The following is a 70,156-nucleotide window of genomic DNA, read 5'->3' as shown; positions in this document are numbered from 1 at the left end:
TCCACTATTCTCTATCCTGGGCCTCATGGAACCATACCACGCGGTAAGCGTTCAGATCGTCTCGCCACTGCTGTCCTAGGCCGCCCACGGCGACGTCGTCCGTCCGCTGGCTCCCATTGTGTGGAGACTTTTGCCCGGCAGTCACTATCCATATTTTGACTTGGCGAAATCAAAATTTGACTGCAAGAATAGCCAGTGGTTGAGGTCACCACGCCAAACCCAATGTACGACGTGTTCCAAGTTCGATCCCCGCGGAAGACAAGCGTCTGTGATCGAATGCTTGTCCTGAGTCTGGGTGTCTGGTTTTTTTTTTAGTCCTGGAGTTGATTATAAAAAAAACTTAAGCGAAATATTTGACCACGGATTTACCATTGTTATTAAACCCATTTAAAAATAACTTAAGAACAAAAATGTTTATTTATTTTAAGGATAATAAGGCCTGTATATTTTTATAAATGTTGTTTATAAATCTTGTGGCATAATATTATGGCGATGTTAAAAGTCAATGACTATAGTGATTTGTTCATTATTGTTTTGAACAATTCATAATTGTGAGGTTAATTGATGAGCGATGTGAAGGAAAATTATCGGGGAACTGTTAAAGGTATATAAATAAACGGCCACGAGAGAGACAGCCTCGTGATGCTAAAGGTTCTGTACAAATATGATGAAGGACAATTAAAATCTTGTAAAAGTTTTTTTCGTAGCTTGTTTTGGATCCCACTGCTGGGCTTTGGACCAATTTCTCTCCTTTTCTTTTCCAGATCTCTCTATTTTTGCAATTCTGACTGCGAGTAAACAGCGAGCAACTATAAGAGTCAGTAATGTAACGTTTTAAAAATGATTTTGTTTGATACGTCGAACTCTTAGTAATAGGGTCTACCTTTAGGTACGGAACTCTAAAGTCTAAAGAACCAGTGCAGTAGGAGTCGGATTTATTACATAAATATATATTCCTAATATGGATTACCCTAAAATACTTATTTTATTATTTTCAGTGAGTACTTGTTATTATACCGGCAAAAGAATACATCACCTATAAAAATTTCATCTATCGCTGTTCACATACTGCCGGGTAACAGACAGACAGACTTTCGTATATACAATGTATAGATAAATCAATTTTTATAATAACCATCGTGAGACTGATTCATTATTAAATGATGTAACGGTTTACTCACGCGTATTTATCGGGGTAGTTCGACTCGCGATCCCGCCGCGTCTGCTCATGATTAACGACTCCGGTTGGGTCCGAAACTAGTCGGGCACTCCCGATAAATACGCGTGAATAAACCGTTACATCGTTTAATAATGAATCAATTTTTACGTGAACTCAACATGGTTGACTGAAGGTTCATCAGCCGGACGCGAAGCTTACGACACAAGGAAGCTAGAACACCGGCGGACATATCCACTTATAATTATGTATAATTAAAACATGTTTCGAAACAAGTTGCAATATAAATGCGAGCACAAGCCTTGCTTTAAACCTTGCAATATTATTGATTGACTATTAGGAATTTTTGAACGGAAGCCCTCGAAGTTGAATATTTTTCCCCGTTTTTGCCACATTTTCTATTGTATCTTCGCTCCTATTAGTTGCAGCGTGATGTTATATAGCCTAAAACCTTTCTAGATGAATGGTCTATTCATCTATTAAACCCAAAAATATTTTTTCAATTTGAACCAGTAGTTCCTGAGATTAGCGCTTTCAAAGAAACAAACAAACAAACTCTTCAGCTTTATATATTAGTATATATATATATATATATATATATATATATATATATATATATATAGTAGGGATGGGCCGAAATTCGTTTTACATTCGGTTTAACCGAACTTCGGCAGCTTGAACCGAACTTCGTCATTCGGCCGAATTTCGGTTAAAATGCCGAATATTCTGCACTAAATATACTTGCACTATCATTATAGAAATTAATGAAAAAACGTATGTGTAGTAATAGTGAAATAAAATAAGCCTAATATACTCAGTCATTTATTTGAATAAGATATTTTTTATTACTTATCGGAGCTCGTGGCTAAGCTATAACCACATAAGTGATTCGATCACAGGTTAAGCTATGCTTGACGCGGTTGGTCCGTAGATGGGTGACCATCTTTGTCATAACGAGTTCCTCCGTGTTTCGGAAGGCACGTTAAATTGTGGGTCAGGCTGTTATTCCTACATCTTTGACAGTCGTTACAGGTAGTCAGAAGCTTGAAAAAGTCTGACAGCCAGTCTAACCAAAGGGTATCGTGTTGCCCAGGTAACTAGGTTAAGGAGGTCAGATAGGCAGTCGCTCCTTGTAAAACACTGGAACTTAGCTGAAACCGATTGGACTGGAAGCCGACCCTAACATAGTTGGGAAAAGGCTAGGCCAATGATGAAAATGATTTTTTATTACTAATCGTGATAAACAAAAATCTTTAATTAATTTTCTAATTACCTGTCTCAAAAATATTTGGTTACTTAATCAAACAAATCGGATTAGGCGAGTGAACAGGTTTTTGTAATTGAGCAAATTGTCTATCATGTTTCACGCGAATGTGGTTAGTGAGAGCAGAAGTAGACGCTTTACGGCCACAACGAACCACATATGACACATTGCACTTTGTTTTGGTCGTCTGTTTCTTTATAAAATGTCCAAACACTTGATTTTTTTCTTCCAGTCATTTTCAAAACAAAGTAACAAACAAATAATGCTAAAATTTGTCAATCAAACCAACAAAAATCACGTAAAAACAATTAATTTAATTTGCGAAATGTAAATAATAGCACGTGGCAAGATGGTGACGTCTTTACAAATGACTAGCTTGCTAACGGCCCCGCGGGGAAGTGCAGAGTACGGGCGAGGTACATCTAGCAATATTTGCAGCAAGTGCGTAAACAAGTCACAACACGAAAAAGCTCGGCGAAATTGAACCGAAGTTCGGCCGAAGTTCGGCCGAATTTTTCATTTTTACCGAATGTTCGGCCGAAGTTCGTATTCGGTTTAAACCACATTCGGCCCATCCCTAATATATAGATAATGGGTTCCGTAGCTAAAAGGTACATGCGGAATCCTATAACTGAGATGCTCTTGTCAAGGCTCTAATTCTGCTTTTAACAATGGCCGATGAATGAATGTAAATTTGTTTAAAAAGTTGAAAAACACACGTTTTTAAATATCACTCAATTCAAATGTTATCAAAATCGGTCCAGCCGTGTTTATAGCTCTAAACTGCATTGTCATCGGGCTTGAAGCTACCCTGAAAATTTCAGCCTGCTAGCTTATCGGGAAGTACCTCAAAATTGAGTTGCAAAAATCCAAACGGAACGATGAACAAAAAAGAAAAGTGAGCGTATAAAAACGTGGGAAAAAGTACGAACTCCTTCATGACCTAATCCCTCTCGCACTTGGCGTATTATCTATACTTCTATACTAATATATAAAGCTGAAGAGTTTGTTTGTTTTATTGTTTGAACGCGCTAATCTCAGGAACTACGGGTCCAAATTGAAAAATTATTTTTGTGTTCAATAGACCATTCATCGAGGAAGGCCTTAGGCTATAAACCATCACGCTGCGACTAATAGGAGCGAAGATACAAAATCTGAAAAAAACATTGCAGGTATAAATCATAACTTATATCCTCTACCCACGGGGACGAAGTCGCCGGCAACAGCTAGTAATGTTATAATTATAACGCTATTAGCCCTATAAAAGCATAATTTGAATCATCATTTGAGAAACTACGTCATAATTCACTTGCGGTTTTTTAAGGGATTTGAGATCAGATCTTATCTTTCAAATTGCTATAGCAGTTAGCACGCTTATTCTATAGCTATTCATGAAAACCACTAACGCATTAGAAAGAGCCAGGTTTAAAAATCCCTACTATAATATTATAAATGCGAAAGTAACTCTGTCTGTCTGTTACGCTTTCACGTCTCAACCACTGAACTGATTTTAATGAAATTTGGTACAGAGATAGAGTTGACCTTGAGAATGAACATAGGATAGTTTTTATCCCGGACTTTTGAAGAGTTCTCTTGGAAACGCGATATAACCGACCTCGACGAGGGGGGAAAAGCTAGTATATAAGAATTTATAATGTATATCTGTATCTGTAATTCTACTGCACGTGTGTGTATTACAGAATGCCTCCTAAACGGATGGGCCGATTTGACTGTTTTTGGGACGTATATAAGAGTATAGGACATATAGCATCACGCTATGATTAATAGGGGCAGAGCAGTAATGAACTATATTACAAATCAGGGCAAAGATGTGTGCACTTAAAAAAACGATTAATTCTTATTCATATTATAACTTAAGCAAAAAAATAATGCAACCTCATCATGATTTTTCATTTCATCATATGCTTGCTAATTAAAAAGCTTATATGCCAAATTTTACCTTAAACGTACGTCTATAAGCTATAATTTAGCTTGCAAGATGTTACAACATTTAAACAAGTTTAATATGTTAAAAAGATTTTTTTTAGTTTAAGAGGAACATAGACTTGATGAGTTACGTGGTTCAAAAGCGGTGCTTCTATTACCACCTTCCAGCTTACATTGTCACGTAAACTAATAGTTTGTGACGTCACTTACCAGGACGCCTTTTACTGGAAAGTGATGGTTTTAGCCCCTACTACCGAACAAAGTGCTTCTTATCATCCTCACTTTTTAATAAATAAATAAATAATAAATGCGGACAACATCACATACATTGTTCTGAACCCAAAGTAAGTCGCTAAAGCACTTGTGTTATGGAATTCAGTTACAACGAAGGTACCACAAACACCCAGACCCGAGACAATGTAGAAAATGTTAATCGACCGGGGATCGAAACCTAGTTAGCGACACCTTGAAACCGGTGCGTACTCCATTCGACCACGGAGGACCACTAACGTGATAAAATGAAAATGACGTAATCAATATTTTTTCGAAATCTGACTGACGGACTATACAGGTTCATATTATTACATTTAGTCAAATACCCTATGAACGTTTGCAAAATAATTTAAAAATCCTCACTTACATGACTAGAAACTTGAAAAAGGTTTCATAACTTAATATCTAACTAAACATCTACTGAGGCTCAAAAATTAAAAAGCGTGAAGATAATAACCATGCACATACAAAGGTCTTTCGACCTTAATTCCATGAGAATTGAGGTTATTATCGCTTGTGAGGTCTTGCCATAACTTTCTCAATTACATAAGTTTGAGATTCATTCACTATTTAAGTAGGACACTGGTTTGATTCGAATGACATATAGATATAATATAATGTATTTTTAATTAAAAGTCCAAATGAAATGTTTTTTGCAATCTATACTAATATATAAATCTGGAGAGTTTGTTTGTTTGAACGCGCTAATCTCAGGAACAAATTGCATGAACTACTGGTCCAAATTGAAATATTATTTTTGTGTTAAATAGACCATTTATAGAGGAAGGTCATAGGCTATACACCATCACGCTGCGACTAATAGGAGCGAAGATAAAATATAAAATGTGGAAAAAACAGGGAAAATTATAAATGGGTGTCTTTGTGCATTTGAGTTGAATGTTTGCGACACCCCTGCGATATAATGATTGAATTCCTTAAACTCATTTCTAACGAATATTTTTAACTATGAATCACACATATAGTTAAAGCAATTAGTTAGTTACGTCGTCATCGTTAACGTATGAGCTCATTAGATAAGCATACAGTAAAGTCTTACTATGTGATACTGACAACTTGTCTAAGCAAAGGATATCGTGTTGCCCAGGTAACTGGGTTGAGGAGGTCAGATAGGCAGCCGCTCCTTGTAAAACACTGGTACTTAGCTGAAACCGGTTAGACTGGAATCCGACCCCAACATAGTTGGGAAAAGGCTAGGCCGACGATATGATACTGTGTTACCCAGTAACATGTGTTGTGTTGTCAGATAGACACTCGCTCTGTAACATTCGACTGGCCTGTTGGTGACCCTGACAGCTGTATCAGAAGTCGTGGGTTCGATTCCCACCCAGGACAAATGTTTTTGTAATGAGGGTGACCATTGTTTATATTATGTATTTATTTACAAATATGCGAGTATGTTTAACAAGTTGTCTAGTACTCATAATACAGGCTTTGATTAGTTTGAGACTCGATGGCGTGATGTTAGTTGGGAATCGAATCTACAACCTCCGGTTCAACAATTACGATCACTAACCACTAGACCATCAGAAAATTCAAACTAGATTATAGCTGTGTAAAACGCACATGAATTCAAAAAGACTTTGGTGCGAGGATTGCAACCTACAACCCTTGACAGTCCAACAGTCTTACCACTAGGCTATCCTTAATATCATAAGTCTTCCTTTCATCTCGCTGTTAGGTGTTAGGTTAGATTATAATTTAACTATAAGTTGCCCGCGGACTCGCCCGCTGCAAATCGAAAGTGATACTGAGCGTGAGCTATCCTATATGATAATCCTTTTTTAAACTATCTGTGTACCAAGTTTCGTCTAAATCCGTTCAGTAGTTTTTGCGTGAAAATGTAACGAAACAACCATACATGCAAACTTTCGCGTTTATAATGTGAACTAGCTTTTCGCCCGCGTCGAGGTCCGTTATATCGCGTTTCCAAGAGAACTCTTCAAAAATCTGGGATAAAACTATCCTATGTTCTTTCTCAAGGTCAACTCTATCTATGTACCAAATTTCATTAAAATCAGTTCAGGGGTTTAGACGTGAAAGCGTAACAGACAGACAGACAGACAGAGTTACTTTCGCATTTATAATATTAAGTAAGGATAGGATTTCAAGACGACTTTTGCATAAATAACTCCTAATTAACACTTAATTGCCAACATTTAATGACAAACTTAATTACATGTTTGATAGGGTTCATTCTATAGCAGTAATTCTCAAGGTCATATTTAAGTGACTTGGCTGGTAATTGTAAAAAAAAATAGCTTATTTATATCCATGTCGTAAATACTCTATAATAACTATAAATTATTTTAATTATTATTATTACTTATATTAGAGTACCGCAGTTAAAGGGTAAAACGTGTCCCTATTATTAATTTCTAGCTGACCCAGCAAACGTTGTTTTGTATAATAAATTATTTCGTCCCAAAAAAAAAAATGCCTATTGGTATGAAAAATAGATGTTGGTCGATTCTCAGACCTACTGAATACGCATATTAAATTTGGTAAAAATCGGTTAAGCCGTTTCGGAGGAGCACGGTAACTAACATCGTGACACGGGAATTTTATATATTAGAAGAAAGATAAGGTGCAATAGTTTTGTTCACGCTTATTTATCGGTATCGCCCGACTAGTTTCGGACCCAACAGGAGTCCTTAATCATGAGCTATCGTGGGTCGAACTGGGACCCTATTGATGACTCCGCAAATTACATCCGTCCGAAGTTCAAAGTTAAGAATATTTAATTTCTAGGTTAGCAGTTAACGAGAGAAAAATAACTATTAAGAAAATAACTTAATCATTGCATAATTATATACTAAGTCACAATAAATTAAACTTGTACTGTTGTAACATATTATTTATAATTTTTATAAGTCTATGTTGACACAAAGACACCCAGACTCAAGACAAGCATTCGTGGATCACACAAATGCTTGTCATTTGCGGGGATCGAAACCGCGACATGTCGCGCTCAATGTTTTTGGAGTGTTTACCTCGCTTTACTAACTAACTTCAAAAAGACATTGAAAAAAAGTTTAATTTTGTCCATTGTAACGCGCCACGTGTTATAAAGGACTCTATACACCGTGATTTTTTATTCGTCTTACAAAAGCAGCCCAGCTCATGTATCCAATGACTAGAACACGTTCATGATAAAAAAAAATAGGTATTTATGAAATTTGAATAAATTTAAAATGCAATTTTTATTCAATATTATGATGCAATTCGTAGTTTTAGAAACACAGCTCTGTTGCGAGCGCGGTCCGAGCCTTGTAACAATGGTGAGGGGCGCGGGCGGCGGCGTTTTTATCATTTTTGACAGGATTTTTCAGATTTCTCATGTTTCATTTTTCTTCGTACCTATTATCTTAGTTGATGATAAAAATATAATAATCGCGCCTAGGGGTATTTTATGACGTATACATGAACCGGGCTACTTTTGTAAGACGACTAAAAAATCACCGTGTGTATATGATTAACCCAGTTCGAGTCCTGCCGGGGCAGCGGGATTGTCCGAAGGGGTTACCGTGGCGCCGGTACACGAAGGGCAGAGGAAGGAACATGGGTGGGTTTTAGTCAGTAGGAGTCTGACACTCCCTTCTGCTCAACTCAAAGTGGAAGGAGTCATTTGATGGTTTCCCATCCGAAAAATAATGTTTCTAGTGCTATCTGAGCTAATTTTTTTATTGGAAATATCATGCATTTGGCAACGCTTTCTGCGTATTAAATAATAATCATATAACTACATCATTATTACGTGATAGAATTACATTTCTAAGGCGATGATTGCGCATATTTTGCAAACGATTCGCTATTTCTCGTTACTTAATATCGTTGTTAATAGTTTTTATATATTGACCTTTGGAAGCAGTATTATCTGTCGGCCATCTTTAAACCAGTCTTCCTCAGTTCACCTTGGTAATAATGTATTAATAGGTAATCAACGGTCAATTATTATAAACTGGCTGTTGCCGGTGGCTTCGCTCGCGACATATCGAAAATGATCCCACGGGGACATAAAATCGAAAAAAAACTATCCTATGTGTTAATCCAGGTTATAAACTATCTGTGTACCAAATTTCGTCCATATTCGTCGAGTGGTTTTTGCGTGAAAGAGTAACAAAAATCCATCTATATTTACAAACTTTCGCGTTTATAATATTTGTAGGACTTATTGAACACGTAGTTTTACTTGCATTTTCCTAGTTTAAGGCCGAATTAAAAGTACAGAATCGCATTATGTTAAAGTTATATCTAATGTAGTTGGACAGCCAAGTCAAAGGTCACAGGTTTGAATCGCATGCACCAATACAGTCGTATCAACACGCTTATTAAAAACTAATTATCACTTGCTAAGAAGGAAAACATCGGGAGGCGCGACACACCTGAGAATGTTTCATGGGTGTGTTGCGTCACGTCAGAGGACTACGGGCGGGTTACACTCTGACACCAGGGCCCCAATTCTGCTAAATTACAATGGCCGATGAATGAATGAAATGTGGCTTAAAATGACAATTTTCGTATTCTCTTAACCATTTTTCGTACACAATGATTGGAAATTCAGTGAGCCACAGTACACTCAAGGTCAATACAATTAATTTCCAATTATTGTGTTGGCATAATGCTTAAGAGAATATCAATAATCTCAAATTAAATCCAATTGATATTCATTGTTAATAGCAGAATTGGGCCCAGGTTGTACATCAACCATACGATAAGAATTCACAATTATTAAAAATATATTAAAAAATCATTATAACCCTTCTTATGTTGTTAACTGTACGATCTGACGAATATTACATACACAATAACATATATTATCAATTGCTTACAGGTGCGCGTACGCAGACTCACAGCGCTCTTGCCACCAGAGCGCCAGTTGAATCGCGACCACCGCGCGGGGCGGACGTATCGACAAACAATACATGGATATATAATAGTGCAGTGGAGTGAAGCATGAGTGTGTGTTGAGTGGTGCGAACGAAAAAAAAATATTCGTAAAAGATTTTTTTTTTTGGGTTTTTTTTTTGTAGAAAAAATGCAGGGCCGTGATAAGTTATGTGCGAAGCTGACGAGTGCGTTTCTGAGGAAGTGGTGTGAGTATTTGTTATTATTTTTTTTAATATGAGATGTGAAATGTTTTTTTTTTAAGATCATGGATAGAATATAGAATGGAACATCGTTTCTTAGTTCAGGCCTTTTGAAACTTTTTCTAACTTGTATACGTAACACATTAATGATATTCTCTTAAGTTTCTGTACACAAAGGGTAAGAACGGTCAGATTCACAGTTTTTCATCCGTCTGTCAGCAGGCTATATCTCACAAACCGTCATAGCCCTGCTATAAGCTAAATTTAAAAAAAAATGTTATCCCACACATTTATCATAAACACAGCCTGACAGACGGACGGATAGATTGTCAAAAAATGTTTTAGTTTTAAGTATTAAAACCATTTCGTTACGGAACTCTAAAAAGGTTTGAAGCAAAAACAACACATATTAATGAACTTATATTTAATTAACCTTCGATTATATTGAGATGGCTTTGAAAAACCTGTTCATATTTTTCCTTGGGTTTGCTTTTGAGATTCATTAGGTACATAACCATTCAAAAGGACAAGGCAGTTGAAATTTTGACCTTCTAACAACTGGAACAATTATGATAAAACTTTGGTTTGAGAATAGCTTACAACATGGATATATAAATAGGCTGTTTGCAAAATCATTTTCTCATTTAGAGATTATTGTATATGTTTTAAATTAAAAATGAAACTTAGATAATTTAAATTGTGAAATAGTTTATACATTTTTAGTTATTTAAAATTTGTGATTTTTTTTAAAGTATTCTCAAATTAATTAAATATATTCAAGTATTTAAATATTTATCCTTTATATAATTTCAACCACGCTAGCTCACTTCAGATGATCACAAATCCAATATTTGGTATCCAGGTTTCATCACGATATTTTCCTTTACCGTTTTTCACTGGTATATTAAAATTGAAAATAAAAAACATAACTTTGAAAAAGCCACATTGCTACATACCTTGGGGTCAAACCTGCACCTCATGCATACAACTCCATATATTGACGGCAAGGCCACAGCGACTTGTATAATTACACTAGCTGTTGCCCGCGACTTCGTCCGCGTGGTTAGAAGATATAAGTTAGGATTTTTTGAACGGAAGCCCTCGAAGATGAATAATTTTCCCTGTTTTTTCCACATTTTCCATTGTATCTTCGCTCCTATTAGTCGCAGCGTGATGGTATATAGCCTAATACCTTCCTAGATGAAATGCTATTCAACAAAAAAATAATATACAATTTGAACCAGTGGTTCCTGTGATTAGCGCGTTCAAACAAACAAACTCTTCTATATTAGTATAATTAGTATAATCTTCAGCTTTATATATTAGTATAATAATATAGATATTAGTATAGATGGTATAGATTAATTAACCCTTAATTAAATGTATGAGAGTTGTTTGTGTGGAATCTTTTTGCCGCCAACATTCCTTCCTGGTAGTTTTTCTTTAATATATAACTTCCTGATATAAACTATACACGTTATGTATAAGTTTACAACGCTCACGATTCTTACTTGAAAACCAGTCAAGTGCGAAACTGAATCGCGGTGATGAGGGTTCTGTACAAATAGGGTAAAGAAAAATCTAAAAAAAATGGTGACCCATTAAACTGATGAAGGTGCAAAGCGTAGCTTAACATCGATGTTTATTTTAAATGTTAATATTTCAACTGTTATGACTGCTTATGAGATACTTACCTTAGTGATAGACGCATGGACTGACGGACGTATAGCTCAGCCTCAGTAATAGGGTTTCTTTCTAATTATTTGGTTACGGAACCCTGTATAGTGACAGCTTCGGTAATGGCGCCCCACCGTGGGGCAGCTCACAAGCGTGGTGATCAATGCTCGTTCTCTGTATGAGAGGCCTGCAGTGGGACAGTTACAAGTTTACATAAATAATTTATGTTGTTCAATAAACTATAAATCAAGCCAATGTTACAAATAAACAGAAACAAGTTTTTGACAAAAACAACTCGTATGTGAGTTGGTATACGCAAAAAAATATACAAGGCAAGCTTCTTACAAAACAAAAAAATAAGCTAAGATATTATCTCAAATATTATCCTTCTTAGAAGTCGATAAAAACATGTGTATGTTATTTTTAGAGTTACGTAGCCAAAGGCAAAAACCGGAACTCTGACATCAAGGCTTTGCTATTCGGCATTCTGTCACCAGGCTGAATCTCATGAACTGCGATAGATAGGCAGTTGAAATTTTCATACATTATCTGTTGACGCTAAAAAACTTATAATAAAACTAAATATATATTTTTTTATAATAGCACTAGCTGACCCAGCAAACATTGTTTTGCCGAACATTTTTTTTTTCTAGTTGTATGTATTTTTAGTGCCACATTATACTGCATGGATGTTTTTTCCTCTCGATCAAAAACGTATTATTTGCAAGAATATGCTAATATATAAAATTCCCGTGTCACGATGTTAGTTACCGTACTCCTCCGAAACGGCTTTACCGATTTTTACCAAATTTTATATGCGTGTTCAGTAGGTCTGAGAATCGGCTAACATCTATTTTTCATACCCCTAAGTGGTAAGGGTTGCTCACACTAAAAAATATATTTTATTTTTCGAACTTAACTTTTTTATATATATTTAATAATTCATTAGGCAAAACAACGTTTGCTGGATCAGCTAGTGTTGTATAAGTATTCTTGCATTTATGTTAACAAAAAAAAAATACAACGATAAACTGATTTAAAGTTAAGTCAGACAGTGTTTTACAAGGAGCGACTGCCTATCTGACCTCCTCAACCCAGTTACCTGGGCAACACGATACTCTTTGGTTAGGCTAGTTGTCAGACTTTCCCGCTTCTGACTACCTGTAACGTCTGTCAAAGATGTAGGAATAACAGCCGGGACCCACAATTTAACGTGCTTCCGAAACACGGAGGAACTCGTTATGACAAAGATGGTCACCCATCTACGGACCGACCGTGTCAAGCGTAGCTTAACCTGTGATCGATAAACTTGTGGAGTTATAGCTTAACCAGGAGCTTCCCTAAGAGTGGTTACGATCTATAGCTATCTATTATAAGTAACTAGCTGTTGCCCGCAACTTTGTCCGCGTGGTTAGAAGATATAAGTTATGATTTATACCTGCCCTGTTTTTTCCACACTTTCCATTGTATCTTCGCTCTTATTAGTCGCAGCGTGATGGTATATAGCCTAAAACCTTCCTCGATAAATGGTCTATTCAACACAAAATTTTCAATTTGAATCAGTAGTTCCTGAGATTAGCGCGTTCAAACAAACTCTTCAGCTTTATATATTAGTATAGATATAGATTAAAATCCATGCATGTGAAACATCGGTTTTAAAATCTTGTATAATATAAGGAAAATTAATTTAATTAATGGATATTCAATCGAGGAAGATTATCTAATTACAGTTAATTCATTGTTCGGCCTTCTAGATTCGGTTCAATTAGAAATGAATTAACTAACATTTAGTTATTTAGTTTAATCTATTCGGTTAATTGATTGTGTGTGGGTGGAGTTTTATTTATGTTGGTTAGTTTGGGTAGAGGTTAATGCCCACTTGCCCAGCTGTGGGATGTTTATAGGCGGGTGTTATTATACAGTTAGTTGTTAAACATTTAGGAAGTTTTTTTTTCTGAAGTGATTGACAAATGATAATGATATTCTATAACTTAATACATGTTTTCAGACATTCGGTTACTCTGTCCCCATTTTCACACCCCCAGAACGTTTAACTGGCTCGACCGATTTTTATCAAACTTGTCTGAGAACATTCTCACATAATTCAACCTCTAACACATAATAAACTAAATTGAAATCGCTCAATCCGTTCGGTAGCTATAATTACACAGACAGAGAGAAGGGCATCTCCAACCAAAACACTCCCATTTTGTGTCCGGGGTTAAGAGTTGTCACAAAATCTGTAATTCCCATTTAAAAGTTCTGAGGTAAGAGACAGACGAATTAAGACCTCCACCTGAGTATACCGCCAAATGAATAGATCACAGGTCATCAAGTTTCATAATCTATTATTAAATGTTTCTAATATTGGTCAAATGCAAGTCGGAATCGCGAAGCTGAGGGTTTCGTACAAATAAGCGGCAGAAAACAAATTGGTTGAGTGAATATTAAATTGTGGGTTTTATTTGTCAAGAAAGAGGATAGAAATTTTAGTATTTTTTAGTAATTATTGTTATAGCAGCAATGTCCGTCTGTCTATCCGTCTGCCAACATGTATTTCTGTCATGATCTGTAAAAAATTTTTGCTTTCACGGTTCCTAAGATACATCCTGGTGACAGAAGGACTCACAGCGGACAGACAGCGGTACGTCATTAATAGGATTTAATATTTACCTTTTAGATAGAGAACCCAAAAACTAATCTACGTAACTTGTTTTGACACTTAAGAAACAAAACTCGTTTCTGATAATTATTTAATTAACATTGTGTGTATAAAAGTCACAAAATGTATTAAACAACAGGCTGAACTGGTTTCTTGTGACATTAGGACGAATCAAGGATAAGGCACATATTTATATGTATATATTAGCTGTTGCCCGCGACTTCGTCCCCGTGGTTAGAAGATATAAGTTATGATTTATACCTGCCCTGTTTTTTTTCATATTTTCCATTGTATCTTCGCTCCTATTAGTCGCAGCGTGATGGTTTATAGCCTAAAGCCTTCCTCGATGAATGGTCTATTAAACACAAGCGACTATTTCAATTTGGACCAGTAGTTCCTAAGATTAGCGCGTTCAAACAAACAAACTCTTCAGCTTTATATATTAGTATATATTACTATTATTACTAGCTGTTTCCCGCGGTTCCGATTTCGTGGTTATTTTACAGTTTTTGTTTGTCTTTGCCGCAATATTTACATATTTTCTCTCCATTTAAACCTTCCCTGGACTGCAACGAATATTTCAAGACTTAAATTAGCAAAATCGGTTCAGTCGTTCTTGAGTTTTAGCGAGACTAATGAACAGTACCTAATATAATTCATTTTTATATGGAAGCAGATGCTACTAGCTGTTGTTGATTCTTCAACATCTTTATTGTACAACAATTAATGGCCAATAAAGAATTATATTCTATTATATTCTACACAAATGGATATAAATTTTAAGATTTTATTTAATTGTGAGGCGACAAATAGTTACGGGTACCATACAGCCAACACATTTTTGTTTTACGTTTAATTTGGTTAGAAACCAAACAACCTTAATTTTAAGGGTTCCATAACCAAAGAGAATGAATGGAACCCTAAAGCTAAGGTATCTCCATAGTCGCAATGATGTCATTTTCGCGAATTTGTTGTTCTTTAGCCTTTTTTGTACAAACCCCTCTGTGTTGCGTGCTTTGACTCGCATTGAATGTCTTTTAAACAGAAAAAAGAAAACATCGAAAAAGACTGTTTTTAAAATATCTAAAATTGACTTTAGAGGACTCTGTTTAGACATCTTTTTTTCACCTATGTATTTTTGTTTTATCAAAATCGGTCCAGCCGTTTTTATACTTGTAAATTGCATTGTCATCGGGTTTGAAGCTACCCTGAAAATTTCAGCCCACTAGCTTATCGGGAAGTGCCTTCAAATTGAATTGCGAAAATCCAACTGGAACGATAAACAAACAAACAAGAAGAGCGAGTGTATAAAAACGTGGCAAAAATGTTATTTTTTTTTATTGTTTTATACACATATATTGCTACAGAACCCTTGATAAGCGAGTCCGACTTACACTCGGCCAGTGATCACCACATTCAGCGGACCGTCACTTACAAATGAATGAAAGCAATTTTATTATTCGTATATTTAATGCTTTTATATTTTGTGTAGGCGTTCAGTTCGTTAATATAAACAATTTAAGCAACATTTACTTTTATAATATTATTGTGGAAATTGCTTATTTTATAACAATAGGAACTATGAAGTTTATACTACTGATTTTTGCCATGGATTGTATAAATAACTAGTTAACCCAGCAAACGTTGTTTTGCCGATTTTTTTTTCTAGTTGTATTTATTTTTAATGCCACATTATAAAGAAAATAAAAACAAACAATTTCGCCAAAAAAATAAAATAATTTTTTTTAGTGTGAGCAACCCTTATCCCTTAGGGGTATGAAAAATAGATGTTGTTCCATTCTCAGACCTACCCAATATGTATACAAAATTTCATAGAAATCGGTAAAGCCGTTTCGGAGGAGTACGGTAACTAACATCGTGACCCCGTGTCCAATTTTATATATTAGAAGATGATGCTGATAGTAACGAGTAGTTTAAGGAATTTGATATTTTTGGATAGATTTTCTTTTTTTTTCACAAGTTGTGTAGGTGTGTCGAAGGCATAACTCCAGCGGTAGACTGGGGCAGGACTTAGAGGGGGGGGGTGTTCTCCGGGAGTAGATTTTAATAGTCTGAACTAATGACCTAGAGAGGTTTTGCCAACTATGTTGTGGTCGGCTTCCAGTCTAACCGGATTCAGCTAAGTACTAGTGTTTTACAAAGAGCGACTGCCTATCTGACCTCCTCAATGCAGTTACCTGGGCAACACGATACCTCTTAGTAAGGCTTCTTACTATAGTGGCTGTAAAATACGTTCAAATGTCAACCGAGACCCACAATATGGATCTTCCAAAAATTTCGGAACTCGTTACTATGCTATTCATAAATCTCCACCTATCCATCGCCCGACCTCGCCAAACGTCGCTTAACCCGTGATCGCTAGACTTGTGCGACTGTTACTCAGCCACGAGCGACTCTCATGAGTTATAAACTAGGCACATAACATAAATTTCATCACGGATACTGAGGTGAAAACTGCGCGTGCGCAGCGCGTGGTCATTTGCTATGCTGCGCGCGTAACAATTCACTATCTCAGTATTTTATACTCGCCAGTATTGGTTTAGCGTTTTGTCTTTGAAACCTATTTCTCTAAATAATGTACAATGTTTTTTTTATTTAAAAATATTCGACAACTTTCACACAACGCCATCTAGTCTCAAACTGAGCAAAGCTTGTATTATGAGTACTAAACAATTGATCATCATCATCATCATCATCAGCGTATCGCAGTCCACTGCTGGACATAGGCCTCTCCAAGTGCACGCCACTGAGATCGATTTTCGGCTTCTCGCATCCAGCTCTTGCCAGCCGTCTTGGGCAAGTCATCACTCCACCGTGCCTGAGGACAATTGATAAATATACATGATTAAATTTTTTGTAATGCATGCATATATTAGATAAATTACACTCAAACACAGAACAAATGATCGTACCTACTTATCGTACAAAAATTCCTCCTGGGTTTGAACCCACGATCTCCGATATACCAGTCAAGGCCACTAACTACTAGATCACTGACGGTTAAGGTAAACATCGTGAGGAAACCTAGATTCAAAATATTGGAATTTGATAACGGTCGCTATGACATAACGTTATGATCAATACACAAATCTTGTTTATATGCACATTCGAGAATTGTCTATTTACGTTAACGATTGCATAAATAGACTAACATGGTAGAACAGAGCGACAGAAATCTCATCGGAATCGGTCCATCCGTTTCAAAGATTAACCGGAACAAACACTCGAAGAAAAATTTCAAAATCCCTTCAAGGTCATGCAAATAGCTTTAAAAAAATATGTTGTCATTGCAAACAGACGTTTTTTGATAGTTTTAATTTAAATTCAAGGGTACCCATTATAGTTTTAAAATAAATAAGGGCTGAGAGCCTTCTAGTTTCTTAACTGAGCGTTTATTTATGTAAAATACCTATTTGTTGTGTTAACCTTGGATGTCGAAAGCATTACCACTCATTGTACAGTCGGTTACTTAAATATTGCCAAGTTTTAATAATTATGGTCAAGTGTTGACGTTCTAATAGTGTGACAGCCTTGTGGTGTGATTGCTGGATTGTCATGTCAAAGGTCGTAAGTTCGAATCGAAGAAATAATAGCCAGAAAGGATGGGGTCTAAATAGTGCATCAGACAAGTTTCCGTAAAATAATGATAACGTGTTTTTCATTTAAACACATCATTTAAAAGTAAGGGAGATTAAAAGCACCTAGGATGCTGAAATTTATGGTAGTGGGGGCTAGTGACGTCACTTGCTAGTAAAAAGCGTACTGGTAAGTGACGTCACAAGAGATTTGTAATCACTGTTTCCCATTATTTTTTTGTTTACGAGATAAAAGAAAAATACGTATCCAATATATTTTAGAGATCTGTCTGACGGATAAAATAGATTGTTTTTTTGTCAAATACCCTTTTTTATTTATTTATTAAAAATCTCCCTTACTTCTATCATTACAGGAATTTAAAATCCTAATGCGATAGTGCGGTCTCTTTATACAATACTTGAAAACTTACTTATTATATATAGGTACACTAAATATGTGTTTAAAAAAGAGGAGGTAGGGTATCGCACAAATAGATCACCGAGTATCTATGCTACTGCATTGCGTTTGAATTGCAAGAGAAGCAAGTTAGAATTGCGACCTCATATCGACTAAGGCTGCGTTTCCACTGCTGATGTGCGAGGATGCGCAGCGAGGGATGTGTTTGTAAAGAACCAATAGAGTCGCTTCATTCACCTCGCCTCGATCAGCACAGCTCAGGTGGAAACGGCTCAGCGGACATCCTCGCACGACACCTCTCCATGGCACATTTCAAGTGGAAACTGCTTACTAGTCGATTCGACCAAAACGGGTGAATCGACTACTTTCAATTTTGAATATTTTTAGGGACAGATTCGCCCGAGAAAAATTCAACAGCCGTCGAATCCGGTACAACGAAATTTTATAAAGATAAGATTATATACTATGTGTTTATTTGCATGAGACATGTGTTAAACATTTTTTTATGTGGTGACAATAAGCATCAACATGTTCTGCCCCGTTGGCGTACAAATTTGGCATTTAGTAAAATTAATTAACTACTAATTTTATTTTATAATTACATACCTAAATACTATTGCTGTACTTAGTTTTTTTAAGGTTTCATTGTAGTTATCGCTACAAAAACTCGATACAGGTCTAAACCATCCAAGATTTAAAACGTTACATAATTATTCTCTCTCAACGTAAAGTGGAGATATTGAATAATACAAAATGATTTTATTATTACACGGTTGGATGGATGTTATAATAATATTCTCTTATTCATTGAGATGTTATCATATTTAACGGCTGTAAAAGCAAAAGTTTTTAAATTTACGTTTCAGTGATGTTAAATCTCATAGGTGGACGTTGAAATGCTAAGTGGTAACGGTAGCTAATTGTAATTTATTTGAAAATTAAAAATGGTTATTTATAGCAGATTATTTACTTTAGTAGCTGATTTGATTTCGATGATTTGCTATAAACAATCCAAGGGTCCAAAATGGACATGCACAGCCAAGAGGAGCTCGTGGCTGTGCTATAACCGCATAAGTGATTCGATCACAGGTTAAGCTATGCTTGACGCGGTTGGTAGATGGGTGACCAACTTTGTCATAGCGAGTTCCTCCGTGTTTCGGAAGGCACGTTAAATTGTGGGTCCCGGCTGTTATTCCTACATCTTTGACAGTCGTTACAGGTAGTCAGAAGCTTGAAAAAGTGTGACAGCCAGTCTAACCAAGGGGTGTCGTGTTGCCCAGGTAACTGGGTTGAGGAGGTCAGATAGGCAGTCGCTCCTTGTAAAACACAGGTACTCAGCTGAAACCGGTTGGACTGGAAGCCGACCCCAACATAGTTGGGAAAAGGCTAGGCCGATGATGAATCCAAGGGTCCGAAATCAAACGAATACAGAAAAATCGTACAAATCGGCCCAGCCGTTAGTAGAAATGAGAATATCACGGAATTGATTTGGTCAAATCAAATCAATTCAGTGATATTCTCACGCACATATTCGCACGTATAAAAAAATATGTTGATTATTAATCACAGCGGGTTGATATATCCTGTAGACTTCCTCAATAAAGACGCAATCTAAGACTGTAAGAGTTTTTCAAATCGGACCATTAGTTCTTGAATTTAGCGCGTTCAAAAAAACATATATACCTACTATACACTTATTTTTGGCTTTATCATTTAATATATTATATTTAATATCAATTGAACTATATTTGCACGATATTCATCGCTTTGTCTTATTTTACCTTAATGCTCAACCAATCAGATGTAGAGTAGGCCTACCGAAACGAAATCCATGATTATTTTTAAGTTAACAAAAACTCGGGTCAATTTTTTAACCTTAAGTTAAGAAAAAATTGTAAAAACAAAGTTAAAGAAATCTTATTTGAGTCATGGTCAAGATGATTTAAAAGTTCAATGTCTTTATTACCAGAGCCCCGATTCTGCTATTTTACAATGGCCGATGAATGAATGGCAATTGGATTAAATTTGAAATTATTCCTATTCTCTTAAGCATTTTGAAAATACAATAATTTGATGTTAATTGTATTGACTTTGAGTGTACCGTCCCGTACTGAATTTACAATTATTGTGTAGAAAAATGCTGAAGAGAATACGGAACTTGTAATTTTAGCCAAATTTCATTCGTTCATCGGCCCGGCCGTTGTAAATAGCAGAATTTTGGTCGGTAAGGTCTATGGAAAAGAGAGAGTGATACACTGCAGATAAAGCCGTCTCGTTCCCACTTTGACTGGCCTGTTGGTCTAGTGGTTAGTGGCCCTGACTGCCATACCGTAGGTCGTGAGTTCGATCCTCACCCTGGACAGATGTTTGTGTGAGGAGAAGAATAATTTTGTTTTGTGTCTGGATGTAATCTATACTTCTATACTAATCTATATCTATACTAATATATAAAGCTGAAGAGTTTGTTTGTTTGATTGTTTGTGTGTTTGTTTGAACGCGCTAATCTCAGGAATTACTGGTCCAAATTAAAAAAATATTTTTGTGTTGAATAGACCATTCATCGAGGAAGGCTTTAAACCATCACGCTGCGACTAATAGGAGCGAAGAAGCGTTATTTTTGAAAAGGTGTGTGATTTAGAAATGTAACTTGTAAGTTTATCAGTTGCCCCGTACTCATAATGCAAGCTTTGCTTAATTTGAGACTAGATACATGGCGTTGTGGAAACTAAAGTACCTAAGTGCTTGTAACAGTCATGCATCATCATCATCTCACCCTATAGCAGTCCACTGCGGGACATAGGCCTCCCCAATTGCACGCCATCGAGATCTATCTTCGGCTGCTCGCATCCAGCGTCGTGTATCGTCGTCGGCTTTAATTTATAATCTTTTAAATAAATAAATGCGGACAACATCACATACATTGTTCTGAACCCAAAGTAAGTTGCTAAAGCACTTGTGTTATGGAATTCAGATACAACGAAGGTACCACAAACACCCAGACCCGAGACAATCCAGAAATGTGAATTTTTACATCGGCCCGACCGGGGATCGAACTCGAGACCTCAGAGCTAGCGACACCTTGAAACCGGTGCGTACGCCACTCGACCACGGAGGTCGTCATTTATAATCTTTGTTTACAACCGTTATCAGAGTGATCTTAATCATTGTTTTGCGATAACTGCTTTTTAACTGCTTATTGTTTGATTAATTCACTGAATGTGTACGTTTTCAAAACAATAATATATCTGTTTTGTTTTGTCTGCAAGAAGTTATCGATGTACGGATTAAATTAAGAAGGAAAATTGTGATTAACAAGCTAAGATAAACAAAAAAAAATTAAAAAAAATGAGATTAATTTTTTGATTTGGAATCAAAGTACTCAAAAAGAGGCAATAGGGATGACGACTGGGTATGAAAAGAAAACATCTACTTAGTCCCTCAGTTAGATAATTGAAAAGTATGAGACAATTTTTTTTCCTTTTTCTGATAAACTTAAATTAATAAAGATAAACTGGTTTAAAGTGTAGGATAAGGGCTTGTGACTTAACAATATCGTAAACAATCAACACATATAAATAAGTAGAGTTTATTTTTATCGGAGAGATGCAGGTTCGATCCCAAAGCAGGCAAGGTACCAATGTTGCTTTTTCGGTTTTACTTTCTCAATTATTCTAAGACACCACTGACAAACGGTGAAGGAAAATATCGTGAGGAAATCTGGACTCCAAAAACTGGATGCTAGCATGATGATAAACGCTCAAACCTTCTTTCTAAACGCCTATGCCCAGCCGTGGGACGTTTATAAGCTGGTAAATCATCACGCTATGACTCTAAAGAGTTAAGTAGTATAGTTCTTGTGCAATGTTTCCTAGTAAGCTAAACGCTCCGTATTTTTGCACTCTGTAACTGACCGCTATTGCGTAGCCTATGTTTAACAATGGCGGGGGTACTGTTTATTTGTGTGTTCCGTATACTATATCAAACACAATAAAAAACCTCGGAAACTTAGCTTTAATCCTTACTAATATTATAAATGTGAATGTACGGATGTTTGGATGTTTGTTACTCAATCACGCAAAAACGGCTGAACGGATTTGGATGAAATTTGGCATGCATATAGCCATTGACATGGAAAAGAACGTAGGCTACTTTTTATCCCGATTTTTGAAATAGTTCCCGAGGGAAAATTTAATAGGTGTGTAAAAGATATATGATTACTAAGGGGATGTATTTCAATGGAAACGGCTACCACCGAACGCTGTAAACTGAAGTCCACGCAGACGGAGTCGCGGGCAACAACTAGTAAAAAACTAGATTGAAATCGCTCAATCTGTTTGGGAGCTGCGATGCCAAAGACAGACAAACGAGTTCAAATTCTACGGAATTGTTTTGTTTTGTTACAGAGCTCCTATTAGCTTCTAGCTACAGCAAAATCAGCCTCATGTCATCATAATATTACATTGTCACACAATATACATAAACGTGCAAAATGTCATCTCAATCGGAAACCGGGAAGTGGGTCTTTAACTTGCAAGATTTGATTACAGACAAAGGGACAGGTGAAACTAAATATTTGGGAAAATTAAAAAAAAACCATTTGATGAATTCAAATGTCGCTTCTATCTGGCATGTTGCACATTTTTAAATGTATTTTAGTTAAATATATAGCGCTTTATCCTGTCCACAACAGCAAAAATAATATGCCACAACTTTCACACAACGCCATCTAATCTCAAACTAAGCTAAGCTTTTATTATGAGTAGGTACTAGACCACTGATAAACATACTTGTATATTTCTAAATACATAATATAGGTAAATTACACCCAGACACAGAACAAAATGATCGTGCTCATCACACAAACATTTTTCCTGAGTGGGAATTGTACCCACAACCTCCGATATAGCAGTCGGTCACTAAATAATCTTGCCATCCGGGCCGATGATGGAAGTTCCTGTCCTGTCCTGGTTTGTCGCAATAAGCTCATAAATAGCAATAAACTTGATCCAAATTCTCTTGGATCTTCTTCTTAGCGTATGGTTGATGTACAACCTGGTGTCAGAGTGTAACCCGCCCGTAGTCCTCTGACGTGACGCAACACACACTTGAAACATTCTCAGGCGTGTCTTCCTCCTTCCTTTTGTATAAAAATGTTCTTAAATCAATTTTGATGATTGTTTGGGTTCTGTAGGCAAAGAGAAAAAACGGAACTTGTTTTGTCCATCCGTCTGTCACCAAGTAGTAATCTCATGATAGCTAAGCAGTTGAAATGTTCACACACAGATTGGATGTATTTCGCTTATAACAACAAATACTAAATATGAACATTGGGGTTAAGCAACGATTGGTATGGACATAAATATGATTGATGACTAGCAACCTGACCTGAAAATTTGCACGTTTATTATTTTAGCAACCACAGTATCATGTGTCTGACTCCGCATTTAACTAGTATTTTTATTAGTCCTATCTAAGTAACATTTCATCTTAAAAAAATAGATTAAAAAATCTAAATACCACTACACAATAAACACACACTCACTTTTTAAATGTCACTCCATTCAAATTTTATCAAAATCGGTCCAGCGTTTTTATAGTCGTAAATTGCAATATCATCGGGTTTGAAGCTACCCTAAAAATTTCAGCCTGCTAGCTTATCGGGAAGTGCCTCAAAATTGAATTACAAAAATCCAACCGGAACGACAAATAAACAAGAAAGTGAGTGTATATATGCCACATATTGTTGTAAAGATAATTTTGTTTAAGGAGAATGTTTACAGTAACATTTCGACCATATTTAAAAAATCCCCTTGATTTTAATTATGAACCTTTAAAAAGGTCGACTAATTTCTTTGACACTTTCATTCGGATGTCTTTAGCTGTCTGTTTGTCTGTCTTCCTGTCTTTAATGTCCGCCATTATAGTTCAAGGTAGGCATAAAACTTGTACACCTTTGACACTGATCTTTTAATAATAATAAATGTCAAATTTGATTGACTTTTATTGTCATTTCGAAAAGTGCCTCGAAAGAAGTTCCGTATGTTTTTTTTTTCGTTTTAATCGGAAATATAAACTTTGCGGATCGGGGTGTGGATTTGTATGTAAAGGTGTGCAGGATCGATCTTTTTTATTTAAAAAAAAAGTCGTATTTGTTAGTCTTATCAGCGTAAATGGTTTCTAATTTTTCATGTCATTTGATTCGTTTATTTTTAGTGTGCCGTATCTAGAAGGTTACGGATTTATTTTATGGGTGATAAATTTTAATTGCTACCTATTTGTACGGAACCCTTATTTATCGTGACACTGACTCTCACTGGAACGATTTTTTTTAAACATATCCTCATTGTCATCGTCACAACAATCTGACCTTCTTATTAAATAACATTCAGCACTAAAATTTCACATTTTTGCGCGCACGAAATGTAAACACGGGTTTCCGTGCTCCCGCGCATACGAAACGGATCTCTGAAAAAAAAAACACAACGGTAGCGTAAAATGTAACGAATCGACGGGCGCGCCGCCAGTCACTCTTGCGCATTCGAACCGCGAGATGCCGCGCTGAGCCAATCGGGAGCGATTCCAAATTTGAGAATTTTGTTTAAAATTTCTATTGTTTTTCTTATTTGAACAATGGCTGTCCGAACGATAGGACGCATGGTCGACTATGTAAAGTCAAATAGAAAAATAAGTGAGTGTTTTTCGTGATTTCTTAAAGTGTTTTTTTTATGTGATTTCTGTGGTTTTAGTTGAAGTGAAAATTTAACTATTAGCCTTCGGATCAAAGGCGCGGATTAGGAAATTCAGTTTTTATACTTTAACCAATTCCGTTTGCAATTAACTTCGGTTTGCTTAACTCGTGGTTAACTGACCTAGTTAACTTACATGCTTCAATATTAACAGTTAAAATTACGTTAATATTACACACAACGTTAACGCTTTTGGTATAGGAACCTTCCAAAAAATTAAACCAAAACAATTTTAACCGTAAACCACTTGGGTATTTTTTTTTGGGAAATTTGTGGGTTTTTCTAATAAAATTGGATATTTAGCCAAGTTAACTGTTTTAATCTTTAAGTTAGTAGCTTCCAACCGATTATCAGCAGGTTTATAAAAAGAAATACTGGTTTCAGACCGGCCTGCGGTACAGTTATTTTTAGTAGTACCAGTTTTAGATGGTTTCGTATTTAAGTAAGCTAACTTAAATATAAAGTTTTTTAAATATTTGAGAGAAAGGCTGGAGAAAAAATGTCACTTTATTTCACGACCACTCAAGTGTCATAATGTCTAACACTTTAATTTCACCGACACTTAAACTGGTAATAAATAGATTTTCAAACGACTTATAGTTACTATCGTATCTCTCTGTTAAAATGTTACGCCTATATGACTAAATAGCTGTATCAATTTTGATAAAACATTGAACCATTAATATAATCCAAAATAAAATACACTTATTACACTATTTCCCGCTTGCCAAAACTTCAGGTTTAAAAACAAATTATCATTTAAACCAATCAATCAATTAACTTAGCCCATCATTGTCCACTGCTGGGCATAGGCCTCTCCCAAGTTGCCACAACACCCGGTCCTTCCGTATCCAGTATCGAGTGCTCACACAATAATATATATTTGAAAAAGGTCTAATTATTCAAGATGGATAGCCAAGTTGAAACTTTTGAACAACATTATCTAAAGACAGCACCCTGTATATCCCACCCTTCACCGCTTCTTGAGTGTGGTTTGGGGAAATACGAGGCATAAAATTTCATAGAAGGTACGCAGCCTCTCCTTTAAACCGACTTTAAAAAGATGGAGGTTTTCAATTCGTTTGTATTTTGTTACCTTAAAACTTCGGATCGGATGAACCGATTTTGTTAATTATTTTTGTCACTTAACGTGAAATAGCTGTCATTTGGTCATAGAAAATCATCAAGTTTGGATCCGTAGTGTTTATTTAATTTTGTAAACGGTTGTATGTTTGTTGTTATAACAGACGAGCTGTTGCCCGCGACTTCGTCCCCGTGGTTAGAAGATATAAGTTATGATTTAGATCTACCCCGTTTTTTCCACATTTTCCATTGTATCTTCGCTCCTATTAGTCGCAGCGTGATGGTTTATAGACTAAAACCTTCCTCGATTAATGATCTATTGAACACAAAAAGAATTTTTCAATTTGAATTAGTAGTTCCTGTGATTAGCGCGTTCAAACAAACAAACAAACTCTTCAGTTTTATATATTAGTATAGATTTCGTATTTACATAACATTTTTTGTTACAACTCAAAAAGTCTTCATATATTCGCGCGGTTTTGGTACGACTCTCTTGTATTATAATAGTATTAAATGAGTACTGTATTATATAAATATGAAACACGAAAGTTGGAGAAACATTACATGTACGCAACATCGTACTATCCTACTAATATCATAAACGCGAAAGTTTATATGTATAGACGTTTGTTCCTCTTTCACGCAAAAACCACTGAACGGATTTAGACGAAACTTGGTACACAGATAGTTTATAACCAGGATTAACACTTAGGATAGCTTTTATCCCGATTTTATGTTTCCGGTGAAGGAGTGTATTAGTCTATTTTGCTTTTCAAAAAACCTTTGTGTTTTGGTGTAAATCAATAAGCAAAGAGGTTGAGTGAATAATGTACTGTTTGCTGTCAATTTTTTTCTTAATCATGTGGTGAGGAAGGCTTTGAGCATGGATATGGATGGATATAGGGGAAGAGCACGACCAAAGTAACGATGGATGGATTTTGTGAAAGACGATATGGCTGCAAAGAGTGTTGCTTGTGAGATGACGGCCGATAGGAAGGTATGGAAGAAGATGACATGTTGCGCCGATTCCGAATAATAATTGGGATAAGGGCAGGGGAATGGTGATGATGATAATAGTTGCGAATTTTTTTTTAAACGTATTACGATCTGGCTGGATAATTTGAAACATCCGTTGAAAATTACAACAATTGCTGCGGATGCTGTGACAAATCTATTAAATGGACGATGATTTTGGTTTTGAACTATTAGTTTTCTTTTATTATAAAAAAGGTGAGTCAGTTTGGTTTCCAAAAACAATATGGTACCCATGACCGTCTATCAGTCACTCTATTACCAGACGTTTGTATCTCATGAACCCTGGTAGCTATCTACAGTTGAAATTTTCATAGATAATTTATTTTGAGGTAAAGTTGTTACTTATTGCGATCATGAGTTTGGTGAGTGCTTTCTTTTCATAAGATTATTTTTCTTTATCTATTTGTACGGAACCCAAAGTGTCGCGAATCTGACTCACACTTACGACTTTTCTTCTATCAAAACTATTTTAGAAAATGCGATCAAATCTGTACAATCACCCTATTTTTTTTTGTATTTACACAAATACCTTAATGACCAATCAATGATTTTCAAAGTTAATTTAACAAAATAACTAGATTATACCTTAACCAGTAAAGTCTAACCTAGTTAACAGTTTCCGCTTTAACTGGCGGCAAAAGTAAAAGGCGGCCACTCCACCAGTGACCCAGCCGGCCGTGAATCCTAACCACAATGTTTTTGTTAATAACTTAATAAAATTTACGTATTACGTAAAAATTATTTAGAACGTTAATGTAAAAAGCCCGACTACGGGAAAATCTTTCATAAAAAAAAAAAAAAACGACTCCCGCATTAAGGAATTTAATCCTTGTGTCGCGGGGGATTCACAAACATACACGTCACATGCACAAAGACACCCAGACACAGATCACACAAATGTTTGTCCTACGCGGGGATCGAACTCACGACACGTCACTCACACTGGGTTTGGCGTGGTGACCTCAACCGTTCGGTAAATATTTTTCATCGAAAAAAAGACATTTTAAAAGCACTTTATTTTCTCAAGATAGATGTTTCAATAGTGAAGTTATCTTGAATATCCATTTCTTTATATACAAAACGACAATTGTATGGAAAAATATATAATTCTGTGTATTTCCGATGACGCGGTTACTAAGAAATATACACGTGCTTTGATTTACGATATTTCTTTGAAAATAAACCGCGGTATCAACAAACAATGTCAATAGAGTGAGCTGTTGGCCTAGTGGTTAGTGGCCCTGACTGCTATACCGGACGGCGTGAGTTCGTATCCCGCTCAGGACAAATGTTTGTGTATGAGCACGATTATTTGTAATAAATAAGTATGCTTATCAGTAGTCTAGTATTCATAATCATACTAATATTTTTGATGCTAATACATGTGAGTGTGTTTATATGTGTGTACATTTGTTACCTCAAACGGCTGAACCGATTTCGATGAATTTTGGTATGAAAGTAGCTGACACCTTGGATTAACATATAGACTGCTTTTAGCCAACTGCGTAAAGGGAGAGTTGTGATTTTGCATTTATAACCGACATACAAGCGCGTACCGCGAAACGGCTAGTAGTAATTTAATTGTTTAATATGAAATACTATACATATACTAACATCACTTTCCCTCTTACCAACCTAAACTAATGTAAAAAGCTGAATAGTTTGTTTGTTTGTTTGAACGCGCTTATCTCAGGAACTACTGATTAAAATTGAAAAATGTTGTGTTAAATAGACCATTCATCGAGGAAGGTTTTAGGCTATACACCATCACGCTGCGACTAATAGGAGCGAATACAATGGAAAATGTCCATTAAGAAAATCCTAATTATTATATCTTCTAACCACGCGGACGAAGTCGCGGGCAACCGCTAGTCTTTCATAAGAAAGAAAAAGATGAAAAAGAGACACATTATACTTTTTAATTTAGCAAAAGCCTAGTTTTATTTACGGCGTTATAAATACATACTATTAAGATAATTTCACTTTGTTTATGCAACATATAATTAACACAATTCTAAATATATATATATTAATTGTGTGATTTTAATTATTTTATTGTGTAACTGTGATGAAATCTTTTAATTTAACTTTATTTATATTGTACGTTTTTGTTCTTGTTTTATTCGCGCGGATGTTGGTTATAACGGCAGAAACATTACTCTCCTTTTTGCTTAGTCGGGTAAAAAGTACCCTAAGCAATATTACAGGCTATCGTCTATCTTTGTACCAAAATTTTGTCAAAATCTGTTTGACCATATTTCAAAATCGAATTTTATAGATTACTGGGTTTTCACCCGCGTCAATGTCGGTTATGTCGCGTTTCCAAGAGAACTCTTCAAAAGTCCGGGATAAAAACTATCCTATGTTGTTTCTCAAGGTCAACTCTATCTCTGTACTAAATTTCATTAGCATCAGTTCAGTGGTTTAGACGTGAAAGCGTAACAGACAGACAGGCAAACAGACAGGGAGACAGAGTTACTTTCGCATTTATAATATTTGTAGGGATCTATTGTTAAAAAATGTAAAAAAAAGTTATAAATTCGTTCAGTTTCAAGTTTTATCAAAATAGGTTTAGTAATTTTTGAGATGGGCAATTTTATTTGAAGTCGATTGCCCTTGTTATAATATTACTAAATGACAATGGTGTTTTAGTTTCAAAAGCGTTAATTTAATATTACTGACCATCCTCTGACCCCAATCTGATGAAAAGCAACAAAAAAACAAAAGAAATCACTTTGACGGTCACTATAACAATGTCAGTGCGATTGTCCATTCAATGCACAATATATAAATTATACAATAAGCCTTATGACGAAAAGAATAGAGTTTATTTTTCTAATTTGATTAGTAAGTGGAGTTATGGTCTTTTTGTAAAGGATTTTTGCGTGATTGACAGATTTAGTTTAGAGAAGGACGGTCTGTAGTATGGTGGTTAGAGAGCAGTATTGCCGAGCCAAAGGTCTCAAGTTCGATCCCCAAGGCAGGTAGGCATGTATCGATTGATCTTTTACTTTTTTTCTAAGTGACTTTCGTTTTGTTACTTAAATGATAGAACGGTTTACTCACGCGTATTTATTGGAATTGCCTGACTGGTTTCAGATTAAATCGGAGCCCTTAATCATGAGCTAAGTCGAATATCAATTGGGTCTGAAACTAGTCAAGTCCTAGCAGTTTACTTAAGTAGTCAGTCATTGAAGTACGTTAATCTAATTGTCTATGTTTTTCTATGAACCTTATTTTTGACCATAGACAACGCAATTTATCCTCTTTCTCACAGCATCAGTCGTCATTGTGTTGCGTTTCGCACGCAATGATGAGAATCGGAAGTGGTTACGAATAGCTACGGGACCCAAGATGACATGTCGAGACCGACAGACTTGTTATAGATATAAACATAAACATGTAACTAGAAAAATGAAAATTTGATTGTTTTTTTTTTGAAGTAAAACTTCTTTAAGCGCGACTAGGAGGTAAAATGATAATGCAACGGAAGTCCGTTACGGCAATATGGCGTCGCGTTTTAAACAACGCCATCTAGTGTCAAACTAAGCAAAACTTGTATTATGAGTACTAGACGACTGATGGACACATTTATATTTCTAAATATACTTAAATTAGATAAAATCTAGACTAAAACAAATGATCGTGGTCATCACACAAAAAAATAGTTTTGGTCTAAGAGCCCGTGGACCCCAGACCTATGTTATTTTATAAAAGCTAAAAGATTGTCAGCGGATGCTCCCAACATAGGTAAGAACAATGGTCGATTATGGAGTTTGGGTCATGGTGGCTTTGGTAGATAGACGGTACTCAAAGTGCCAAAAAATTAATCTAAAGTGAAAAGTGCCTGGCTAATGAGACAACATCATCTACCTATTACCGAAGTATTATATTCTTACCTATGTAGGTGGCATCCGCTGACAAAGTTTCAGTTTTTATAAAATAACGTAGGTCTGGCGTCCACGGGCTCTTACTCTATTCTGGGTGGGAACGCAGCGAAGAGTCGTGCGATCTTAATACGAAAAATACGCGTGCTTTAACTGTTATTTTTATTAATTATAAATCAAATATAATTTTAGTGAGTGGCAGTTTTGTGAAACAGAAATCTGTCGTGATTTGATTGTAGGTATGTAACTTTACAGACCATACTACTATGACTGTTCGTCTATCACTGGTGTGTATCTAATGAACCATGATAGTTAGTCTCTTGAAATTTTCAAGTTTTCAATTCAATAGAACGGAACTCTTAGTGCAAAACCGACTGGATTTACTTTTCAATGGCTTTAATTAAATTCTTATGCCCTCTTATATTAAACAAATCTGTTATCCGTATTTGTGAATTATTTGAATTATTATACATTTTCTAAATTTGAAGCAAATTATTATGTATTCAGATCGGCAGCATCTAACTGACGTAACCAAATGATAATGTTGCCATTATTAAAAATGAATTTGACAGTTTCACTTCTTTTTTGTTGCGACATTTGTCTGTGGTTTTGACATTTGTCTATGACTCTCTGTTTAGTGTTGTATTATTGGGCGTAGAGAAAGTAGTTTTTAATAATAATGTTATAATCGTTTTCCTAATATAACATAGGTGTAATAGATTTCATAAGGCGGATTCCTAATTGCTTATAGAAGGGCTTGCGTAACTAGTTTAAAAGTTGGCGCGACTGTCGCGTATCCCATCATTGAGCTCTCCAGTTGGGTCCGAAACTAGTCGGGCGATCTAGACAAATACGCGTGAATAAACCCTTCTTAAATATAATTTAAGTATGATTTAAAAAGCTTTATATGAACACTAGTTCTAATTAAAAACCGATGCAGTCCATTTTAAAATATTTCAATTTCGCAAGTATAACTAATCATGAATTTACGTAACGTTGCATCGTATGCGCTTCTAACCTTATAATATTAATTAGTAGACCGAGGTTGCATCTACAATTTCGACTGCGAAAAATATTTAATACTAGCTTTTCGCCCGCGGCTTCGCCCGCGTCGAGGTCGGTTATATCGCGTTTCCAAGAGAACTCTTCAAAAGTCCGGGATAAAAACTATCCTATGTTCTTTCTCAAGGTCAACTCTATCTCTGTACCAAATTTCATTAAAATCAGTTCAGTGGTTAAGACGTGAAAGCGTAACAGACAGACAGACAGAGTTACTTTCGCATTTATAATATTAGTAGTGATAATAGTTGCTTAGAGCAATGATAACCTAGTTGTATAACCATTGGACTTTCAAGAGAATGGTCGTAAGATCGAATCCACGACTATGTATTTTCTAATGTGCGCATTACGAAGTAACTATCAGTTTAAACTCTGACACCAGGCTGTACTTCGACCATACGATAAGAAGATAGAAACTGCTTATTTTGTCTTCTGAAGCGCACAAAATCTTAGAAAAACTGTTTTTCATTTTCTTAATTATTCTAACTTAGCATGAAAGAAAACATCATCATCATTGGCCTAGCCTTTTCCCAACTATGTTGGGGTCGGCTACCAGTCCAACCGGTTTCAGCTAAGTGCCAGTGTTTTACAAGGAGCGACTGCCTATCTGACCTCCTCAACCCAGTTACCTGGGCAACACGATACCCCTTGGTTAGACTGGCTGTCAGACTTTTTCAAGCGTCTGACTACCTGTAACGACTGTCAAAGATGTAGGAATAACAGCCGGGACCCCACAATTTAACGTGCCTTCCGAAACACGGAGGAACTCGTTATGACAAAGATGGTCACCCATCTACGGACCACCCGCGTCAAGCATAGCTTAACCTGTGATCGAATCACTTATGCGGTTATAGCTTAGCCACGAGCTCCTCTCGATGAAAGGATGATCTCCTTAGGATGAAAGAAAACATCATGAGGAAATATGGACCAAATATTGTAATCAGAAATCGTCAGCAGTGGGACGTATATAACTATTACCTAATAAAAGCTTTGAACACAATCTACCTGTCACCCAGTTATTCTTGTTCGCCACGCGTATTGACTTGCAAACTTGTTTAGTACTCACCTAGTCTAGCTTAGGACCTAGCTCGAAATCTAGGGCATTCATTACGATCCATTCACTGGTAAATACTAGATCTAGGGTTGGCACATTAATGATGTTTGTAGAAAATATATTTTGATACGAATATTTATATCACAGTCATCAAGTTTTTGCTAGTTTGATTTGTCTTGACGAGTATTTTGATCTTGAAGAAAGAATATTATATTATATCAAGGAATAAAATGCAACCCTATTACTGAAGTTCCGCTGCCTATCCGTCTGTCCGTCTGTCTGTCACCAGGCTGTATCTCTTGAACCGAGATAACTGCTAGCAAGATAGTTGAAATTTTTAGACATGATTTGTTACAGCTATAACAACAATCGAAGTTCAGTAACCTTTGGTAAGGTCATTTATTTGATGGGTGATTTTTTTTTATTTAACACACCTTCAGCACTTGTCTGGATTTTTCTCTATTTTGTAATTTTTTGACTATAATATTTATATTTTTATCAAAATGCTGCCAACCCTACGCGAATAAGTGGCGTGCCGTAAAAGGCGTTGCGTCAACTTGGTAACTAGGAGTTGTTTTAATAGTGTTCTGTGGGTCAGGAGAACTTTGTAAATTAGTCTAATTTATAGATATTTTTATGAATACGATATCAAAATTCTGCTCAGCAAGTTTTTATTTCAAATAAGCGATTTGGAGGCATTTTTGAAACGTTTCAGTTATGACTGCGCGGATCAAAACGTCAAGATACTTTTTCATGATTTTTGGTATCTTACTGTATCTTTTTGAAATTATTTTTATATTGTTTTGATCAATAGTAGTGTTTTTTTGTTATGTTTTTTTAAAGTACCTACGTATTTTTTTATTTACCTATTTGGATTTCGTCCTTTATCAACATATCTTTAATAAGGGTTCCATATCTACCATTATCTTTGTCTATTAAAACGGTAAAAGTAAATGTCTTTTGTATGAGATACCCCTTGAATATTTAATTTATTCTGTTTTTTTAGAATTTGTTGTTATAGCAGCAATAATCTAACTATCCCATTCATGAGATTCAGACTGATGGAAGACTGACTGACAGTGGAGCCCTATTCACAGGGTCCCGTTTTCACCTTTTAACTATGTAATCCAACCCAAAAACAACTTCTTAGTTTTTAATCAAATATCTTGTTAAATAACCATACATTTAAACAAACTTAAAAACTGACATTATTTTGACGTAACAAAGTAACCATTTTATTTATTTGTTTTGCAAAGATATCACGTAGGTGTGAATCACAGATGATTCCGCGAATGCCTGTTAGTGCCTTTTAATAATATGCTAAATATACTTAACAGCGTATAAAATCAACAGCTTCGTCATCGCCATCAGATATCTACAATAAGTAATATTATAAATGCGAAAGTACACATGTGTGTATGTTTGTTATGTCTTGACGCCTAAACGGCAGGGCCCCAATTCTGCTATTTACAATGGCCGATGAAAGATGAAATTGGATAAAATTATCACTATTCGTAATATTCTAAGCATTTTACTAACACAATAATTTGAATTTCAGTATGGGGCGGAACACTCACGGTCAATAGAATGAATTTCCAATTCTTGTATAGGCAAAATGCTTAAGAGAATAGTTTCAAATTTAATCCAAATGCCATTCATCAATCGGCAAACTTTGTAGAGAAACTCCTACCTTGGATGAACATATTTTCGCAACTGCGTTATGGTAATGTTTTTGCAGCTTAATTCGACATCTGTTCTAGCAGAGCCACGAGAAAGAGCTAGTTTAGATGTAATCATTCTTGTGCATATAAAATTAACGAATTCCAAACGGCACTGGAAATGAATCGTGGTGTAAAACAGTTTGAATTTTCGTTGCCGCTGTTGGAAAAAAAATTAACTTAATTAGTAGTTAAGCAATAGTTGGTACCTACTGTCATAAGTTTGGTGGATTTTACCATTTCTATTAATTATTATTTTTATTCTATTTGTATAGATCTCCCAGCATTGAGAGTCCGAATGGCACTTTACCAGTTTTTGATATACGCGATAAAAAGAAATAATGCTTTGCAATCTTTTTTGGAAATCTCTGTATTGGACTAATTCGATTTTTACATCAAACCCTCTATTATGAGAAACTGCGCAAACCGCATGAATTCCTATAAACTGGACGTTTACGAAACATCTAAAAGTGGTTGTCTCAACAATTTGAATTAGTATCAACACCGCTCGCCAAGATGGCGGCTGTTTACAAAACATGGCGGCCAGGTGTCATTTCCTTGCGACGGTTTCTATGTTGTTGATTGTAACCGATACCTGTTGTTGGCAGATATTACTGTTTTCCCGTTTAATTCTCGAAAGGAACGATTGTTGCGTAGTTTTCGGTTTAGTGAATGATATTTATACTTCTAAGTAGTTTTCGATTAAGCTATATTGGCTGGTTCTAACCAAATGAGGTTTGATTTTCTGCCTATAATTGTCCCACTGCTCGTCATACCTTTGGCCTCTTCCCATATAGGGAAGGTTTGAGCATTGATCAAGCTAGCTGACTAGCTTTTAGTTTGTTAAATATTTCAGATTTCAATATTTAGAATACAGATTTCCTAACGATGTTGTTGTCAATGCTGTTTTACAATTTAAAAACTTTGAAAAAGTGTCTTTAGTACCTATTTGCCTGCCTTCACACATTACTCAATTTCCTGATTCTTAGCTTTACTGAGGAACTTCAAACAACAAAAATATTTATTTTTTGTCTCAACATAATGCTAATCCAAGACCCCGTAGTACGCAAGTCATACTGTCAACCGCTAAACCAAAGGTGTCATTCAAACATACCGACACGTTTTAAAATCAACAAAAAAAACGGTTGCTTGGCAACGCACATTATTCAAAGATGGCGTCAACCTTGACAGGCCAAAGGTATTTTTTACTAAAATGCATGAACGGCAAAAAGAGTAAACGATTGATTTATGCTAAATACCTATCAAATATTTTATTAAACAAAGAGAAAAAATAAGGAAAATTAAACGTAATCGTTAGTCATATTTTTAAGGTTTTATAAACTTGCAATGTGTGAGTCTTTTTTGAATACTAAATTAGAAAATATGGACTCCAAATTGAGATTATATTTTGCATGTTTATGTAGGTTCAATAAGGGTATAATTTTAAGGTACTTTTGCCTGGGGGTCTGATGAGAGGGAGAGCTTTAGAAATGACTAAATGAATCACCAATAGACAAGTTACATCAACATGTCTTGTGCTAACGCTGACGAATCCCTCAAATGTATTGAACTGACAAGTCAAAATCACGTCACTTGTCGAAGCGGAATGTCATTCACATACATTTGAAGTTGTCTATTCTAATGGGATATAACATTGTTTTGGCACGCAGGTCGGCTTGATTAATTAATCGTCTCTTATTGATTAAAAATTGTATGGTTAAATTGTTATATAGACCCCTTTTTTGTTATTTTTAACAAAAAATATCATTCATACATGATTTCTATTTAGGTTTTCATTTCCCGTTTTCTGTCTGTATGTGTCGCCACAGACCGCCCGCGCCGTCTATAATCAAAACTTGCAAGTTAAAGCCGATTTTTCTCACCAGAGAGATGATATTTTGGGACCGTTTACCTAGACTCATTCTCTATTTGAAATAAAATCTTTCGATTTCGATTTTGAGTACTTACTTACGGCCGCTTTCTATATTCGATCTCAATCCCTAATTTACGGATCGAGATTGACATTTGAATCCATTTACAACTTTTAGTGTTTCTATAACCGATCCATGGATCGTTTTCTCGATCTTTTTCTTCAATCTATCTTTGGGAGGGCGGATCGAGATTTTAGATTGGTATTTGTACGAAAGTGACAGTTATGCGTTTTCTATAACCAATCTCTGGTTTTGACAAATCGATTTTTGGCCTTTTTTGATCTATAATTGCGATCCCCAATTTTTTACGGATTGTACTGAGAAATCTGTTAAAATGGAAATATTTTCAAGTGATAGTGATAGCGATCTTGAAGTATTAGCTCAGCTATCGGACTGGGATAGTAGTGACAGCGAAGTAGAACAAACTCTGTCCTTAAAATTTGTAATTGTGATTGTGATGTAGGTATCGAGTGGTTGTTCTGTACTTTACTTGTAAACGGGGGTCAAGGATTTAAGCTGAAGACCAGCGCTCAGTAATTCTTTTGGATTGCTAAGCATAAGCTGACGCTTAAACTTTTTTGTGTACTAAGTACACTTTTACCAATATCTATAATACTGGAATCAATAGATAACGATTATAATATTCTCGTTTTGATTTATTTATTTAAAACCATGAGTATCATTACAGGGTTTACACTAATGCGACAGCTAAGAACTTAAACTAAACAAAAATTGCAACACATTACATTATTAAAACATATAAACACGTCAGTCTGCTTTTGAAGAAGTTGGTGGTGTGGAGAGCTCTTGTAAGGTGCTTTGGGATTCTCGCTGTAGGAACTATCAGTAGGTGCGGGTTTCGCCGCCGCCACACGTAGCGGTCCGGTACACACACTCAAGCGCTGCAATACTTCCGGGTGATTCTCCACTCCACGAAGCACCTTCACCAAGTAGACGACCAGTGCAAATTCCCATCTCATATACAGTTGATTATTGCCAACCATGCCCAGAACAAACAGAGTGAGATCCATGAGTAGGTAGAACGGATACACCCCATACAGTTTCTTGTACAGATGGCGCGTGAACTTATTCTGAACGCGCTCGAATATTACCGCTGTATTCTATTCAATAACAGACACAGACAGAGAGACATCGGAAAAACAAACAACAAAAAAACTTGCGATTTTAAAATGTTAATGTCAAACTGACTGACAACTTTTCGATTGACTGACGTTCCGTTGCTCATCAATAAACGTTTATTGTCGTTTATGCTTTTTCTAATCTTCAGGTAGAATTACAGTATTTTACCGCTACGACTTCTCCATCTTTTATTTTTGTATTTTGTGCAATTTCTAGTGATTATACATAAAATAGATAAGCTTTAAGAAAAAAAGCCACCATTTTAATCATTAATAATCGCTGAAGTACTTTTTCTGCACATGCGTAAAACAAGACGTTTAGCAGGGCGATCTATCCGTTTTTTTTCGATGGATTTCGAGACGAGATCGATTAATGAAATGCAGATTCAAGCTCAATCGAGGGATTGAGAAAAATCTGGATTGATTTGAATCTTAGATTCGAGATCGAATATAGAAAGCGGCCGTTAGAGCCCAAAACAAAAAACTACTATTAAAGTTTGTTAATAAAACAGTTTTTTTTTAAGGAAGTCTTCAGTTTCAATTCTTTTAAACGTAGACAATCTTAAGAAAAACGTTAGTTAGCTTAGTACTGTATGATAAAAACATGCTTTATCTAAGAGATATTCAAAGTACATGAGCAAGCAATCCGTGTATCTGTACAGTCTATCATAGTGCCACTTTTAACATCTTATACAATATCGCATAAACGTTACGAAACCCACTAAGTCGGTCACTTTCTAATCACCTGCAATATTCTAAGTTTGGCCGTGATAGACTCACTACATAAATCCTATTTATATTATAAACGCGAAAGTTTGTATGCATGGATGTTTGTTCCTCTTCCACGCAAAAACTACTGAACGGATTTAGACGAAACTTGGTAAACAGATAGTTTATAACTAGGATTAACACATATCCACATAGGATAGTTTTTATTCAGATTTTAGGATCCCGTGTGATCTCGGGCAACAGCTAGAATCTTTATATAGCTTCGGCAATAGTTTTGACTGTATTTTTTTAGGGGTTCCGTACCCATAGAGTCAATACGGAACCCTAAGACTAAGGCACCGCTGTCTTACCGTCCTTCAGTCCTTCCTATGAACCGTGAAAACTAGTTAGTCGTAATGGTCTCAGATTAGGTATTTCTGTTGTTGCCATACCAAAAAAATGTAAAAAAGTCGATACTAAGCAGCGTTAGTTAACTGTCGTAAATTTGTGGGTATTTTCAAGCTATTTGTCACCTAAGTTGCGTCATCACCATAACTTAAAGCAATATTAATATGGTTGTGCGAACGTGACAGCGCAATAAACGGCGGAGAGTGACATCCCTCTTTCACACCTGACTAGTAAGGAATTTAATCCGTGTGTCGAGGGGTATCACAAAAATACATAGTTGGGAAAAGGCTAGGCCGATGATATTATGTCTGGTTCTGATGATGTACTGCTTCCAGGGTTCGTGCTCGCCTCCGCGGTGGTGCTGCTGCTGCTCGGGATCGTCTGTGCCATATTCTTCGGAGCATGGGTCCGCATGTTCATCGACCATGTAAGTACCATTTGTCTATTCAAATATTTTAGAAAACATCATTCCCCTGTCCTTATCTCAATAAAATTATGGTGTTGCGTTGGCAACTAGTCGTAAAAATTGAGTTCTTGTATTTAAATTAAAAGAAATATATATTTAATTAGTTTTTATTGACAATTGCTGCTATAGTTTTGCTAAGCTATCTTAAATATAGTAAGTATATAAGTTAAGTATCTAGCAGGTCTTAGTGGACTGGTAAAAAAATCGGTTTAAAAAGTTTTCATAATTCTCTTAGGCCCGATTTTTCAATCGTCAGATAACTTTTATCTGAGGAATAAATATTATGGCCTATGGCCATTTGACATATTCTCTATACAAAAGCTGTCAAAAGATCAAAGATATTCGTCGAATAAAAGTTATCTGGCGATTGAAAAATCGGCCCTTAGAAATACAAAAAGCAAAAATTCTTATTTAATCTAAGACACGCCACGAAAAATGGTGAAGGAAAATATCGTGATTCATGAGTAAACCTGGATTCCAAACATTGGAATTTGAAGTCACAGATCTAGATCGAGTTCGTGTGGTGAAGAATATATAAGAGGCCTTTGCCCACTGCTTGCATTGAGACGTATATAGGCTGGTATGGTTATTTCCAAAGAGCGATTATCGATCTGACCTTCTCAACCCAGTTACATCCGACACGATACGCTAGTCTAGTTTGATAGACTTGTATCTTCTAACTGTCAAAGATGTATAAACAACGGCCAGGAGCCACATTGTAACCTGCCTTCTAAAAAACGAATGAACTCATTATGACATAGATGGTCACCCATCCTCATATAAACCATCTCAAGCGTCGCACACCCTGTGATCCTTCAAGACGTGCGTGCTTTACTCAACGATGAACGTTTCAAGTGAAGGTACTTGAGTGCAGGATTTTTTTTTTACTAAATATTCAAGCCACATGCACAAAGTCACCCAGACTAACCCAAGCATACGTGGATCACACCCAAACGCTTTTAGTAATCGTAGCTTCTAGCATCTTTATCACAGTGGTAACTTACGTGGTCTCAAAGAAAGTGAAAATATTCATTTATTTAAAATTCTCAAACAAAACATCTTCTCACAGTAATTTCACACAAAACCAGTATTATTTTTACATGATATACGAAACGAAAAACTTCTAAAAAGACCTACATTTATACACGGTGATTTTTTAGTCGTCTTACAAAAGGAGCCCAGTTCATATATCCGACGTAAAATACCCCTAGGCGCGATTATTATTATTTTTATCATCAACTAAGATAATAAGTGCGAAGAAATGTTAAACAAGAGAAATCTGAAAATACTCTTAAAAATGTGTAAAAATGCCGCCGCCCGCGCCCCTCGCCATTGTTACAAGGCTCGGACCGCGCTCGCAACAGAGCTGTGTTTCTAAAAAACTACGAATTGCATCATAATATTGAATAAAAATTGCATTTTAAATTTATTGAAATCTCGTAAATACCATTTTTTTTATCATGAACGTGTTCTAGTCCTTAGATAATAGATACATGAACTGGGCTGCTTTTGTAAGACGACTAAAAAATCACGGTGTATAAGAGAATTATCTGTGCTATTAAGCCTTAGGAACATGTAATTTTACCCGTCGAATACGTTTTCGACATATTATCACATACTTGATGACTCATACAATATCACACAACTTAGTACGCATTATGTATGACGTTGCATGAGACTGCGCACGCGCAAGTCACGCGCTTTCCATTTTGCATTTAACTTGGACTTTATTTGTTAATGTATATTGTAATTTTGGCTCTATCTAGCGTTAAGCATCTCTTAAACGTTGACTGGCCTGTTGGTCTAGTGTTTAGTGGCCCTGACTGCTATACCGGAGGTCGTGGGTTCTATTCCCACCCAGAACATTTTTTTGTGTAATGACTACGATCATTTGTTCTGTGTCTGGGTGTAATTTATCTATATTATTTATTTATTTATTATTGTACACACAACAAAGATAGAGTAAAACACATATAAAAATAAAATACTTCAGACACAAAGGTACTGCTTATTTCTTTAAAAAAATCTTCCAGCAGACCTGCGACAGGAGATAAGAAAAAGAAACAGACACAGTGTATAGACAAATGTATGACGACTAGCTGTTGCCCGCGACTTCGTCCGCGTGGTTAGAAGATATAAATTAGGAATTGTTAAATGGAAGCCCTCGAAGATGAATATTTTTTACCGTTTTTGCCACAGTCTCTGCTCAGCTTTATAATGATAGTATGGATTATTTTGTGACGACGCTGATGCTGATGACTGCGGCTTCGCTCGTCTGACTGTCACCAGACGAGCGAAGCCGCGGTCATCAGCTAGTTGTGTATAAAGCTCATAGTTACCTAATCTTCATATCGACAAGCCTCACAATAGAGCTATATCGGTCAAGGCGCTACACAGTCGCACGGTGTTGCAACATCGCATAACTCGAGACAATGCACGTTAATACACTCGTATACCGTTAGCTTGTATTGATACGGGTATTATACTTCATAATAAATAAATAATAATATTAAACATATTGTGTTTGTGATTGTAACAATGTAGGTTTGTAGTACGAGTGATGATTCGTTTGTGAGCTGCCCCACGGTGGGGCGCCATTACCGAAGCTGTTAATAACACCAGCCTGTAACTGTCCCACTGCAGGCCTCTCATACAGAGAACGAGCATTGATCACCACGCTTGTGAGCTGCCCCACGGTGGGGCGCCATTACCGAAGCTGTTAATAACACCGACCTGTAACTGTCCCACTGCAGGCCTCTCATACAGAGAACGAGCATTGATCACCACGCTTGTGAGCTGCCCCACGGTGGGGCGCCATTACCGAAGCTGTTAATAACACCGACCTGTAACTGTCCCACTGCAGGCCTCTCATACAGAAAACGAGCATTGATCACCACGCTTGTGAGCTGCCCCACGGTGGGGCGCCATTACCGAAGCTGTTAATAACACCGACCTGTAACTGTCCCACTGCAGGCCTCTCATACAGAAAACGAGCATTGATCACCACGCTTGTGAGCTGCCCCACGGTGGGGCGCCATTACCGAAGCTGTTAATAACACCGACCTGTAACTGTCCCACTGCCGGTGCGTGTTGAAATGCTATGCATGCCCGCGCACCTACTAAATACGGGGACGCTGTACGGTGGTTAAGGTTTAGTCAGTAAGAGTCTGACACTACCCACTTCCTCCCCCGAGGAGGTGGGTGTCCATGAGGATTCCCCCGCCTAACCAAAAAAAAAAAAAGGCCTCTCATACAGAGAACGAGCATTTTCACCAGAGATTCTATAAATTTGACGTATCCTTATGTCTGTGGCACCATAGGTATCTCCCGAAATGATTGAGTTATTTCGATTTTCTTTGATTCGTGTTATAAAGCTGAATTATGTGCAAGTATTCTTAGACATGTTTAAAAAAAAACAAGCCATTCAAAAGTTGTGGGGGAGAAAGTACCTATCTACCGTCGGGACTAGTTTCGGACCCAAGCGGAGTCCTTAATCATGAGCTGACGCGGCATCGCCAACGGGGCAGCTAGGGGCGGTCGTCCCAAACTAATTTTTGAAATAATCCTGCTCACTTATACACTTTGATCTGAGCCAAAAGGCCGAGAAGCGATCGTGCTGACTTATAAAGAGCTTCTGAAGTATCTCAAAACACATCCTTCATACGCATCCCTAATGAAGCAACATCCTGCGTGCTATGGATGTGTCAACACAACTCAACATACATCCTGACACACTCGTATTGCTCAGTGAAGCGTTGTGAAGGTTACGCAACAGACGGTGTAAAACTAAGGGCCTTCGGACGCGAGGCGACTAAAGCCTCCGATGTAAGACAACTTTTTGACTAAGTGGTTAGCAGGCTTGACTGCTGTATCAGAGTAACCTTCTAAGTCTAAGAAAATAGGCTTTTAATTTTTATTATTATTCAATTCAATATTTTTTACTTTTTTCCAAAACTTTTAATTGACTTTTTTATCCCTACTAATATTATAAATGCGAAAGTAACTCTGTCTGTCTGTTACGCTTTCACGTCTAAACCACTGAACTGATTTTAATGAAATTTGGTACAGAGATAGAGTTGACCTTGAGGATGAACATAGGATAGTTTTTATCCCGGACTTTTAAAGATTTCTCTTGGAAACGCGATATAACCGACATCGACGCGGGCGAAGCCGCGGGCGAAAAGCTAGTAATAGATTATTACTACGTATAATGTCAAAATCGAAAAATATTAATATTTAAAACCCGTATAGCCGTAACGGACTTCCGTAGCATTGTTGTCCCGTTACCAGAATAACTTCGTAAATGACTTGGCAAAGGAAAGAAGCATCAGGATTAAATGAACGTACATCAACTCCTAGGACATCCTCAGACACGGTGGAGTGATCATCTGCTCAAGATGGCAGGAGCTGGATGCGAGGAGATGAAGATAGATCTCGATGGCGTGTGATTGGGGAGGCCTATGTCCAGCAGTGGACGAATATGGGCTAATGATGATGATAATGATGACATCAACGCCCAAAAAAATATCTCCCAGATCCCTTAAAATCACCTACTACGCTCTAAAATTTGAAGTTATTATTATTATATCGACATTTCCAAATGTATGAGCCCATACAAACATATAATTTCATGGTAATAGCGTGTTCGTGCGCGTCGAATGTACTCCCACGGTTCAATAACGTAACTGTACGTTTAAAGGCGGGTTCAGACATACAGACAGAATTTACGCGTATGTAGTACGTATCTATATACCTAACATATTCTTTCTATAAGCCATGATAAACCAAGATTGAAATCATAGTTGAAAATTCCCGATACACTTAATTTATGATATGTTATTTAATTCTACCAAACGAGCGACATTCATTCGAAAGTTATGATGCCACAAAATCCACATATAACCGTCAAACGTATAAAACCCGGCGGGAAAATTCATTTTGTAAGTCCTTTTTTTAGTAAGGCGGGGTAATCTTCATGGACCATGGACCCACTCTTTCGTGGGAGGAAATGAGTTGTGTCACATTCTTACTGATTAAACCTGAACCGCCGTGCTACATCACGCTTCTGTGTCGGTGTATGGATGCATTGCAATCCTTCATAAAAACGTTCTATATGTTCTGGCCTTCATTTAAGAATAAACCTTATTTCATTTTTATGAACAACTCCCACACATAGGACCTTTGTAATTTTGTAATTCTGAGTCTAAGTGGTCCAGACAAACTTTCCTGTATCACGTAAATAATACTACACGAGAATCGAACTCGCGATACGTCGTGCGCAGTCGGTATAAAGTGGTGACCTTTACGAATGCTATTTAATGTAACATCTTTTTTTGATCAACTCTCTATTTTCATTCTGTCTCATTGTCTGAGCTCGTCTTTAAGTTAGCGAAGGCTGTCACTAAGCTTGTAACATGATCAATGTCTTGTTTTTGCTCATATTTAACTGTAAATAACAAATTGTGTAATCAAAAACTTATTGTATATTTATACAGTAGATTTAGTCATAAATAATTTTCAAATTATTGCGTTACACGTTGGTCTAGTGGTAAGTGGCCCTGACTTATACTGGAGGTCGTAGGTTTGATTTCCATCCAGGCATCTTCGATCAAACGTAAGACCTTCTGACGAATGTGCTAATGAAACAGCAAACTCTAAATCGAAATCAGTTCATCCATTCGAGAGCTATGTTGTCATAGATGTACATACAAAACACAGACGCGTCTGCCTTATAACAACCCTCGGTTTTTGCGCCGACAGGTTATGTTAGAAACCACTCACGCACTAAAGAATTTTATCGTTGTGTATTACATATCAAAAATACCCAGTCTCAGAAAAAAAACATTCAAGAATCACACAAAAGCTTGTCCTACCCGAGAATCAAACAAAACGACACATCGCGATCAGCCTTCCGACTACACCACTCGGCTATCCATGCAGTCACTCTTCTACAGCCAAAAATGTACCTCTAATTTCCCTTATCCCATTAACTCTGTTTCCATCTTCCACAGGAGCTGGTCCTCCGACCAGGGTCCATGACCTTCGAGTGGTGGGCCCGACCCCCCGTGAGGCCCTTCGTCAGGGTCTACGTGTACAACGTAACGAATGCCGACGAGTTCCTCAACAATGGGTCCAAACCTATTCTGGATGAACTGGGTCCTTATGTCTACTCGTAAGTATTCGACCTTTTTGTTGTACTAGCTGTTGCCCGCGAGTCTGTCTGCGTGGAGTGTATAGTTCAAGTTTCAGTGAAAATGATAGACATAGAAGCTGACGCGAAACGTGATCTGATCTTTTGTATTGCGCAAAATACTCATTACGCAAGAACTAAGCTTTTCATTATGAATTCTCTCAACTTAAACTTTTCCTAACTATGTTGGGGTCGGCTTCCAGGCTAACTGGATGCAGCTACGTACCAATGTTTTACAAGGAGCGACTGCCTATCTGACCTCCTCGACCTAGTTATCTGAGCAACATGATACCCCTTGGTAAGACTGGTTGTCAGACTTTCAAGCTTCTGACTACCTGTAACGACTGTCAAAGGTGTGATAAATAACAGCCGGGACCCACAATTTAACGTGCCTTTCGAAACACAGAGGAACTCCTTATGACATAAATGATCCCTCGCCCGTACCAAGTGTAGCTTAGCCTGTGATCGATCAACTTGTGCAATTATAGCTAAGCAACCTCCTTTAATTATACTTAATTGTACTTCTTTCTCTTTCTCTCTATCAGGGAAGAATGGGAGAAAGTCAACATAACAGACAACGAGAACGGAACCCTGTCCTTCCATTACAAAAGAACGTACACCTTCCAACCAGACATGAGCAAGGGAATGGACGATGACGTCGTCGTGGTGCCCAACATACCCATGCTGGTGAGTAGAACTCATGTATTTAAAAAAAAACGACTCGCAGTAGAGATTTAATCCATGTGTCGCGGGAGGTTTTAACATACAAAGCACATGCACAAAGACACCCAGACTCAGGACAAGCATTCGTGGATCACACAAATGCTGGTCCCACGCGGGGATCGAATCCGCGACACGTCGCGCGCAATGGGTTTGGTGTGGTAACCTCAACCGCTCGCCTATCCGCACGGATGGCCAGAATAGGTCACCATGCGAATGCCACTGAGAGCGATGTGTCGCGGTTTCGATCAGCGTGTAGGACAAGCGTTTGTGTGATCCACTAATGTTTAGTCCGAGCATGCATATTCTCATAGTAACTATCGTGAGACTGATTCATTATTAAGTGACGTAACGGTTTACTCACGCGTATTTATCGCGGTAGCCTGACTAGTTTCAGACCCAACCGGAGCCCTTAATGAGCTGACGCGCTGGGATCGCGAGTCGATCGCTAGTCGGGCACTCCCGATAAATACGCGTGAGTAAACCGTTACATCATTTTATAACGAGCATGCATAGTTTCTATGTATCGATTTCTATGCTAGAGGTGTAAGTTCGATCCCAACGCAAGCAAGTAGCATAGTATTTATTACCTAATTATGTCAATTAACCATCGCTGTGTTATGTTATACGTAATTTCTTAATTTATTCTAAGACACCACTGACAAGCGATCAAGTAAAATATTTTGCTTTTTTTCTGGATGGGAAATTATTAAACGGCTTCACCCACCTCGTGTTGAACTTAAAGGAGTGTCGGACTTTTACTGATTAAAACCTACCCATGTTTCTTACTGTGCTTTTTGTGTACCGGGGCCACAGTGACCTTTTCGTTCAATCTAGCCTGACCTAGATTCCAAATATTGGAATTTAAAATATATCTCCCCTATATGGAAAGAGGCCTATGCCCAACAGTGGGACAATTACACATTGCTCTTATTTCAAAATACACTGACTTTAAAATGTTTTTTGTACATTCAGAATAAGTAGTTTTTTTTCTTAACTTCCTCGGTATAATGAGGAAAATAATAAATTTAAACTTGCTGGCGTGTAGGTACATACCTAAAAGCACAGTCGTCTTAAGGACACCAACTTTAAACGCGGAAACTCTTGTGTAAATATTTTCTATATAAGTATCCGGTATGTTAAACCAAGTACCTACAGACAGACTGTGGACATTTTATTCTACTCTAACTTTTGCTTGCGGCTTCGCCCTCTTATGTCGGTGATATCTGCAAAAACAGCCTATGTGTTAATCGAAAGTATCAGCTACATCCACACCTGATTTCATCGAAATCGGTTCAGTCGTTTAAGCGTGAAGAAGTAACAAACATACACACTTATAAACAAATACTCATGTACTTTCGCATTTGTAACATTAGTTCGATTTGTTCGACGAAGAAAGTTCTATTTTATAATAGTTTTTTTTTACATTTTTCCTATGTTTTGTGACTTTTGCTGTTTTTGAGTAGATATTTTTAAGGTTTCTAACAACTGGTAAGAACAGAAAACTTAGACTCCATTGTCTGTACATCATTGGTCTAGTGATGGAAACATCGAAGTTAGCTACAAAACCGTAAATATAGTTATAAGGAGCCTATTTAAAAATTAAAATTAACTTCATAATATAACTTAAGTTAATATCTTGAGTTTTTCCATTACTATCTGTTGACAAAATGGCCGCTGTCAGGGGTCAAAGTATTTTCCACAAGGTCCTTTTATATGATTAATACTAAAGGTATTTTCTTTGTTTCATTTTGATGTAGGAAGACTTTATTTATTATCTTTGCTAATGTAATATTATAAAGATGTATAGTTTATTTGCATGTTCCTTTGTTTGAACGCGCTAATCTCATTAACTACTATGCCCCGTTCCGCTATTTACAATAAATGCGGACAACATCACATACATTGTTCTGAACCCAAAGTAAGTTGCTGAAGCACTTGTGTTATGGAATTCAGATACAACGAAGGTACCACAAACACCCAGACCCGAGACAATGTAGAAATGTGAATTTTTACATTGACCCGACCGGGGATCGAACCCAGGACCTCAGAGCTAGCGACACCTTGAAACCGGTGTGTACACCACTCGACCACGGAGGTCGTCAATGGCCGATGAATTAATGCAAATTGGTTTAAAATGACACTGTTCGTATTTTTCTAAGCATTCGTCAACAACAATTGGAAATTCAGTACAGGGTGTAACACTCACGGTCAAAACGGTTTTCAAAAAATAAATCGAAAATGTTTGGTAGAATACGAATAGTGTGAAATTTAATCCGATTGCCTTTAATTGAATCATCCGCCATTGGAAATAACGGAATTGGGGCCCAAGTCCGATTTCAAGAATTATTGCCAAGAACAGGGCCGGATGTAGGGGCCCAGAGGCCACGAGGCAACAAAGGAGTGAGGGTCGCTCTTAGTGTCGATAATGTGGGCTTCTAAAAAAACGGGAGTGCTGGGACCCTTCTCATAGTGGGAACCTAGGCACTGGCCAAGAAGCGAAGCGCCTACAATAGCTATATTTCTAGCTATTTTAGGCAGAAACATTGTATGATATCTATTTTCGTATGTCCTTCGTAACAACAAGATTTCTTCAAAACATACTTAGTTATTATTTTGCATCACGAGAAGTAAATTGCCAAGTTATTAACTAAGATTAAAGGTCAAAACATATATATGTTGCGTCACGCGACCGATTTGAAAACTAGGTAATAATTTTACTGTAATTTTGAGTTTAACACGATATGTGTGAGTAGTCGACCCGTAGCGACTTGTATTTATTTTGGGTTCATAAATTGTCTATGATAACTCACAAATAAGGTGTATTTTTGTTTGTCAAAAAACCACCTTATACCTATCTACTAATAGAATTAATTCGTATGGCAAAATAACGTTTGCTGGAACAGCTATAAGCTACTATAGATTAAGTCTTGTTTCAAAAGGCCTGTAGAAAAAACTAAGTTTAACACTTCAAAAGTCGCATTTATAAGTGTCTGCATACAAATCTATCGCGACCGTCACTTTACACAGCGTAACATAAATATGTTTCAAAACTAATAGACGTTATAATTGTGATGAATTGGTATTATTAACTTAGTTTTTTAAACTTGCTTGTTTTTGAAATTGTCTAGTCATTACCGTTTAGTGATACTTAAAGTTTTTCTCAGAAATACCTATGCTCATTTTGTTTTAAAACGAGTTTTTAGTAATATTAAGGAAATCGTGGTAAAGTACAATACAAGTTACAATAGGAAAAATACTTTTATAATAGAAAAATAATTGTTTTAGCTTGCCTTGCTAATATAAGGAGTCCAAAGTAGTCCAACTCGCTGGGGTTGTAACCTCCTTCCAGGTCCAGCATCAGATCAGCTCCATGTCATCATAATATTACATTGTCACACAATATACATAAACATGCAAAATTTCATCTCAATCGGAAACCGGGAAGTGGGTCTCTAACTTGCGAGATTTGATTACAGACAAAGGGACAGGTGGAACTAAATGAAATGCTTGGAAATGGAAAAAATAAGCGTAATATCAGACAAACAATAAATACTTAACTTTAGAAAGTAAAAATCATCGCTCAAATGCAACATTACTCAACTCGCGAACACCTTCTAATTCGCGGCCGCGACGGGCGTTGCTTAACATGTGACCTTGCGGTATAGGCTCGGCAATAAGTGATGAAACTGCAATTTTATTTGTTTGCTTAATTAATTTACGACCTTGTGTATTAAAATATAAATAGAAATATTCAAATGGCTTAGTAGGTTAAAATAAAGCCTTGGAAGAAAGAGTTTAGGTTCAATACTGTGTAAAATAGGCAAGAATTTGGTCTGTTGGTCTAGTGATTATTGGTCCTGACTGCTATACCGGAGGTCGTGGGTTCGATTCCCACCCAGGACATGATGATTAATTCTGTGTAGGAAAGTTTTCGTGAATGTCGTTTAGGAGTCCATCGCGGACAAACAACGTGACATGTAATTTACTTATATATATATCTTAGACTAGCTGTTGCCCGCGACTTCGTCCGCGTAGTTAGAAGATATAAGTTATGATTTATACCTGCCTTATTTTTTCCACATTTTCCATTGTATCTTCGCTCCTATTAGTCGCAGCGTAATGGTATATAGCCTAAAGCCTTCCTCGATGAATGATCTATTTAACACAAAAAGAATTTTTCAATTTGAATCAGTAGTTCCTGAGATTAGCGCGTTCAAACAAACAAATAAACTCTTCAGCTTTATATATTAGTATAGATTAAGTTAGCTAGCTCAGACTAGACACACAGTGCGTATGATGAGGTGTAAATTTCATTTATAGCTAACAACTGGAGTGTAAAGATTTCTCTAGTCGGACACAATGTTACCAAGGCATTTCGTTTGCTTGGCGAGAAATTGTGAAATGAATACTGTTACGCTGACTATTGCAGAGAGATTGTGGCTGTGGATAGCCTAGTGGTATGAACGCTGGACTGCAGAATCAAAGGTCGTAGGTTCGAATCTCACGCAGTAATGTCTTTTTGAATTTTTGTTAGTATTATGGAGAAATTACTTCATAAAATGGTGAAGGATAACATTATGTATTTTTCAAGATCGTAAATAGTTAACTTTTTTTGAAATTACAGCGACATAAACATTATCTTTATGATATTAGTAATAAGTATTCATTACTTTTGCTTTTTTTAATCACACAACGCCATCTAGTCTCAAACTAAGCGAAGCTTGTATTATAAGTACTAGGCAACTGATAAACATACTTATATATTTCTAAATACATACATAATATACATAAATTACACCCAGACTCAGAACAAACGATCGTGTCCATCACACAGACATTCATCCTGAGTGGGAATCGAACCCACGACCTTCGATATAGCAGTCAGGGTCACTTGCCACTAGACCCACAGGCCAGTCAGATATATAGATAATAATAAATAAATAAATGCGGACAACATCACACACATTGTTCTGAACCCAAAGTAAGTTGCTTTAAGCACTTGTGTTATGGAATTCAGATACAACGAAGGTACCACAAACACCCAGACCCGAGACAATGTAGAAATGAGAATTTTTACACTGACCCGACCGGGGATCGAGCCCGGGAGCTCAGAGCTAGCGACACCTTGAAACCGGTGCGTACGCCACTCGACCACGGAGGTCGTCGTACGATTCGTACGTTGTATTTTTGTGTTAAAAGACAGTGAAAATATTACAAATGATTATAGGCATATCCCAGCATCAGATTTCCGCTCTAATAATTCTGTAAGAAAATATCATTAATCTTAGTTTTATTGCATTTTTGCGTTAACACTTTAATTTGTGAGCGAATAGCGTGCGGTCTAAGATATTTGTATTAAGGATTTTTTGAAGAAATCGTAATTAAGACCGTTTCTTTATGTTTTTAATATTTATATTAAACTAGCTGACCCAGCATTTTTAATGCCCTATTATAAAAAAATTAAAACCAAAAATTTCGTCCAAAAAATAAAGCATTTTTTTATGAAAAATAGATGTTAGCCGATTCTCAGTCCTACTGAATGCGCATATAAAATTTAGTAAAAATCGGTTAAGCTGTTTCGGAGGAGTACGGTAACTAACATCGTGACACGGGAATTTTATATATTAGAAAATAAAGGGCATTCTGTTCTTCTAAGCTTCAGTTTTCTACCTTTTAAATTAGTGGCAAGACCGCTAGACTCTCATGTCAAATGCTGACTTTTTGGTCTTTTGGATCAAACAGAAGTAGCTTAATCTTAAGCGCCAACTTATAATTAAGTACTTATGAAAAACAAATAATGGGGGCCCATTTTTGAGCCGAAAAATCATCACCTGCTGATATAATTCCAGTTTTTTGCACGTTTTTATATGTATTTAAAGTCAGGTGCTATAGTTCTCCATAGCTTATGAAAGGAACTTTTCCAGATCCCAATTTTTTTAGTTAGTGATCCTTGCAATTCACAACAGTGTTATAGCTACCATGGGATGCCATTTCTGTTTAAATAACAGAGGTTGCCGGCCCCTGGTACACACACACATTTTATATTAAAGTTCTCAACAAGGCCTCTGCAAATTAGACCTGTGTCCCCGTGCACGCCTTTAAAAAGGACCGGGTCTCTTCACATGAAGTTATCCCAAGTTTACCTAAGAGACTGAAAAGATATGGAAGTAAATATTTGGATTATAGGCACCCGAATTAAAGCCACTACAGTTTTCTTGGTCAGTGTAGTAGACACAGCAAAGTGAAAGTAGGGCATTGTGTTATAGTGGCCTGTCATGGCGGACGAAATATAATTATAGTAATGCCAGTAGTATGATAAGAAAAGAAAAAAAATGTCAAAATCTGTTAATAAATGACGAAGGTATGTGTTGTCGAATTGATTACCCTCTTTTTTTAGATTACGGTTTAAAGGGAAATAATTGGACAGATTTGACCTTTTTAACTGATTTCAAAAAGAACTTCAGAAACTACATTAGAACTTCAGACTGGATAAACATGTTTTGTTAATTATTTTTTCATTAACTAAACGATTTTAACGAAATTTAGTAAACTGATAGTTTATGACCTGATTACCACAGAGAGTTCTCGTCGATTTTCGGCAACAGCTAGTGTAGACATAATACAAGCATATAATAATATGTAAGTCCCACTGCTGGGCACAGGCCTTTTCCCATATAGGGACGGTTTGAGCATTGATCACCACGCTAGCTCACTGCGGACGATTTCAGATTCCAATATTTAGAATCTAAGTTTCCTCACGATGATTTCCTTCACCGTTTATCAGTAAGTCTTAGAATTAATCAAGAATGTACATAGCACATACTTAGAAAAACAAAACACACATAGTGTTCAAGTGTCAGACACTTATTTCTACAGTGTGCAGTCACTAGACACTAAAAAGTGACACCAGTCATTTATATCGCAACGAAATAGCACTAATAATGAATACTGCAAACCTATCACGATACCTAATCAATTATAATTCAATACAACAATATATACCAAAATGAACCCTATGTCTTAACGAATAAGGCTCAAAATCGTAAACAATAAAACTCTATGTATTTTAATACTATACTTATACTACAAACGAATACCAACCATATCTTAGCCCATTAAAGTGTAAATTAGTTTGCAATACAAATAAAAAATACATTACTTTCTTTTATAAAAAAAATCAATTTTATTACTATTGAAATAAGGTTGAATTTCCCTTGTAGTTATTATGAGTAAAGTTGAACGCCCGGTCATGGTACATGTATGTGTGTATGTATGTGTGTTTGCATATTTCATTACGAATCTCCAATCGTGACTGAACAATAAATGATTGAGCGAATGTTATAAGTAGTTTATATTTAACCGACGTTTAAAAAAGGGGGATTAGACTTTTTCGCAACGGATTTAGCTGAATAGTGTATGTCGCGACTGCCTATCTGACCTCCTTAACCCAGTTACCTGGACAACACGATACCCCTTGGTTAGACTGGCTGTCAGACTTTTTAAGCTACTGACTATCTGTAACGACTGTCAAAGATGTGTAAATAACAGCCGGGAACCAAAATTTAAAATGCCTTATTTATCCAATATTTTTTGGATATCTCTCTGATGAAATGATCAGTTTTCATGTCAAATACCCTATTAGAATAAGATACTTTGTAATATGTACATTAATTCTAAAACATATTGATGCGTGGATTCCAACCTACGACCTTAGATTTGACAGTCCAACTTTTATACATGTAGGTTATCACAACTTTCAAAACATTTCTGCCGATCCCTCTTGTAATAAAACACCATGATAGTTCACAAGCGATGCAATAAGCAGTCATATGGAAAGAAATCATTGTTACGGAACGATACAGTTAAAATTAACTGTAACTGCAGTAGTTTACAAACTAACTTACATGAGTAAAAGAATAACATCATTTCTTTTTGTTAAACTACTCCCCAACGAAGGATTTTAATCCTTATTTCGAGGGGCGGTTCACAAACATTCAAATCACATGCATAATGACACCCAGACTCAGGACGAGCATTCGTGGATCAGACAAATGTTTGTCCTACGCGAGGATTGAACCCGCGATACGTCGCGCTCAGTGGGTTTGGTGTGGTGACCTCAACCACTTGGCTATCCGTGCAGACTTTGCAGTATTTTTACAGATAACTTACTGTTCTAGCAAACGTTATTTTATCATACAAATGAGTTTTATTAAATAAAATAGGGGATTCTCAGACCTACCCCAGACGTGGACAAAAAATCACGAGAATCGGTCGAGCCGTTTCGGAGGACTTCAATTACATACACACCGTGACAGGAGATTTTTATATATTAGACTAGCTGTCATTTAATCACCGTTTAAACCTTCCCTGGACTGCTGCGAATATATCAAGACTAAAATAAGCCAAATCGATTCAGTCGTTCTCGAGTTGCTTGTTGCTGGTTCTCCTCCATAGGAATGACACTTTGGAACCGCGCAACTAAACGTTTTGAAAGAGCCTGTTAAAAGGTCTACGTGGAATAAAAAAAATGATTTTGATTTTGACTAACGAACAGCAATTAATTTTTATATAAAGAAAAAAGATAAGTTTTCATCCCGGATTCAGTTCACATAATGTGCAATAAAAAAGAAAGTTGATACTGAAAGCTATAGCTAACTGGTTCACACAAATTGACACTTTTCTAATAGCATATCGTTACGCTTTTAAAGCATATGGGGTAATCAGAGTTATAGGTGCTCTTTAAAGAAATCGGTCATTGGTATCAATGTTTTCTACATCGTTAATATCTATGTCCTGGGCCCCGATTCTGCAATTAAACAATGACCGATGAATGAATGGTAATTGAATAAAATTTGAAATTATTCCTGTTCTCTTAAGCATTTTGCCAATACAATAATTGGAAGTTAATTGTATTGACATTGAGTATACCGTCCTGAACTGAATTTCCGATTATTGATTAATTATATAGAAAAATGCTTAAGACAATACGAAAATTGTCATTTTAAGCCAAATTTCATTCATTCATCGACCCTTGTAAATAGCAGAATTGGGGCATAAAATGCATAATACAGTTTGGTTTTCGTTCTTGTTTAACATAATAATGATGCTGTATAAATGCTTTCGGCATAATGCTAGGTTTTGGTTAAGTTACGGTAATAATACCGTAACTTAACCAAATCCTGCTAGCTAGCAGGATTTATGCAAAACATTTATGCTTTATATAGTTGTCTAGTTGTTAGTAACCCTGACTGCTATACCGGAGGTCGTGGGTTCGATTCCCAACCATTACAAATGTTTGTGTGATGAGCATTTGTTCTGTGTCTGGGTGTAATTTATCTATATTATGTATGTATTTAGAAATATATAAGTATGTTTATCAGTTGTCTAGTACTCATAATACCAGCTCTGCTTAGTTTGAGACTAGATGGCGTTGTGTGAAAGTTGTGAAATATTTATTTGTGTGTAATGACCAGCATGCTGAATTTTATTCCAGTTTAATATAAGCTTATGTATGCAGTTTAAAACCTAGAAGAGATATTAGTAGATACGTGCTGGGATTTGAACCTGTGACTTTTGATTTGATAATCCATCGGTTATAATACTAGGTTATCACACTTATCACTACTTGAGCATAGATCACCTAGCTAGCAATTTCAGATTACTTCAGATATTTGTGATCTGGTTTCTCACAAGAATTCTATCTTTACCGTTTGTCAGTGTCTTAGCTTTTAAGTAGTCACACTTGGATTGCACCTTCTCCTCATGCGTTCATATCCAAAGAAAGAACTGCAGGACGCCTTGACACTTTTTACGTATCTGGTCAAAATATACTATAAATAAACCAAGTAATAAAAATAACCTCCATTTAAAGACTCAGATAGTAAATATAGTATTAATGAATATTTTTTAGGATTCCATAATCAAAGAGTAAAAACGGAATTCCAATAATAAGGCTCCGCTGTCTGTCCGTCCGTATGTCACCAGGCTGTATCTCATAAACCGTAATAGCTGGATAGTTTAAATTTTTCAAAGATTATTTACATCTGTTGCCACTATTACAAGAAATAAATAAATAAATTACTACATATAGTATAGAAGTATTATTACAACCGTAATAACTTTCGTGAGTGACAAATTTTCGTAGCCCATTCGTTTCCTTTTATCATATTTGTACGGAACCATCAAACTCCCGAGTCGGACTCCCACTTGAACAATTCTTCCACTCCACTATTTATCTTCAAAGTTATAAAAACGGTATATTATGCAAATTTTGAACCGTTATGTGCAAACGTGGGTGAACTGATCGCACTGGGTTAACGACCACACAAACTAGGTCTTTCCGATGACAAATACCAATATTATTAGAATCTATAGGTATACGAACTTTTGACTTGATTTAGCAAATTATGTCTGCCCAAAAAACGTTTTAAGAAATTTCGAATCAAAATGGCAAGAAAAATAAAAGTCATTTTAGTATTTAGAATATTTACATTATTAGTGGCTCTGACTGCTTTACTGAAGGTCGTGGGTTCGATTCCCACCCAGGAGAAATGATTGTGTGATGAACACGATCATTTGTTCTGTGTCTGGGTATAATTTAACTATATTATGTATGTATTTAGAAATATATTGAGGAGTTCGTGTCTTAGCTATAACTGCATAAGTGAATCGATCACATGTTGTGACGCGGTTGGTCATTAGACGAGTTCCTCCGTGTTTCGGAAGCCACGTTATATTGTGGGTCCCGGCTGTTATTCATTAATCTTTGACGGCGAGATGGCGTGTTTTGTGGGGAATACGTTTTTTTTTATTTAATTGCCAATTATTTTCCTTCAGTTATTATTGCAATAATAATAACAATTAAAGTTTTGCTACATCAGAAGATATAAACGCGACAAATTACTTTAATGCAACTTAATTAAAAAATGTCATTGCATATAATAATGTGTTTGAAGCAATTTGTTTGCAAAACGGGGTCATTATGTAAATGTTTTGACATGCAATTAGATTATAACACCAGCCTGTAACTGTCCCACTGCAGGCCTCTCGTACAGAGAACGAGCATTGATCACCACGCTTGTGAGCTGCCCCACGGTGGGGCGCCGTTACCGAAGCTGTTAATAACACCAGCCTGTAACAGAAGTCTTTTCTGTCCGAAGTCGAAAATACATCACATATTATAAACATAGCCTTCGACAGCACTTGTGTCTGCAAACAAGTCAAGGTCTTGTAATCAGGAAGACTTAGTAGTCGACCTTATGACTTGTATTTTTAGGGATCCGCAAGCAAATGGTGGTAAAATATGGCTTGGGAAAAAGTAACAGAAAAATCTTCGCTTTAAGGATTTTGGATAGCTTGTTTCTAGTGTTCCGTATCGAAAGGTCAAAACTACATAAAGATACATTTCTTTGCCACTATCAGAATAAATACTTAAATATCTATATGTAGATATCTATACTAATATTATAAAGAGGAAACCTTTGTTTTTTTGTATGTTTGTATTGAATAGGCTCAAAAACTACTGGACCGATTTCAAAATTTCTTTTACCATTACATAGAGGGATTCTTCCGAATCCGTATCTAGGCTATATTTTATCCCGGAAAATAAGCTTAAGAAATTAATGATATACTAGCTTTTGCCCGCGACTTCGTTCGCGTGGACTTCAGGTTCGTCCCGTCTAGTCTAGCAATGTAAGCGCAAAAAATGTGTTTTATTACGACCTCACATTAGAAACCTCAAAAAATGTGTTATTCTGATGAATAAGCTGTATTGTGGTAAAGTTTCATTCAAATCCATTCAGTAGTTTTTACGTGAAAGAGTAACAAACATCCATACATCCATACTTACAAACTTTCGCCTTTATAATAGTAGTAGGATATGATAATTAAATGATGACTGTTACTGTCAAGCGAGTCCAAGCATTTATCCAACATTGGAAATTAGATGTAAATTGACACTATTCGTATTCTCCTTAAAAGTTTGCCAACACAATAATTGGAAATTTAGTACGGGGAGCAACACTCACTGTCAATAAAATGAATTTCCAATAATTGTGTTAGCAAAACGCTTAGGAGAATAAGATAGTGCCAATCTCATCCTATTTCCATTCATTCATCGGCCATTGTGAATAGCAGAATTTTGGCCCAGGTTGTACATCAACCATACGATAAAACGAAAACCATTTCTAGATTTTATTATTCAACTAGCTGTTGCCCGCGACTTCGTCCACGTGTTTAGATTTTTCCCCGTCTTTTCCACATTTTCCATTATATCTTCGCTCCTATTAACCGCAGCGTAATGTTTTATAGCATATAGCCTTCCTTGATAAATGGTCTATTCAACACAAAAAGATTTTTTCAAATCGAACCAGTAGCTCCTGAGATTAGCGCGTTCAAACAAACAAACAAACAAACAAACTCTTCAACTTTATATATTGGTATAGATAACTGATATTTTCTCATACCTATTGTTACGTTTGACAAAATCGCAAAGTTTCCATATTTTTAATAGCATGATTGTAATAATATATCATTGTAAATAATAGTGCTATTTATTATTATATAAACATTTATAAATGGCCGTCATTTTAAAAATAATGGTTAAATTGTACGTACTTAAAAAAAGCGTGTGGTGATGCGTCATAGTTAAAATAATTTGTTAGTTATTAATGTTATTATAGTTATTAAATATACTTAGGTTTGCTAGTGATCAGTATTGCACGTTTAAGCATGTTCCCATATAATATAATGTTCCACAACTTTCACACAACGCCATCTAGTGTCAAACTAAGCAGAGCTTGTATTATGAGTACAAGACAACTGATAAACATACTTATATATTTCTAAATACATACATAATATAGATAAATTGCACCCAGAAAGAACAAATGATCTTGCTCATCACACGAACATTTGTTCCGGGTGGGAATCGAACCCATGACCTCCGGTACAGCAGTCAGGGTCACTAACCACTAGACCAACAAGCCATTAAATATATGATAAGCCATAGTTTTTAGCTTGCAATACCTTTCTTGAACCAAAAACCGTATTTAATTACAAAAACTCTTTAATTTACTAATAGGCTTCCAAATCAATCTTTTTTTTATAATTATCCTATACCGTATATTAATAAATCATGGCCAAATAATACTTCCTCAATAAATAAAAGATATCACATTAAAATTGACCTTTTAATGCATTCATACGTGTTTTAATTATAGTTCAAAGAGCAAGGTTTTATAAGAAGTCAGAAAATAATTGTGAAGGTTTACCACCACGTATCAATGGTACTTGTTAATAAACTCTTTTAACGTCGGATAAAAGTAGCCTGTGTTGATTCAGTGTCATCCTTACCAAATATTCATTGAAATAGCTCCAGCCTTTTGGGTGTGGAGAGGTCACACACACACGCACATAAAAACACATTCATATTCATTATGTTACTATGATAAAACTACAAGAATCCCGTGCCTGAAAGGGATACAACCTGTCTTGTAATGTCTAACGCGGGAGAGAAAGGGATGCCAGACAAAGTGACAAAGACGATATGAAACGGTTTAGCCTTCTCATAAGAAGTTTTAATTTTGAAAATAGATTAAAAAAATATATAAAAACCCACGTTTTTAAATGTCCATACTAATTTTATCAAAATAGATATAGCTGTTTTATAGTTACAAATTTCATTGTCATCGGGTTTGAAGCTACCCTGAGAATTTCAGCCTGCTATCTCATCGGGAATTGCCTCAAAAGTGTGCAAAAATCCAACTGGAACGACAAACAAACAAACTTACAAGAAAGTGAGTGTATAGACGTGGGAAAATCGGCCCATATCGGGAGGCTTTTAGGTGGATCACTGGAGAACCTTGGAAAAAGTTTGGGGGATGCCTTTGTCCAGCTGTGGGACGCTTCAGGCTAGTTAAAAATACTCTCCCACACCTATACAACTGTCCCCAATGTGGACTTTCAACACTTAAATTTGACCCACTACCGGGAAAACCTACCTATAAAAAAACGTGGGAAAATTGTTTTTTATTCATAATCTTCTGTTTCAGAGTGCAACGTCCCAATCGAAACACGCCGCCCGCTTCCTCCGTCTCGCGATGGCATCCATCATGGACATCCTGAAGATCAAACCCTTCGTTGCTGTGTCCGTGGGTCAGCTGCTCTGGGGCTACGAGGACCCACTCCTCAAACTGGCCAAGGATGTGGTGCCGAAAGAACAGAAGCTGCCGTACGAGGAGTTCGGACTGTTTTATGGGGTAAGGACTTTGGTGTTTTCAATATTTTGATTAACGTTTGTAGATTTTTTTCGAAATTAGTAAACTAAAGTGTTGTGCGAAACTTTTTAACGTGATTTTGACTTGTTCATGAGTGGTGTAGTTAGTGAGCCAAAATGCTAAACCGAAGAGGGTATCGATATTTGTGTGATCCAAAAATACTTGTCTGACCTGGAGATTTTAATGATTATAAACCCCCACGCTACCAATGCCTCTAGACAGGTTACGTATCTGAAAAACGTTCGCACAAATATATAGAACTGACAAGTCAAAGTCATGACTCTTGTCATGTCTTGAAGATCTTCTATTAGAGCACGTTATATAATAGCAACCTTCTGCTCTTCTGCCTAGATACAGCCCAAATATAAACCAAAATTTTCTCCAAGAAACGAATTCCAAAATCTCTCCAACAAAAAACTTGTTCTAAAAAAACTCTCTTTCCTCCTGTCTCCAGAAAAACGGTACCAGCCCAGACATAGTGACGATGTTCACTGGCGCCACAGCCATGACCGACTACGGCATCATCAGCCGGTACAACATGAGGGACAAACTCCAACACTGGACTACGGACGAGTGCAACAGCATCGCCGGCTCAGATGGATCCATCTTCCCCCCTCACATCTCCAAGAATGATACTCTAGCAGTCTATGATAAGGATCTCTGTCGACTGCTGCCTCTGAAGTGAGTTTTGCTGTTTGAATGTGGTTTTAAGCGTTCCTGTTTCTCTTTGTGAAGATTTGCAAGACTTTAGAGAAAATGTGTGAATTTGTGTGATGAGCACGATCATTTGTTCTGTGTCTGGGTGTAATTTATCTTTATGTTTTATGTTAATCTGGTGTCTGGTTTTTCATAAGATTTTCCTATTGTGAGACTAGATGGCGATGTCGAATATTATTTTTATATCTATTCTATACTTAGAAATTATTGTAACTGTTGAAATAAAACTTTTGATCTTGATTCTTAAATTTTTGGGTAAAGATAAAAGATGTCTGCGTTAGCAAAGATCCCTCAAAGCACTCTTTGGGTTTAAGCCTAGAATTAGTGTGTGACTAACAATCTTATTAAGACAAAGAAGGCTGGATTTAAGTTTCATTATTTAAGGAGTTTAGTTTTCTGTCGAGATTGTCCAAATTGGTTACCGCGGTCCGCGGCTGGGTTGAGTCAGTAAAAGTCTGACACTCCTTTTCGCTCAACCCAAAGCGATCCAACCCCAACAATTATTTCCCATCTGAAAAAGGGGCTTTTTTGTTACTAGTTTCGTCAGTTTCTACCAGTTCGAAATAGGATCCCAAAGACTTAGAACATAATAGGTATGACTCAATAGAAAAATTAATACACCATTGACCAACGGACGACATCAAATATTTTATACCTTAAATAAATAAACCCTTAAATACCAATCGTGTTTTCTAGCAGGGCATTTACACACATATTTTAAATGTTATATCATAAGATCATAAACAAAACGTATATTGTTTATATCGAACCACAATTGTGTGTGTGTAAACAAGCGTTGTTTACATACTATTGTTATAACAATACGCAATAGACGTGTATTGTTTCCAAGGGATTTTTCTTAATAGCTCATTATATGAGAGTTATTTAATCACAATTATCGTATGGTTGATGTACAACCTGGTGTCAGAGTGTATCCCGCCCGTAGACCTCTGACGTGACGCAACACACACTTGAAACATTCTCAGCTGTGTCGCGCCTCACGATGTTTTCCTTCACCGTTTTAAGCTAGTAACAGTTATTTTGTAATACGCACATGATTGTAAAAAAACATTGATGCGTGGATTCGAAATTGCGACCTTTGACTTGGCAATCCAATTGTCTGTCAACTTATGGGGCATGAAAGGTGCAACTTCTGCAATCATGCAAAACGAAACATTTATTATTGTAGTTTTTCGTGAAGATAATTCATTATCAAATGATGCAACGGTTTACTCACGCGTAATTATCGGGATTGCCTGACTAGTTTCGTTAGACTCGCGATCCCTCCGTGTAAGGTTATGATTAAGGACTCCGGTTGGGTCCGAAACTAGTCGGGCGATCCCGATAAATACGGTAACCGATAACGTTTAAACCGTTGCATCATTTAATAACTGAGCAATAGTTAATAATGACCTCTGAAATTTCAGGTTCTTGGAGGAAGTTGAGTCGGTGGGTATCCAAGGCTTCAGGTTCACCCCGCCTGAGGATGTGTTTTCCAATGATGAGCATAACCGTTGTTTCTGTCCTGCCGGCCCTCCGTGCGCGCCCAACGGACTCTTCAACGTTTCCTTATGCCAATATGGTAAGTTCACCATCACCTGAAAACGTGATTGAACACGACTGACATCTTGGTCTAGTGATTAGTGCCTCTGCTGTACTGGAGGTTGTGGATTCGACTCCCACTCAAGACAAATGTTGCTATGATTAACAGGATCATTTGTTCTGTTAGGTGTTTTGTATATATAATGTCTTTTTTTTTCAAACTGCACTAAAGAATTTAATCTTTGTGTCGCGGGGGTGTCCAGAGTCTGGGTGACTATGTGCATGTGACTTGAATGTACGTGAAACCACCAGCACCAAAAGCCTCAAATACCTAAGCGCGGAATCAGGATTTCCAAAACGTAAAACCCAAATTTATCTTCAAATTTTCTTTGTAACATTAATACTACATTTATAACACTTCTCCCCCTAGACTCTCCCATCATGCTGTCGTTCCCCCACTTCTACTTGGCTGACCCCAGTCTGCGAGAGAAGGTGGAGGGGATCTCCCCCCCTGTGCCTGAAGAACACAGACTCTTCATCGACGTGCAGCCGGTAAGTGGACATTTAGGGATAAGCTTTAATAACCCAAGTGTGACTGGAAATGTATTTTTTCTTACCACCAACGCAATATCGATGTTTTTATGTTTGTGGCATCGGAGCTTTCGAACGGATGAACCGATTTTGATAGTGATACTTAAAGCCGATCCTTCTTTTTATCTATCTAACAGTGTCCCATAGCTGGGCAAATTTACGAATCTCTCTCTGTCTTTTCCCAGAACAACTTGAAACCTCGATATTAAGTGTATTCCCTTATATTATCAGGAGATGGGTATAGCGATGCGAGCCCGCGCCAGGATACAGATCAACCTCGCCGTGTCCCAAGTGGTGGACATCAAGCAGGTCGCCAACTTCCCTGATATCGTGTTCCCTATTCTATGGTTCGAGGAGGTAAGCAGATGTTATGGTTATATTGTTTGGGAATTAAGGTTCAGGTGTTTTGAGTGTTGTTTCCTTTTGGGATTACTTATGAGTGTTTCAAACTTTTTGAAGTAATACTTGAAAAACATGTGTCGGTAATTTTTTTTTTTTTGTTTGAAGTTGTGTTCCACATCTAGAGTTTTTGTCCAACACTTTACAAAAATGTTTAATAAATGAGGTATTTTATAAATTAAAAATTGCGATAGTTAATATTAAAAACTATTCTTCAAAGAGTTGTAATATAAAGTTTTCTTCGAGAACTACATCTCTTCACAAATTTTCACTATTATAAGATTAAATAATTTTTGTCCCTCTGACTTGGAACTCATTCTCGTCTACTATACGTTAAAATCTTTAATCTAAAATTATCCCCCTTGTCTAAAAGTACCAATTTTATCTAAATTGTCCCCTTTGTCTAAACCACCCCGTGCCTCCCCCCCCCCAGGGCATAGACGAGCTCCCGCAGCAGGTGACGTCCCTGCTGCGGCTGGCCACGCAGGTGCCGCCGGTGGCGCGCGCCGCGCTGGGCTGGGGGCTGTCCGCGCTCGGCATCCTGCTCATCCTGCTCGCGGTCACGTGTCTCATACGGTGAGAGCAACCTTCTCGAACCTGGTTCATACTTAATTCATTCTTTAGTAATGTTAATTTATTTAGTCGGAACAGTTTCGGACTTCAACAGAGTCCTTAATCTTGAGCCTCCGATTAAGAATCTTGCAGTAAACAATAGGATATTTGACTAAAAAGATCTTTTTAATCTACCGGATAGTTTCCAAAAAACAGAGTTTTCTCTCTTCTTAAAAAATGAACGTGATTAAGTGAAATAAAATCGTGGATTTGTCAAAATGAAAAATACATATTCAATAGTTTTGGGCACTAAACATTTTTTTAGTCAAATACTCTATTCAATCCTTGTGCTACGTTAATATTTGACCATATATTCATTCCAAACTTACCATTCCAGGTCGTCCCACCGTCAAAGCACTCTTCGACTCGAGGGTCACGTGGTGGCGAAGCCTCCTCCCGCCAAGACCCCCAGCAAAGAAAACGGCTACGAGCTCAACAGTAGGAGATAGTGTACTATTAACTATTTAATTAACACAATTTCTGATTAGCTTCAGCGGTTTTTGGGGGTTAATCTCACAATGTAATACGTAAATACCTAGTATTTGTGTCAAAAGATAGGTTTTTTAAGAAACTTAAGTGTTGGGTATGAAGGCTAGGTGTCCAAGAGATTGGTCGATCCCTGAATGAAGGATAGCTTTTCAGAAATTGTTCATACTGTCTTGAGACTATATTCTAATATTCGTTTGGCTAAATCACTCAATTTTGTTTTATTTTTTCGTAAAACTGATTAAAAGTTTTGGAAAGTGATTTTCGCATACGAATATTCATAATTTGTAGCTGAAATACATTCTAATTAGTTTTTATTTAGAATAATCATTCTGTAGTCACAAAGTATTTTTAATCTATATAGCAGTTGTGTTGCCAGACCAAAAAATATTTCAATGGCAAATAAAGTCTTAAGGCAGTGATTTGAAACCATTGCTTGTTTTTTTTTGTTTAATATTTTGGTTTGATATTGCAATTTAGGTACAATGACATTTTATTTAATAATGAAACCCAGTTAATCCAATTATAATTATCTAATATTCTTAGTCACATTTAATAAATATTTGCTTAACTTATAGATACTACTCAAATATCTAACTGGCTTTATCTATCCCGTTAGTATCCAACTGACTAAAAAATATTATTTGCGGTATCCAAGCAAAAATATTATCATAAAAACACGAGCAATGTCACAAGACATCGAATAGTTAAAATAATATTTTTTTAACTTTATAATTTTTGGTAATACGTTTATTTTTCAATTAATAAGGCTGTTTATATTTATGCAATCAATTGCTCAATCGTAACGACTTTACATTTATAAATGATGGTTGTAAATATGTTATTTTCCGATACACATACATTCCATAATTTTAGTACTTTCTTAAAAGACCAAATACAGACAGTTTTAAAGCTCTCTGCAAACGCACGACACGTTTTGTCGCATGTTTTAGTCGCATATGTATAAGCAGCCTTATGTGTCTCATTGTTTGACATTTGTAAATGACAAGAGCATTTGATTGTACCACCTTATTTTTAATTTGAGCGTTTTTACTTAAGTCTGTCATCTTCTTATCGTATGGTTGATGTACAACCTGGTGTCAGAGTGTAACCCGCCCGTAGTCCTCTGACGTGACGCAACACACACTTGAAACATTCTCAGGTGTGTCGCGGCTCACGATGTTTTCCTTCACCGTTTTAACAAGAGAATTCAAAAAGACATTGGTGCGTGAGATTTGAATCTAACTACCTTTGAATTGGCTGTTGAACAGTCTTACCACTAAGCTATCACTGCTAAGTGTTAAAAAGACTGATATATGTCTCCTTGTCTTAGGTACGAACGCTCAGAAACTGTCTTAAGTGTCTGCAAATGTGATAAAAATATATTCCAAGTTTTTATATTAGTAAAATATTGAACAAATACTATAATTGAGAAACTACTTTTGTCGACATCTCGTTTTGTTGACTGTCTGACTGTATTTTTACTGTAAATATTGATTGGATGGGGGCTTGAGCAGGCTATGATATCAAAACCATTTTTTGAACAAAACTGCTGAAAAAAATTTAGCGAAAAATCAGCTATTGATTCTTAAACTTGTTATAAAAGTATCATGCTCATATCAGAGCAGTATCACGAAATATCCCACTGACTAAATCTGGCTAAAAATGGCTTTAAGCATATCATAGCCTGTTACAAGCAACATTTTATTTTTAATCCTATGGGGCTTCGGGTTGCCATTAAAATCTTATGTATCGGTTATAAAAATAGAGGTGTTGTTGGGAATGCAATATCGATAAAAATCGACTAAATTAATTAGTCGATAACTAAACGATTATAGTTAGGTAACTAAAAATGTAACTATTTAAATTTCTATGTTTAAATTTTTACTTATTTCGTTTTATTCGCGAAACAGTAAAATATCGATTGAGATTTAGTTTTTATCGATTCATTTGATATAAAATAAATATATTTTTTATATAAAAAGTAATTTACCGATAGCTACTAGTCTATTACTCGTGGGTCCGTCCAACAGATTCCTTAGCTTAATATATTTTTTACCAATTTCAGATTAGGAGCGGTTTTTTTTATGTATAAGTAATTTTACCTGGGACTATAGTCTACCTTTAAAATTATCAGCGCCCTCTAGACGATCGATGTTGATTGCGCAATATAACTTGTGCATTATTATTGGCCCTACTTACTTAATGATAGTTTTCGAGTTACATTTTTTCTTGCACAATAGCATTGAGCGTCTAGGGGCCGCCTTTCGAAAAACCAGTTTTTCTAACCTGGTTTATAATATGCGGTTACTAGGGGTCAAAATGTATCCTTGTAAAATGTAAAAGAACAATTATTAATTATAATTACACCCTCAGAAAACGATTATTTTAATTAGATGATATAGAAATCTATTTTATAATATGTAGGGAAAGAAAATGTGGCAACTTTTTTATTGATTGAGGATTTAATGTATTTTAGAAGGGTCACACTGCGTCTGGGTCTTTATAATAGGATGTTATTTAAATTACCCTTAAAGGACCTTGATTCAATGCAGTGTGACCCTCTTCTACCCAAAAGAGTCGAGGAAAATGGTGCTTAAAACCACACGTCCACACAACCCACCACTCGCCCGATGTCTGTCACCACATCACACTCACAACTCTCACACAGGTCGCTCGTCACTCGTCACTCAACTATTTCTAATTAGTTTCGTCCAGTACCGTGAGGAAACACTTCCGCGTTAACGTTGACCTTGAGAGGTACAATCAGAATGCAGTTCCCCGCTTCGTACTCCTCAGATAGTTGACAGAATTGTTTAGAAGTCGCACTGAGTATTAAGCGCCTATGGGTTGTATGGTCGTTGTTAAATCCATATAATGAAACGTCACTTACTTTTAAGTCGCTGTAAATTCTCACATCTGTCACTTATAAAGTATACAGACATTTGAGAACGTCTCAAAAGTGAGTGTTGTTCCAATATTTGGTGCTAAAAGTTTTAAACTTTGAAAATGGCTCGAAATGTACTCTACCTATTATTAATAAAGGATGCATTGTGATCTGAGGGCATACTTGCACTTAAAGTGATGTTACAGGACTTGTGTAAAAGAGACGGCGATATGCGAATTGTAGCGTGCTATCTTGCTTACACACCTACAATAAAACTATTTTAAAATGAGTCGGTATGTCTATTGTATCCTTTTAAATCTTAGATTTGATATTTTTCACTGTTTAGGTGAAGTTTAAGCATGTTGTTGCTTGGGGCCAGACACTCTCGGACTTAAGTCTAATACGCATGTTAAAATCCTCTATAATTTTGCATGGCCGGAGTCCAATTTGAAGGAACTGATTTATGTCTTCCATATAATTATAAATTAGGGAGCAATTGATTTTAAAAACGACATGAAATGTCTAAAATACTTAATCCTTGTTATGAAATATTGTTCTTGTTAAAAATGTACTTAATTTTTTTATTAAATTGAATTGAATGGAATTTTTATTTTTCGGTTTTTGTATCTTTTATTCTAATATGACATTGTAATTGAGAAATATGACTACTTATTTAATTTTGTTTTTATTTTTTTACTTACAACATGGCTTTTGACATTTGTTAAATAATCTTGAATCTTGATGCATAGTTTTGACAGCTGTTTGTCAAATGGAATATTTCGTAAAAAATATTTTGTTTGACATTTTGACAATTTGGTAAATCACTCACTTTCTTGCAACGTCTATTAAAAGAGGACAAAATATATCTGTTGTCTTGTCTATTTACTATCTACATAAACTCGTTATTTTTTTGTGGTTCAAAACAGTTGAAATTGCATCAAGAATCTAGATGAAATTGGATATGACTTAAAAATGAACTAAAACATAATTTTTAAATAAACTTTACTTTGAAATTGCTTTTACATCTCCTTATATTTTACTAGCCTGTTGGTCTAGTGGTTAGTGACCCTGACTGCTAAACCAGAGGACGTGGGTTCGACTCCCATGCAGAACCAATTGTTTGTGCTGTCTTTGTGTTTTTTTTTTTATCTATTTATGTATGTATTTAAAGTATATAAGTATGTCTATTGGTTGTCTGGCTGTCACAGTATAGACTTACCTAGCTGGGCCTGTGGACAAGTTACATGTCTCCTCGCTAACGCTGACGAATCACTCAAATGTATTGAACTGACAGGTCAAAGTCACGTCACTTGTCGAAGAGGAATGTCATTCACATACATTTGAAGTTTCCTATTCTAGTGCGATGTCCAGGTTTTCTGATATTATAAAAATTAAAAAAAAGCAATTTCTAAGTAAATGTTTATAAACTGTTTTAGTTTATTTTGCTTTAACATAGAGTTTACTTTTAGCGTTTCATTTTGGTAATGAGACTTTTCATTGGTTCATATTAGCCATTGGTTATCAAACTAGACTTAAAACCAGTTAAAACTGGTTATTGACACTTGATTGTTGCTCAAATTCATTTTTATAGGACATCACGTAATTGTATTTTTTTAAATATTAAAATTGTTCGTAATTTGTAAATAAAATGAAGGTGTAAGATATAAATAAATGGTTGTTTTATTTGCGACTAAAGGATTTCTTATAAACGACTGCACGGATAGCCGAGTGGTTGAGGTCACCACGCCAAACCCACTGTGCGCGTCGTGCGGCGAGTTCGATCCCCACGTAGGACGAGCATTTGTGTGATCCACGAATGCTTGTCCTGAGTCTGGGTGTCTTTGTGTCAATCTCATGTGTCATGTATGATTGACGAAGATTCTGAGGGAGTGGTCCCGAGGGAGATTTCCCGAAGGAGAGGTCCTGAGAGGGATTCCCGAAGTAGTGGTCCCGAGGGAGAGGGACCCGAGGAAACTTAATGGTCCAGAGTTGTAAAGCTTTACGTCTGTGCTCTTTTGTGGAGGTCATTTTCAACCCTGAATTAATTCTGTTTTCAAACAAATACACACACACACCAACACATACGCACACACACAAAACTTACAACTATCATTTTTATGTCCGGGTCCTGCTATCGACGACGCATAAAAATTGATTAAACATCATTATCAAAATAATCAGGCTAATATAATTTGGATTGACATAGGACTGGTATCATATTATAATACTAAACAGATACCAACGGTACTGTTATCAAATCGATACTTTATCGTAAGATTAGCACTAAGTTACCTTGACGGCGCGTAGTAACAGACGTTTTTGTTAAATGTCTCCCGCGCTAAGGACTTAAATCCTTGTGTCGCGGGTGTTTCACAAA

The 70,156-nt window shown here is 36.4% G+C and overlaps 1 protein-coding gene across 2 annotated transcripts; it reads left to right on the top strand.

Annotated features, from left to right (window-relative positions):
- The first annotated feature begins 9,513 nt into the window (after positions 1-9,513).
- Positions 9,514-68,795, top strand: LOC113502306 (scavenger receptor class B member 1). Of its 2 annotated transcripts, none has more exons than XM_026883820.1 (11): positions 9,514-9,775; positions 39,226-39,317; positions 45,368-45,528; positions 46,092-46,233; positions 60,321-60,527; positions 61,000-61,226; positions 62,690-62,844; positions 63,235-63,356; positions 63,627-63,752; positions 64,228-64,370; positions 64,744-68,795. In XM_026883820.1, the coding sequence occupies exons 1-11, from the start codon at positions 9,718-9,720 to the stop codon at positions 64,853-64,855; spliced, it is 1,545 nt and encodes a 514-aa protein (XP_026739621.1). In that variant the 5' UTR covers positions 9,514-9,717; the 3' UTR covers positions 64,856-68,795. The 2 variants fall into 2 exon arrangements, with proteins under 2 accessions (XP_026739621.1, XP_026739623.1); XM_026883822.1 differs by lacking the exon at positions 9,514-9,775 and adding an exon at positions 24,192-24,810.
- Positions 68,796-70,156: the final 1,361 nt, after the last annotated feature.

The sequence above is a fragment of the Trichoplusia ni genome, chromosome 17 (assembly GCF_003590095.1).
Source record: "Trichoplusia ni isolate ovarian cell line Hi5 chromosome 17, tn1, whole genome shotgun sequence".
In the NCBI taxonomy this organism is placed as follows: Eukaryota; Metazoa; Arthropoda; class Insecta; order Lepidoptera; family Noctuidae; genus Trichoplusia; species Trichoplusia ni.
This window is presented reverse-complemented; position numbering and strand designations above follow the sequence as displayed.

Coding starts and splice junctions, on each gene's coding strand:
- LOC113502306 (XM_026883820.1), top strand. CDS start 9,718: ATGCAGGGCCGTGATAAGTTATGTGCGAAGCTGACGAGTGCGTTTCTG. Junction 62,845..63,234: donor CGTTTCCTTATGCCAATATG/GTAAGTTCACCA, acceptor TTCTCCCCCTAG/ACTCTCCCATCATGCTGTCG. Junction 63,753..64,227: donor CTATTCTATGGTTCGAGGAG/GTAAGCAGATGT, acceptor CCCCCCCCCCAG/GGCATAGACGAGCTCCCGCA.